Below are 72,089 nucleotides of genomic sequence, written 5' to 3'. Positions count from 1 at the left end.
TCTTTCTTGGGGCAAATGACTTAATTGAAATTAATGTTATATGATCTATACAAATATTTTTTCAGGTCTCTTGGCTTTCCTAAATGAAAATTGAACTTTCTAAGGCCTTTCTCCACAACATAAGTTTATTTTTAGTATCATGAATGCCTAATAAAGAATATTTTATCCACCTGTAGGAAAGTTATTCAAACCTTGAAGAAAACACTGCAAAATATTGTATATGGAACCATTATGTCCCTGCTACAATATAAACATTGCTAGGAGCTATTCAGTGATTTTGAAGACATGAAAGCTAGAACAGCAAAGAGTAGAAAACACCTGAAAAAAATATCTGCTCTAAATACAAATAAAATATACTTGTATAAATAATTAAAATTAAGTTTAATTGTGATATCCTAGTTACTACTTTCATTTTTGTATGACATAATAATGAGAAAAAGAAACTAAGTATCTTTAAAGAACAGCACCTGTAGCTGTTTCTTTTGAAAATGTTGTGAAGATTTTTGAAGGACAGAAGTGGTTTCATAAATGGTGTTATAAGTTATTCTATGTATTATTATTTTTAAAAGTCTTATTTGTGGCTCCAGTCTATGCTAAAAACCAACTTTACAGTAGTAAGTGAAGAGTGATTCACATATGTTGGGTGTTTTTATTAAGGAATCGTTTTGATTATGGCTGAAACTGACTCCTCAAGCCAACCGTCTGTACAAAGAAAAAGCATTAACTGTAGGGATAGAATTGATTACTGAACATTCCTGTCTGGTAGCATAAGTAAAGACATCAAGGGAGGTAGAAAAGAAAGACATGAATCAGCAATCAGAGAAGACAGGGCAAAAGAGACCTGAGAGGTCATCTAATGCATCCCTGCCTCAAGGTAAGATCAACAATACCTATGTCAGTCTTGACAGATGTTTGTTTAATTCTTTTTAAATGCCTGCAGTAATAGAGATTTCCTAACTTCCTTGGCATATTATTTCAGTTGGTAACTATCCTCACAATTCAGAAGTTTTCCCCAACTCCTAACCTAAATTTTCTTTCCTACAGCTTAGTTTTCTCTTATTCTCCTAGTGAGTATCAAGAAGAACACACTCCACTAACATCACAGAAACCTTTCACCTTTTTTGAAAATTGCTACCATATTTTTCTTGGTGAAACAGCTCCATTCCTTGTCAGCCTCTCTCATTTCTTGAACATTTGGAGTGCAAATGGAGACTCTAAAAAGGAAGATTTTTTCCTCCTTGTGGAGATGCAGAAAGTTCAGTTTTCTCCTTTGTCTTACTCAAATCAAATTCAAGCCCCAAGAGAGCTTGTGAAAGCATATTCTCACCTTTACCTCAAAAGATTATCTGTGAATGAGTACTGGTTACAGTAAAACATGGATTACGCATTGGTGGTAACCCATCTAACCAGTGCATTCTTGTTGGGCTGCATCCTTTAAGTGCTGGCTGTAACTCAAGTGGGTTTTACACCTGTGTTGGCAACAACTGAGTTACTGAACTTGATCTCATTGAAGCTCTTTGTTTTATCTTCTGAAGTATTTTGTCTTTGCAGTGTGTATGTGTGTTTTCTACAGAAACTCAGCACATCTGAGAAGGCTGCATCTGGTGTATGGAGGCAGAAGGGGAGGCAAGTGCTAGTCAAGTGTCAGAATCTGCTGCTCAACAACAGATGCATTTGGGGCAAATAATCAACCAAGGTACTGCTGCTTCTCTCCATGCCTTAGGGAGTATTTGCAGTTCAAAAGTATAATAACAGCAAATAAACATTTGGGTTAGGAAAAAAAAAAAACAACAACAAAGTATTTCTGAGCGTGTGCATATTCATAAGAAATTGTCACTACCTTAGCATTGCTGTCATTTTAACAGCTGCAAGTATGTGCTGCATATGATTGGGCTTCACTTGTTGTAAACTCGTTGGCCAACAAGATAGCTAGTATCAATGAAAGCCAGGAACTGGTTTACAGCTCATTTTTTAATTACCTATGAGGTTTAGCTAAGGATACTTATCAGTGATTTTTTTTTTTTAAATAATAATATTTTTTTATATTCAACTACAGAATACTGCAGCCAAAAATGACAGAGTAGAACATTATACTTGACTTAACTAACTCAGCTGCAAGAAACTTGGGTTCAGCTTCAGCAAGCAGCAGACTGCAAGTTACAGTGATATTGGTCTGTGTTCATCAGTCTAAGCTGAAAGCCAGCGTTTATTGGCACACGTATTTTTCTAGCAACTAAACAAATAACTGAGTATATTTAGGCATTTCACTGAGGCACAGCAGATCACTACAGAAATGGATTACCTAGGTAATGTTGGAAAGATGCTTTTCTGTTTAATATATGTGAAATTCTAGGCAAGAAATCCATGGTAAATAATTTACAGTAATGGCAGGGAAAAATGTTATTTTCCCATTGCTATCTTTCTCTCTGAAATATGTTCACCTGTCACAGCCTGACTTTTATGAAAACACCTGGAACTTCTGAAACCTTGAATTAAGTTGCCACTGAGGAAGCAAACGTACATGTGTAATGTAACTTGGCATCACCATGCAGAATGCCCAGCTGCCATATTTCCTATCATTCTGATTATATTTCATGAGTTATTTCATAAACTGACCTTTTTTTGTGTGCATTTTAGAACTGGTTAATTAGCACCATGTTATTAATAACAAGCTTGAGATTTAAAGAAACAAGGTTCTTCTTGGAAAAGATGCCATGGATAGTTATTATCTGCATTTCCTAAAAGAAATGACTTCAGTGTCTAGGTTTTCCATTTAAAACCTTGAGAAGCTTCTGCTAACGTCTAGGGTGGTATGTGTAAAAAAAGAGGCCTCTGGCCAGGACGCATACCAGTTGGTCAAAATTAGCAGTTTTTGAGATGCAGTAGGTTGGACAATGATAAATACCCAGTCCAGCTCTCCCAGTCTGCATTCCCTTTGTGGCAATTATATCCTAAAATGACTCAAAGTTGAACTTTGTCATCATAGTGGAGGGGATTCATGACTAAGATAATGCATCTTGAAAATGTCTCAAAAACATCAAAAAGCTGATGAAGAAAATCCTGTCATCTTGGTCTATATTTTTCACCTGCTCTTAATTTGAGCCTATTCCAATTTATTATACTTCATATACTTGAATGGAGCATGGGGGTAGTTGCTTTTCCTGAAGTGAACAGGATATTCAAAGTAGTAGGAAAAGGTCTTTTCAGGTCAACATAGCCCCAAATTCCTAATTCCTTAGACTTCAAAAGGGCTCTGCTAATTTAGGGTACCAGGAGCCTGAACAAGTGTCCTTTTTCCAGTTGAGATTTTTGCAGGACAGATTTTCATCATCTTCTTAGTAAATGTTGTTCTCCCCATGCCTGCAAGCTTCTTAACTCTCCTTCTTAAATATATATATAGAGTGCTCTGTCCCCTATGTGTTAATGATGATCTAGCAACAGCAGGCAAGTTCCAAATGGAAGTAACAGTGTGTGAAAAAAGCCTGGAAGAGAGACATAGAAAGTTCTGCTTATTGGTGAATATTCTGCTTATTGGTGAATATTCTTAAATGTAGTCAAAAATGGGATAATGAGCCCCCTTTTCTCTCTGTCCATGTATATATCTGTTTATTTATTTATCTTTACCTTATGTTACCAGGTAACATAGCAGACAGAATAGAAATATGTAAAGGAAAAGTTTGGAAACTTTGGAAAAGTATCTATTTTATTTGCTTTTCTCTCCTCCCATAAAAAGATCAAAGAGCTTTTATTTAAAACAATGGCATTCTTATGAAAGTGCTATAAGGTTTAAAATATGCATTTTGTTTCCCACAATCGCTATGTCCTGCAATTTTTACTGAAAGAAGTTTGTGTAGGTTAATATATTGACATGTGGAATCAAACCATGCTCCTTTCCAGGCCTCACTATATCTCCCCCTCAGTCTTACTTTAAAAGTTTAAATATTCAGTTGTACATATTATCATGTAAAAAAAAAAAATATTAACCTTTAAAAATGACTGTGGAACTACACGTTGCCAAAGGTGGAATAATGCTGCTTATGTGGCATGGAGCTGACAATGTACAAATAATAAAAGTAAGAAATTTAACTTAAAAAAAAAAAAAATGTTCCGTAAGGTGAATCATTTCTGCAAACACTGTAAATGAACTATAGTGAGCTGCACAGAAAAAGGAAAGTACTTTAAAATAATTTCACCAAAATTGCTACAATAAATTTCCAATTATCTTTAGATTATGAGGCTACTTTCTGCAGGAGAAAGTCCTGTCTAATCATGTGAAAGTCCCAGATATTGTGCAGTCCACTTTGACATATTTAGTACCAAGAGATGGCAAACATTTCCAGAACACAAATCTTGTACTTGCAGGATACCAGCCCCCCTAATACTTCCTAAACAATCTATAAATAATTCTCATGTGAAAAGTTATGGACAAAACTGAGTCCAATGGAAATTTCAGCTGCAGAAAGTCCACTGTAAGAAATCTGGTGGCATTTGAATGATAATATTTCTGAAGGCTCATTTGGCACGAAAGAGCAAAAGCCATGCTCAGGGTGAGGACTGTGCAGGACAACCAGGAAGAGGTCATCTAGCAGTGATTCTCACCATTTCAGCTCCTAAGGAATTCACTAACCGCTAGATGACCCCTGCATGCACTGGGATACACAAGAGTGGGAGAGAGACAGAAATCTCAGCTGCCCCATCCTCAGACTTTCTCATGGGACACAATAGATCTACTACATGGAGACAGGAGCAATTTTCAGGTCAATGTGCTGAATCCAGATTTTTTTGCTGTAGTATCAGATTTTAATTATGGCCTAAATAAAGGTCTTCTAGCCTCCTTTCTGAAAGGATTATTTTTATTGTGCATTTAAAATTTTATTTAAAAGACTATATTGCTGACCTATAACTTAGCCCTATTCCTAGAGGACAATGGACTTTCTTTTCAGCTAATTGCTTCGATTTCATCTGCAGTGCTTATGTTTTCTTTAAAATAAATACTTTGTCATTCTTCTTAACTTTTCTATTAATCTATTTATTAGGCAGTGAGTTTATTTAAAAACAATCAATCCTTAATGTTTACTTTTAAATATTTTTATTTTTTTTTAAGTCTATCTTCATGATCAGTAGGCTACAGATTTTTTTTTTGTCAGTTTCTTTGGAATTAACATCTTCGTATTACCAACGGAAACATTGATACTTTGATAATTTTTCCCCTAGAAAATTAGAAACCGGACAAATAGTCTATGTAACTCACCCATATTTCTTTTTCAAATGTCATCTTATTTTGGGACATATATTTTCTTGGATTGTAGTATTTACTACTATACGACATAGTCTTTTTCAGAGAAAATTTAGAGACAATTTAGAGAAATTTTCTTAGAAGGGTGTTAGTATTTTTATTTAAAATATAAATATATATTAATTTTTACTTATTTATGAAGGGTAAGTGTCCAAAATATCTAGGGACATATATTGCATATACCGCAGGCTCAATACACAGCTTTATTAAGCCATTATTGGTGAATGGATGTATCATGAGCTACATTAATTCATTTGAACTTGGAAAGCTTTCATGTAACGTATGATTCCCATTTTTCCATTTCTTGTGGCTTTTTCCATATTTTCACAGAAATTATCAGTTTATAAACAACTTTTTATGTTTGTTTGTGTGCTGTTTTGTTTTTAGATGTTAAATATCCTTTTATTAGTAGAGCCCACATTTCTAATTTTTACATTTTCAGGATTTTTTCAACAAATCTATATTTTATATATTCATTTGATTTTTTAAAAAGTAAATCAAAATTGTATTGTTTGGTGATATGGATATGCCTGTTTCTGTTTTTATTTTCCCACTCCTATCCTTCTTATTTCCACTTAACTTTAAGCAAGCGCATAACATAAAACAGAGGGGAGAAGAAATATTTTTGGCTGAAGACATTGGAGTAAATCACAGCTCTTGTGAGAAAATGTCATGAATATCTATGTAGAACAGACAAGACTTAGATTTTACGAGAAAGAGATAGAGAGAAATGTGCAAGGACTCAATTTATCTACATCTGAATGATAAAGGACTGACTGAATCCTTCTGGTATTGAAATCTATGCTTTTAGAGAGAGTATTTTTAATTTTTTAAGATAGTATTTTGGTCACTAAATCATTTATAATTCATAAGGTCAGAAGGGACCATTGCAATGATATAGCTTGACCTGTACGGTACAGATGATAGTGCTCCCTAAATTAATTCCCACTCAAAAAAGGATATATCTTTTAGAAACGTAGCTTACTTTAATTTGAAAAATCTGTTGATGAAGAACTCTGACATGTTGTTGTCAGCTTTTGCTTTACCAAGTAAACTGTCTTTTATCTCAACCTACAAGTTCTCACACTTACCTTTCTGTCTCCTCCATCCCACCTGGGGAGAGTGAGCGAGTGGATATGTGGTACTTAGCTGCCTGCCAGGGTTAAACAACAGCAAACTCACAACTCTGGTAAACTTTTAAGAGATTTTGTTACTTCAGCTCTTAGAAAACATATGTTTTGATCTAATCCACACAAAGTTCTCTTGAAATTCTGTGTCTCTTGCCTCTCGTTCCTAGGCTACCTAAGCATTTGTTATGAATATCTATTACTCATGTAAATACTTGTTTTGTTTTGTTTTGTTTTTGTAAAGACATAGGAAGGCTGGTTGAGTCAAGCCTTCAATTTCTTTGTTAAACTTGCAGATTGTCTGCAGAAGGCATTTCCCATTCCTTCATTTCTCCTTTTTTCTGACCATCTCTTCAGCCTGTTGAGATCCTCCTGAATGGCAGCACAGCTCTCTGAGAGAGCAGTCACTTCTCCCAGTTTTGTATCATCAGCAAACTTGCTGAGGAGGCACTCCATCCATCACCCAAATCATTGATGAATAAGTTTAACAATACTGGACCCAGTACTGACCCCTGGGGGACAACACTAGATACAGGCCTCCAACTAGACTGTTCCACTGGATTGCTTTTGTCCCTGTCTTCAGCAAGGTGCCTGAAAGGCTCCGCTCTCTCATTAGGCAGGTTCATCTCAGAGTTTGCTGATGGGTGTGCCACACCAGATCCTACAGCAACTGGATTCATCTTAGAAAACACATGCACACAAGCAAATGACACCCCTTCCAACTGTTTTCACTTTTCAGTGAAAGAAAACAGTGCAAATAATAATGACTACTGCAGTGATTTCATACCTATTTCTTTAATGACTTCCTTGTGAAAGGAGATTTATTTCACTGTAACATAATACCTGAAAGATGTTTGGCTACTCATTTCACCCATGGAGCCCACACATGGGTTGATGCTACAGATGGGAAGCTGTCTATGTTTCTCAATGTTCAAGAAGGAGTTCTATGCTTTATTTATATATATATATATATATATTTTTTTTATTATTATTTTTATTTTTATTGGCTTGTTATACACAGGATACCTCTGGCACATTGTTCTCTTTAGTTGGTTTCCAGCAATATGTCCATCATTGCAGTAGCTCGACAGCTCTTATTCCACTGCATTGGGAAGAAAACTTGTAGATGTAAGAAAGTAGATGTATATGTCTGTGTGTATGCTGTTGATGTTCATCATTTGTGCTTTCCAAAAACACCTTGAGTTAATAGCATGCTATACATAACTGCTCATTCTTATTCTGTATGAGTGAGTCTTTGTTCCCTGAATTTGCCATGGGCATTCTGGTGTTTCAACTTTATCTCTGACATACCACTAAGATCAAGTTCTTTCGCTGGCAGATTTAAAACAAAACAAAAATAACAACAACAAAACCAACCAACAAAACAAAACAAAAAAATAATCCACAAACCAAAAGCAGAAAACCCTCTAACAAACGTATGTAATTCCCTTATCCATTTTAAAATAAGCATCTGAATTACTTTTTTAATGTGCATCATGCAGTTCTGGATCTATAATATTTTAGTAGGTTAAATATTGTTTGTTCATTTAACTATGCTATGTGAACTACTGGATAGTCTTAGCTTTTAATTAAAAAAAATAGCAAATATATTGGTCTTACACTGTTTGCTGGATGCTGTCTAGTGTTCATACGTTTCTCCTTAGATTTCCTTTGCATTCTTTTGGATCTCTTTGAAGTGAGTGGCATGGTTTTAATGTTGACCCAAACTGAATTGGTTACAGTAAATAAGAAAAACATTTTAATATAAAGACTGCATAGACAAAGATGATAAAGATGATTTCAGGCATATAGAAAAAGCAGACAAGGAAACTGAAATCAAGCAATTTCTACTCGGGTCTGGTAGATGACTGATTTCACACGCTTTTCAGCATAGGAATGTGGATGTTCATGAAAACTTGATCAAGAGCCATATCCCCAAAGCATTTGCATATCTGAAATAGAGTTTACAAAGATTTTAAAGGCCTTCATCCAAGACTGTCATCCAAAACTTCATTTGTTCAGACAGACTTAAGCCTGAAAACATCACTGAACTTCAGCAGTCATTTGTGGAAAAAAAAAAAAAAAAAAAAAAAAAAAGTTAACTGTGAGAAGCTGACCTAGTCACAGTCAGCTATAGGGAATGGCATAATTCACCTCCTTCTGCTGCCAACAAGGCTGAAGTCACAACAGTCCCTCGAGTACATCCATGCCTGCCACTCATAACACAGCATGGCTCATAATTACCTGCATGGTAGAAAAATATTACATAGTGTATTACTTATTGTCATGAAGAACTGCAGAAAATGATAAGGAAGCCTGAAAATATATTGTTGTGTTATCAGGAGAAAAATAGGGTCCTGATAGTTACATTAAAAATTTGAAGGTGATTATTGGTGATGTTGAGTAAGCAGAACAGACTCCAGAAGCTAAGGGGTTTGAATAAAATTGTTCAAAGTAAGTCCGTGCTCTGTTGTCTAAGGAGACAGTGGAGTGGAAAAGATATATTCAATAAAACATTTAGTAATAGAATGTACTAATGTAGAGTACTAGTGGATTCAGATTAGATTTGAACAAGCTGCTGCTATGAAACAAGTGTTTAAAGTAACACATAAACTATCCGGTGTCTGCTTTGTAGTCTAAAAGTTAGTTTTTAAGCTGACCCCGTTTAATTGTTTCATTAGTAGTTTGGACAAGGACAGGGTTAGATAGCGTAGCCCACATACAGGGAACTGTGAAGAGAGAATTTAACTGAAGAATCCACAGCGATCTTACCAATTTGTTTCACATGGATTTAAAGCTCTTCTTCTTGCCATAGAGTGAGCACAAAAGAGATTCTGACCAGGGATGGTCATTTATTCTTGGAAGCAGCAAATCTCCAACAATTGCTTTGGTTTTGCTCTGTCCTGGTATAATTAATAGAGAAAGTCACTTATGCAATTAAAAAAGAGGGTTCACTTGTTTCCCTTTTCCTTTTGAATAATTTATTTCTCATCTGTCAGAGAAGGTATGGTTTGTCTTTTTAGAAGAATATTTAGTATGTAGGCAAGGCTGCCACTGATTTTAGCATTCTTGTTTCTCAAAATGGGGAACTAAAATTAGGAAAAAGCATATATGACAACATTAAATTTCTATCAGAGCTGTGTATATTCACTGCAGCAATATACACCCAAGATAGATGAGGCCTTGTCTGCCAGCTTTCCACTCCTGACATCATCACATACTTGTTTTTTAGGGTAAATTCTGAAAACTTGTGAAATGTTGTATTTGTGCATTTTTGCCTCTGCTGCTAAGTCATTATTGTCTCATCTCTCAGAAAAAGTATCATCCAATTTTAGAAGCAGACTTCACATCCATTGTTTGGAAGAGAGATAGACAGTTTTGATTGTGTTTTGTGTTATAAACAGCAAACACACTACAGAAATAGCTGGACTTACTGCAGTAAAAAAACCCTCTATGCTGAGGGCACTGTTTGCATGAAAAGCTTTCTGTACATAATGTGAAAGTTTCTACGACTGAGAACTGCACAGTAGTAGTAGTTAGGGCTTTATTACTTAGTTCTAATTTGTATTGATGGCCTAAAAAAAGTAGCATGCTTTGCAGTTCTATGAAAGAAAAGATTATAAATGGAGATTAATTATAATTTTGCTAGCTCAGTACTTGTAAAACTAAAGCAATTTATATTCTTTCTCTTAATGATCTCCATTCCTGATTGCAGTAATGTAATCTAATTGTGATTATGATAGTATCTGAATCATGTGGGCCTCTATGTGATTGGAACTACTCTTTGCATTAAAAAGTAATTTTGGAGTAATGATGAAAAGTTACTGTGGAAAATTGGCAAGTAATATATTTTACTCTGTATCTTAAGTTTCTGCTTTCATTTTTGATTATATCTTATAGCAAGGATAAGTATGATACTATATCAAGGATTTATTACATCAAAGACTTATCAATGATAACTGTGAGTATCAAGGATAAGCATGATATTATTGGAATAACACAGATAGGGTTGAGGCAAGAAATTGAGGTTTTGAGATACTAGTCTGGGGTTTGTGGAGAGAATGGGGAGACAGAGGAGGAGTTGTATCAGTATTCCTGGGAGATGAATGTCTTCAGAGAGAAATGCTGCAAGTATTTTGGCTGACATAGCAATGTCAATTTTGATAAAAGTTAAGCACAGTAAAGGTAGTCAGGTGGTTTTCTGAATGATTCTTTGAACTTTTAGTTCTTTGCTTGCAGATGAGAGAGGCCTTCAACAGAGACAGAACTTTGATAATGATGGCTTTTAATTACTCCATTATTGACTACAATAAGTATGGTAAAACTAAGGAAGGAATACTCATGTCTCTAAAGGCAATGTAAGATTGCCTCCAGTTTCTTGTGCACTTTATTGAATTGTCTTTCAGAAACTATTTGAATTAATTCAAGGATTTGAGCCAAGGGTAATAAAGGGTGTTGAACTTGAGAGGTATGAAAGATCCAGCAATCTCAACATCATTTGATTTAAAATATTTGTTGAGGAGTAAGAAGCAATGCAAGTCTTATGGCAGGCTCACTTTGAGGGAATGCAAAGTGTGCTAAGGAATTTTTATCAGGATTTTATTATAATGTATGGTAAATCTACTGAAGAAAATTGGAATATATTTCAGAAACAGTTGGAGGACATTTGAAATTCATCCTGGTTTAAGTCTAAAGGAGGATAAAGGTAACAATGCCCAATGTGGCTAAGTAGGGTTGTATAGTAAAGAGTAAGATAAGCAATAAGCACAAGGTGTTGAAAAAAATGTACAAAATCTGGTAAGGTAGAACAGCTGAAAGGCTATATAAGATAGTCAGAAGCAAACCGAAAGTCTAATTAGAAAAGCAAAAAGGGAATGCTGAATGCTAACTGCAGAAAAAATATTTGAGATAATAATATCCTGTGAATGTATTCCAGAAAATTGAAAAGAAGAATAGATCCACAAATCATGATAGTGTGGACAAAGAGATAATGGATTTGTTTAGCAGGTTTTATTTTTGTGTGTGAATACACAGAGGCAGATGGGTGGATGGATGGGCAGATGGAGAGCTGTTGAACAAAGGAGGAATATTTTGATTTAAGTTGCAACATGTGTATCCTCACCTGAAGAATTGACAAACATAAGACATCACAAAATTCATTTCATAAGCAGTTAATGTGACCTGATTGGCAGTACTAGATGCAAAAAATCAATCCAGTTTCAGAGTTTAAATCAAACTTTAAAGAAAACCAGAGCTACTGATACCATTCATTTTGGGCAGCACCCAAAAACACGACGCTGTAACCTGTTACTATGTAGGGAAAACATGAGCAGAAGGAGGTGTGCAGCAGGTAAGGGATATATCTCAGGTACCTGAGATAACATAGTTATGAGCCTAGTGTGTTGGCCCCTGGGTCTGGTAAGACTCTGTTTTGGCCAGGGTCTTGCCACCAGATGGTCCCCTGATAACGAGCTGGGCACAAAGCCAAGACATCTGGCTCCAACTTGCACTTTGCTTTGACCCTGCACCATACTTCAGACTTCAGTCACCCAACCACAACCAACATGCACTGTCAGGTGGGTCTGGTAGGGCTCTGCCATGTCTGTGCATAGTGTGCCACTCTGCATGTAGAAACAGGCACTGTTAAAAAAAAAAAAAAAAAAAAAAAAAGAGATTACTTACGAAACACTGCAAAGATCTTTTAGCTTCAAGAGCGGGGTTCCAGCATTCCTGTAATGAGTTTACAAAGACCTTGACTCACTCATTACTTTTGTTGCATACTTATAATTTCTTCTAGCCGTTGTTTGTCTCTGCTAATGGTTTTCATAGAAAAGTTTGGGCTAACCTATAGCTTTAGCCTGGCTGGCAATAATAAATGCATATAAGAATTGTTTTCTTCAGAATATCTATTTCTTTTTTTTTTTTTTTTTTTTCATAGCCAGTATTATTGTGAATTCCCCCACGATGCAGTGATGTTTGCTCCCCCTGCTGTCTCTACAACAGCAAATTAACCAATCCTTTTGCCCACTGAGAATTTATATTGGTAATGTTGACACATAGGACAATTTTGTTAAAAACAAAGACTTCTAGCAAAGGAAGGAGGGAGCCATACTGTACTTAAATAAGCCAACCAAGGGAATATTCTATATTTTAGTCCCCAACAGCAGTAAGTGCTGAGCAAAAAAAAGTCAACAAAAATTGATCAAGTGGAAAGATTACTCTCTTTTCTAAAAGACTACTCCAAACAAGAGAGATTTACAAAAAAAAAAAAAAAAAAAAAAGGGGAGGGGGGGAGAATTTATATTACTAAACATCTTTGTGTCTCAGAATACTTAAATACATAAATTGGAATAGATCAGTTTTACCGAAAAAAAAAAAATACTGCTTTAGACTAAGCCCCAGATAGATGTATTTCTGCAACAAGCTCTGCTTTTCATTCCAGTGATCTAATCTGCTGAAACTTTCCTTCAAAACTCATCTTGTTTTACCTGGCCAGCTTCTGAAATGCCCACAGACACCTGTAAGGCTGTGTGAAGGTACTGTAGTACTGCATTTTGGCAGTTCCAAGCTGCTCTCTGGGGACCGAAATTTCCAGAGGTGAAGCCTTGGTCTGCACAGGGTTGCAGAAATCTGCTAAAACGATCAGTCCTGCTTTTGGATGCCTTTTGCTGCAATTGTGTATGTCAGTGGCTGTTTAAAGAGCTATATATTTAAAATATGCTTCCCCCTCTTTTAGCAGTAGCTGAAAATTTTCCTCTTTGCATTGTAGCTGTCGCTGCCTATGAGTATGAGCCCACTGATATATGAGGGCATTAGGGGCATTGCAATTAATAATTTGGAGTGCAGCCGTGTAGGGAAACGCTACCTGGGTGTGGGGCATCCCCCCAGATCAAACAGGGACAGCAGAGGTGGCAGCACCACCCTGTTGGGGCAACCCAGCTAGGCTGGCTATCACTATTTCATTTAACATCTCTGCTTCGGAAAAAAAAAAAAAAGAAAAAAGAAAAAGCCAGGCTAAAAGGCTTCCGAAAGGAGCAGGCTGGCAGGAAAATATCTCTTGCGGAGGGCCAGTCTCTCAGCAACGCTGCCCTCCCGAGGTGTCAGGAGTTGGGGGCCCCTTGCCCCCGCCAAGGAAGTTCCTCGGGTGTCTGTTAGACATTGAGCGCTTTGTGATAGGCTGCGGGGCCTGCCGGCTGTCAGCCCACTCCCTTAAGGGAACTTGACAGATCTTAAAAAAAAATCAATTTTAAGCTCACATGCCCCAGTGGGTGCCAAAGCCACTTCAGAGAGGCTGAAAGATGGCTGAGTCGACAGGATTTGACTTCCAGAGGTAGAAAGGTGACAAACTCCATCATGAGAAAGGGGCAGCTCAGGGCCTCCGAGGCCGAACCTGCTCCCAGGATCCGGGGCCTGGTGTTGTATTGAACCTATTTATCTCTTTCATGGGCCCAAGGTACCACGGGGAAAGAAAAGTTGTTCAAAAAACGCTGGCAGAATTCAAGGGTGTAAATGATGAATTACTTTTCATCAGCTGAAAGGAAACATACTCCGGAACAATACTGAAAGGGAGCAGGAGCATCTGACCTCCTGCTTCAGAGCAGCCAATATCTTCATTCAAGAAGACAACCATGAAATTACACAGAAAATGGGATTGTCATGAACAGCCCCTTGAAATCTCAGTATACAGTCATTACTGCATGGGAAAAAGCCTTCATCCACACATCATAACTTGTAACAGACAACAGGGTGTGTGTGTGGGGGGGGAGGCTGGAAAACCCTGAAAACGGGCCTTGGAGTTACCAGTAGGAATGTAGAAAATATTTGTTGATTCAAACTTTTCCCCTCTAGTCTCCCAAATCATTGTAAACAGACATAACAATGTTCTAACTTGATAGTAATACTGGCTTTTTGGCCACAGACAGCTCATTGGAGCTGTTTTGTAAATCAAAAGAAAGGAAGAGCAGGGGAAAGCCAATCTTTCGCTTTATTTATATTATCAGTCTTTGGTGAATGATTTATCATTTAAGTGCTTTGAAAAGAGAGTCCAGAAACCATTGTCCAATTAGTGCTGCCCTCTTAAACCACATACTATAAATATTCGTAATTATCAGAATCAAAAAACAATGTTCATCAGGGCTTCATATTCAGGGTAACAACTTATTTTCTGGATTTGCCCAGCAAAATTTATATTTATCCAAATTAGGCAGAGAATAGAAAACAAATGAGGCTGTTGGTTTATTTGAGAGTGAAACCAATCACAGACAATGAGAAGACAGGAATACAGGGATAAAAATATAAAAATAACACGTTTAACTGTTTATTTCTTTATTCTTGTAGATTTCTACATTGACTTTAATTAAGCTAGCCCTGGGCTAGTGGGCATGGGTAGATTTTTTTTTTCCTTTTATAGTTTTTAATTCCTCATTAGGCTGTTTTTTCCTTAGCTCTCGTGGCTCTAATGACTAGTCCCATTAAATAGGTCAATGGGCTTCTTTTATTTCAAGTTTTATATAGACTCATATTCCACTGAATCTTAAACACTGGACACCCAAAGACTTTCTAGGCATATTTCTTCGTTCCTGTTGATACATATGTATTTATTTCCCTTTTCCCTTCTCCCCACAGCAGCTGAGCTTTAATTTCAGCATACCTGCAGAAAGCTCTGGAAAGTCTGGTCCAGCCATGTGCAAAACTATGTCCCAGGTAAGTGCTTGGCTGAGCTTTGCTACATACTGGCAGCAGCAAAGAGGAAGAAGAGGAAGGAAGGTGCTCTGTATGCCTGTGCACCACCTTCCATGCCCTTCCCCTTTCCAGCTAGAAATGCTGTTAGCAGGACTGGGGGTAATGTAAATGTGTGCATGGACACACCATATAGTTGACTATGGGGACAGCTGACCCACAGAGCAAAGGAGTCTGACATGAGCACAAGCAGTGTATAGAAGGGCTGTTGTCTCAGGGAAGGCTTCTGTGGGCGGGCTGCTGCACAGAGTCCTGCCCAGTGGGGCTGGACTCACCATTTGCAGGACTCAGACTGATGTGAAGAGAAATGTGACAGAGAAGCTGCCTTACGAGGGAAAAAAATATTTACCTAGAAAAAAATATAATATGCATATATATTTAATTTTTTTTTTCCTAGTTTAAAAAAAAAAAAAAAGTGAATTAATTAGATTTATTTAATCAATGTCGGGAGTGAGAATGTGTTGCATATGGTTTTCCTTGATGGTCAGCCTAGAAGATAATGTTCTATGTTCTTATGTTCTAGCATTGTACATGAGATGTTCCTGCCTCCATTTCCACTTTTCAAGCAGGAAACAACAAAAGAACAGTGTTTCCTAAATTTTTCTGTAACCCACAATACAAATAACTACGCATGTGATTTAGAAGCAGTTGTGGATGTTTTAAATACTGTGGTACCCTGTTGTTCTGGGCAGCAGTCTATAGGGAGTAACCCTGGAGACATCGGGTTGGTGCCTTAGTTTTCTCTGTGGCAGAGCAGTGGCTCTTTGGTTGTGAATGATTCACACCCAGAAGAGAGAAGCAACACTAAGGACTTATCTGAATGCTTTCCAGCCTACTTGATTTGCTGCATCAGGACTATAAGCTGAGAGTGAATTCTCTACGTCTGCTCCCATTTGCTTACCAGGTCCTTGAAATATATATATATATATATATATTAAATATATATATATATATATATATTTATTTTTTTTTCCCATGCAATCTTTTAGTATAGGAGACTTTAGCATCAAAACATTCTGCTCAAAATATTCAATATCATTAATGTGTCAGGTAAAAATATGGAAAACAGATGTGAGCAAACTGGGAAAAGTTGTGGTCTGTCTTTGCCACAGGTAGAAACTCAGCCACTGTTGTGCAATGTACACGAAACTAGGTAATTGTGAACTAGTTCAAGATTCAAATTCAAACTCTGACCCCTTCAGATCATTTGAACTGTGTTATTTCAAGTACCACTTGGGCTAAAAATATATATCTGAGTCTCAGCTCATACCTCCTAAGTCTGTACTCAAACCATTTCAAAAGTGTATGAATCAGCCCATCTGAGCTGTCTGTGTCTCTCTACTGGCCTTGAAAGGAGTCCATGTAGGCCTTCCTCCCCAGCCCTTTGCCTTAAGCACAAGTAGATGAATCTTACAATCGAGCCTCAATTTGTAGAGTAATTAGGACCTTGACTGTGACAACCTTTATCCTGTCAGCAGTCATGGTTTAGCTCATAGTTAAAATGCCAGTGGCAACTATATTGCAGCTATTCTAAATATATCCATATTTTAACTAGATGAGGTGATATGTGGTTTTGATTGCCCTTTCATCCTTTAGAGTTGAGCAGTGATGAAACCAGCCTTTCTGCGATGGGAAAGGAGGGAAAGCTCAAAGTATAACCAAAGAGCAGCAGCAGGGTATGGTGAGTATGAACCTGTCACATGCTCTATTCCACAGCAAAAGACATTTTTTATTCTGATCTAACAGATTAGGTGGGTACAGCTAATCAAGCAACTTAACCACTGAGCAATCTTTATGCTTCAACAAACTGACCTCAAACTATTCAAACACTGTGCAGCTGAAACTTAGTCTTATTATATATCTAGAATCTTAATTTTTTTTATTTTTTTTTTTGTAACCTGCATGTGTTTCAGCACACTTCTAAGGAGCTGTTGTTATTCTAATTATAATTAAGTCACTTGAAATAAATCTGGAGATAGTAAACTGTAAAAAATATCTAAATAGGGAGCTGGTCCATTGATTTTATGGATAAATCATCACCTCATGTATAAATGATTCTCACATGCCACAATTGATAAACAATACTTTTAGTTTAGCAGTAAAAATGCTGCCATTAAAGTGGAAAAATATTTGAAAACAAAAATAAATACCTCTGTTTTTAAGCAGAATACCCTGTACTATTGCACCATTTGGGCCAGTCTGAAGACAGACTGAACTTTTGGCATGAGGATCAGTGCTATAGATGAGGGATCTTCATCTCATTGGGAAACATTCAGTTGTTGCTTCTAGGGAAGGGCGTTTTCTACTCAGATCAGAATTTCTAAAGTATTAGGCACCAGAGAGGCGATTAGTGGGATGTTTGAAAGTGTGTGGGCACTGGATGCCAATTGAGTTTCTAGGTGATTTTTGAAATTGATGCCTAGACCCCATCTGCATCCCTTGGCATCCAGATACCTTCAAAATGTCAGGTTTAGATGTCTGCTTCCATTTGTGATGGATACAGTCTGTAGCACAACTAATTGTGACTGACAGCACAAAAGGACAGGTGCAAAATTAAAGCACAGGTCTAAAGGTTTGGTCCCATGTAGTTGATGGACATTTAGTATATTTTTAATGTTTCACTTTCACTGGCTCCTTAATTAAATAAAAATATTTTAGATAGAGCAGCATAAATCAGCTTCTTTGACTGATATGAATCCTGTTTACTCTCCAACTCTGAACTCAGCAGGTTAAGTAATTGGGAGACAGAAAAGTTCCTATATTTCTATTTCCAGCTGGTGGTACACAAAAGGCAGGAAGTTATCTCATTAATGGGGCACCAGCTTTATGCAAATTATAGTAACAAAAAGGCTTCCCTTCATACTTTTCATAAATTACCTAATAAAGTAGGAATAAATGGCCATATTCAAGAGCCTTTGTTGTATTTTTAGCACAAGACTCTTTCTGTTACTGCAAATATGACTAAATGCGCCTTGTTCAAAAGGGGTGTTTATGAAATAAGGCCACTCAAAAGCTTTTATTCCTTAACAGCCTTCAGTTACTTTTATGGCACAAAATTAACATAATTAGTCACAGAGAATAGATGACATAAGCAGCGTGCCATGCACAAAAGGGGAAACCAGTATCTAAGGAAGGTATTTTGAGAGATCAAAAATTTTCAAAGTGCTCAATACTAGAAGGTCCTTTTTATTTGTGCACAGCCTTAAGATACTTTCTTACTCCGTGAAATTCACATAATGAGATGCAGCAGACAGATGACATTAGCGATGAGCCATTAGAAAGAGGTCAGTTTCCTCTGAAAGATAGTCACTGTTCCTGCTCGTCATTAATTTGCAGCTTCAAAGCAGTGAGCATATGATAGTCTGGCATGTTAAGCAAGTTGCAGTTATCTTTAAATAACCATTTTTTCCAGTTATTAGAAGCTAAAGTTTTTAAACTTCTGACTGAAAGCAAAATTAAAGCACGCAGCAGTGTAAAAAGGCTATGAAGAGATTAGAAAAAGGAAATCAAATATGTTTTATAAATGAAGTTAGCTTTTCCCTGGGGAAAGGCTGTCTTAACTTTTAGTTTAAGAATTTGGGGTTGTATATAGACCTCATAGACCTGATTGCTGGATGAGAAAAAATAACTGTTTAGCTGCTATCTTCTTGTTGATTAACATGCACTGATCTAAAGTGCAGAAATGTTCAACTATTTAGACGACACTGAAGATGAGAAACAAAGATATCTGAGAAACTTCAAAGAGGTGAGAGAAGGCAAAATGATCTACTTATTACTTGGTATGAAGTTTGGTTACATCTCTGGTTTGGCAGTGAAATATATTTGGATATTAAAAAAGGGTTGGGAGACTCGAATCAGGTCTTTTCTATAAATGCTTAGGAAATACGCAGAAGTGTAGTGCAGTAGGCAACAGTCAACTCCAATGCACAGCACTAAAATCTTCTTATAAAAAGACTTGTCACATCTCCAAATAATGTCACATGTCCAGGCTGGTTCTAAAAAACTCTCTTGTTTTATAATAAATATCCTTTCATTTCTACTCTTTCCTTCATACTTAATGCTGAAGCTATGTCATGGGTGAAGCCTCAGAAGGACTCCAGTTTAAGCATCCCAGTCTTGTTTAAGTGCAGACTTAGTCATGGTGCCTGAGCGACGCAGAACAGAAGACAGAATTGCTAATGGATTTAAACTGTTCCAGGGTTACTGGAGTTAATACAAGTATGAGGAAATAATAAAGTAATAATCTGCCCTATACACATTATCATTAATGAGAGCATTTTTTTCTTAATTTTGTGGTCTGTTAGATCATGCATCAATATACCCCTAGATAAAGACACATGAACCACCAAAATTAAAATTAGTTTCTCTGGTCTCTTTCTGTTGCCCTTCTGCAGAGAGGGGCCCCAGCTCATGTTTATGTGACTCACCCCAATTCCCCAGGTGCACACTTGGTACAACTCGCCCATCCCCTACAGTGTTAGCACAGTCCCTGGCACAGCTTTGGCCAGGGCCAAGGTGTTTTCCTCAGCATAGACACCTCACTCTGTGCTTAGGGAGGTCAGGCAGTCATGATTGTGCTATCCATATTATGTTCCTTGTCCTCGGAGCCAGGTACCACGCCCTACCTTGCTTAATTATAAACTAATTGATATACAACCCCAGAGATCCACCTGTGGCCAGCTGCCCATTAGAAGTACCTGCCTATTTCAGTCCATGGCAGGGTAAGCTTAAGTGTAGTAGACTTCTAGTGTAGGCAGCACTAAATGTCTGAGGTAAAATGGGATGAAGCTGGGCTAGTTTCTATGGAAAAACAGATAACTGCACAAGCCTGGGGGCTATCATTCATCTGTAGTGTTTTAATTTAGACTGGACTTTCATTCTGCACTGTGATTTACTTGGGATGAAGCAGGGTTCACTGAGTGAGGAGAAGTGCAGGATGTTTTACAGCCTGGCTGTGGGCTAGGTTGCTTTGAGACTTACTTAGAACTACCACTAATACTATATATATATATTTATTTTTTTCAGTTAGTTGGGTCTGGTTATGGACATATCATAACTGTTTGCACAGCATACACATGCAAATTTTTGATTCAGAATTGGCTCCATGTGTAAATTATCCTGAAGACCTGAAATACCCTAATTTGATGTCCTGCCCTGGTTTTCTAAAAGCACTTTTGGTGCTCTCTGCAAAATTCACAGAGCTCTAGCTGATTTCAACTGTGCTTCCAGTTGTGCATGTGCCAATACGTCTTCAAGTGACTTCTTTTCTAATTGAGTTTTCATTTACATACAATTACCAATATTTTTAAGATGAGAGTGTTTTACATATCAAGCCCGTGGAGTCCCAACTCTGAAAGCTCTGGTTTCTAAGCAGTCTTAAAACACAGACTGTCTCTGGTCAGCACTGGGGGCCTCGTTCCCCAAGGTGGAGGATTTCTGTAGTTGCAAACCTTACCATTGCAAGGGGAGATTGGACCAGCTGAAAAATTAGGAAACAGCTTGTAAAACAGACACACATAGTTAAGATCAAGACTATTAAATAAATAGAAAGCTAAAAACAAACGATCCTTCCCCCCCACTTTCTTCTGCAAACATTAAGGCATTAAAGACCTACATTTAGGACACTGCTCTTCCTCATTTTGTAAGAGCTATTCTTTAGTTTGTTATGCTGTGCTTTTTTAATAGTTATAGAGGTATGTGACAATATTTGTGGACCATTCTTTTATGACATGTTAAAGAATATGTTTATAAAGAGCAAGGGGAAAGACTGGACAGATGATGTTACATTAATCCTAACCCCTGGCCCTGACTTGCCTGGTTAACAGACACATTGCCATTAGTATTAAAGTGCAGGAAATCTTCTTTCTTTTCTTAAGACAATAAACAGAACATTATTCAAACCTAAATAAGTGGTGTTGAGTTTCAATATTTTGGCCAAAAATTTATCTGATTCTTGTATTTTTTCTGCTGCACAAAATGTTATGTTTTAAGGCCAAACATGATTGTTTTTTTTTTTTTTTTGGAGGGGTTGTTTTTCCTAATGGAGGCTTTAGTCCTGCTCCTATTTTGCATTTTGGGTCATGTCCTGCAGCCATACTGTGGCTCTTGCATCCTCCTATTCAAGCAGACCAAAGCACACTGAGCTGCTCGAATCACCTTGGGCAGAGGCAATATAAAAAATACTATGTGTTACTTCTTGTGGGTGCTTAGTGCTTTATACATTTAGTACTAATAGGTCATAATCACTGCCAAAACCAGAATCTTCCTTGGGCTCTTCTTGGAGAGCCCAAGAGAGACCTGTATCAGCTTGTCAGTAAGTTGGAATCGGATCTGAAATAAGATTCATGCCCTGAATTGGTGTGTTGGTCTGTGTGCCTTCTGTGGTGCAATGCCACACGAGTTTCTGTAGAAAAGAGAAAGCTGGAAGTGCTAAAGCTAATGTAATGAAATGCAGTTTATTGAAAAAAAAAGAAAAGAAAAAAAAAAAAAACAAACCTTGCTAAAGCTTGCACATGCATCACGCTTTCACCACACATCTTTGAGAAATTACTGAAACTCATGCACTGTCTTTATGTCCAAAAAGTGAAGCAGTTACTATCAGAAAATGTTGTTCTCAACTCGTCTGTGCCAAAATTGGTGAAACTGATTCCAGCTAGTTTTTAATCTATTTCCACATACATTGCATGCAAACTATCAAGCGGTAATGTGGAGATGGTCTCCTGAAGATGAGCTTATTATGCCAAGTCCAAAAAATATGGTTGGATGACTTAGGAGAAGGAAAATATGAACATTCAATAGATGATGAAATAAGCAGCCCTGAAAGCTGAAGAAATGCCACTATTATTCTGCCAAATCACTGAACAGGTATACATGGGCGAAAAATATCTGTGCAGAGATGTGTAAGCAGCAAACCTGTTCCAGCAAATGATATACAGTGAAAAGAAAGATAAGCTGCAAGATCAGTTTGGTGAGAATGTGGAGGAGGAGGAGCAGGATTTTTCTGCTACTTGAAATGAAAACTTAATAACTTTTAAGAGCATTTTATTATATTTAGCCTGCTTCTTCAGGGGAAGATATGTTTTGTTTGTGATATGTTCATACAGATATTTCTGTTCTTTGTTTCTACTAACTTCTACTTGTTCCATTTTATATTTTTACATGAAGTTCATGTAAAGTAATGTATTATTACACATCTATCCCCAAATGAAATTTTAAATCAAGAAGAACTTACTATTATTAATCTTCCATTTGGTTAATGTTATTCTAACTAGACATAGTATAGCTGCACAGGTATCTTCCAAAAATATCAAGAGAATTTTTCCTTGTTGATTGGTTCCAGTATCCGAAGTGTTTGAGAACATCTAGTCACCCGGGAAGCCTTTCAGAGTAGTGCATCTTGGTTTTCTTTCCAGTAAGATGGGTGATGGAGGGGGAGCCCTTTTTTTTCAGAAAAAAAAAAAATATATTTTTTTATTTTCAGTGGAAAATATCCACAGATATTTTTTGCTTTCTTTGAGGGAAGAAAAAAATAAAAATTAAGAATTTGTATACACCAAACACAGCATGCTACTGATAAAGAGTTCAGGTTAGTACTTGACATTAGACAGTAGGAAAGACTTTGTAAAAATGCTCTGTTGACCTAATAATACTCCTATTTACATCTGCAGGAGAAAATTTAATCAATGCTGAGTGTATTTCAAAGTCTCATGCCTAAAATGTCAGAAGATACTACTTCAGAACCTTATATGAGTGTCTGATTATAGAATTATTATTTTTTTATATATATATTTTGTTTATTTTCTTATAGTTTAGGTGCTGTATTTGAGAGTTATAACCAAAAAGACACACTAAAGTGGAGATGTTAGTAGGACTGGATTGATGCAGTGATACTGGATATTGTCAAGTGCTCAAATTAAAAGTTTTTAATTTTTGTAATTTTCAAGTCCTGTGTCTGTCATTATCGACAATTTTCTCTTATAAATACTGTGTCAGCAAAAGCAATTTTGGAAGATGGATACAACGGGGAAGTAATGCAGAGAAAAATGGAAGGCGTCAGGACTTTTCCTGAGATTACTTTAGTAAAAGGAAACCAATGATAAGGAAAGAAATACAGTGAAAGAAGATACTAGCAATTTCTATGTGTCACATTTCAGAATGGATTATTTCTGCTTTAACTAATAAGAATCTATAGAACGGAATGAGCGAATTATGAATTGGATGTTCTTGTTAAGGTCTAGTTCAGTTTAATTAAAACACGAACTCTAAAGCAATATATATGTGCATGTGTCTGTAGACACACAGTCTGGTTTCTATATCAACACACATACAAACTAATATATACAATACAGACACCCTTGTTCATTATACCTAAACTTTCTCTTTAAACACAAAGCTTTATACATTATTTTAAACACATTTTTAACACATGTTAATAATATTCATGCCGCTGCTTTGAAAAATCTGTGAGATGTGGTTAATGAAGAGAAACTGCAGCATAAATTGCATGTAAAATATGCAATCCACAACAACATATTTTTTCTCAAGCTACAGTTTTTTACATTAAACATCTTTTAGCTTGTTTAAATTTATTCGCTATTGTTTATAAAGAGCATCATCAGCCTCCACTGCTTGAAACAACTACAAGTAGTAAACCAGGCAATCTTCTTATTTTAATAAGATTCTTTGGTTAAAAATAGATTTTAAGTATATCTCACATTAAAGGATGTAAATCCTAATGAAATTGCTGAAAATGTTTCTCATTTTCAAGTTTTTATTTCCATTCAGCCAAATACTGTTCTTTTTTTTTTTTTTTTTTTTTTTTTTTTTTTTTCTGAAGTTAATCAAAACAGTCATAGATTTTTCTTTTTCTTTTTTTTTTTTTCTTTTTTTTTCTTCTGACACTAGACAGTCCATTGTTTATTTTCTGACCTGTAGTTTTCTAAATAAGTGTCATCTGAAGGTCCATTTCAGACATCTGCAGTAGTACTGAGTAGCATGTTATTTTATTAAATATGAGATTTTTTTTCAGAATCTCACCAAAATGTCCTTGGCTGCAACCTCAATATACTGATGGTTTTGCCTGTCTGTAATTGTCGTATATATTTACGTCCTTCCTCTTTGCATCATATTGCACATATTTTATGTGCATTTTTCCCTCAGTCCCTTCTGTTACAGAAGTAACAATACTAATTTCTTATTTATTTTATTTTTTTTTTCAAATCCATTTTTCTGTTTTATCATTTTTGCTCTTTTCTTCTAGACTTTCACTCCAGTTGTACCACATCTTTTCTTTACCTGGATACTTCATGACAGTATATAGTACTACAGTTGAGCCAAGTATCCAGACCAAGGAGTATAATGGGTTATTTCACATTTCTTACAGTTGTACACATATATATGTATACAATTTATGATGTGGAGCGCTTGCTCCATTATATGACCTGATCATTTTATGCAGAACATGATGTTCCCTATTCTGATTTTATTTCTGATACATCCTGGTTATTCCTAACTGATCATAAAGATTGTATTTATCCTTCTTTAATTAATGTTATTTTTTAGGTCATTTCTGCAATTTGACAAGGACTTTTGAATTACAGTCCTATTCCTTAATGTACTGGAAGTGCATCTCTGCTTGCTGTCAGATTAACATGTGAAGTTTTCAATTTCAGTTTTTTACATTTGGTGTCCAGAAAACTATTCTCTCCTTCTCGTATACAATAAATATTTGTATGAGGTAGTACTCAGTAATCAATCCAACTTTTTACAGTTTAGGAGATTAGCCCACCTGTACCAATTGCTCTGCTTTATTATTATTAGGGTAACAACTGATGAACCCAAGACTATAAAACACCTGTTAAAATCTGTTTGTTTTTTATTTGTTTATTTATTTATTTTTCTTTCAGGTGTGTGCTTCTTTGCACTAACACTACTTAGAAGAGCAACAAACTTCGGTGATACATGGTTGTGGATTTTTTGCTTCTGCAATTTAAACCAGGGCTGTTTTGTCCCTTTCTCTTGCTGTATGTGGTATTCAACTATCTGGTTTATTTGTCTTTAATGTTTTGGAACATACCTGAAGCCTGGTGTTGCAGGGATAGTTAGAAAAGGTAGACAGAATTTACCTACAGTATCATAAGCTTTTGCTAAAGGTCTTTAGAAGAGACACAAGGCATATTTGAATTTGAAGCATGGTCTGCATTAAACAGTAGAAAACAAGTTTGACTTTGGGCTAGGAAGAATATTAAGGTTATTTGAGCAGATTTGGCCGCTATTAGTTTAAAGAAAATTAATGGAGCCTTCATAAGTTTGGGAGAGTTGCTGATCAGCTTCCTGTCCAGCAAAGCAATTTGCTTTCTCCAGAGATGCAGCTCATTTTAAGATTTACAGTCAGACCCTAGGCCCTACACCTCACTCAGCAAGATCAAATTCGAGCTGTTTTGGCTGTTTGTATAATTTTTGTGCTATAGTATAACACGCTCAGCTTCCAAATGATCACTGTGTGAAGGAAAGAAAGTATTTTTTTTTCTTAAAGATTAAAGAAGGGAGTGAGTGCTGAGAGCCACAGCTAGAGGTCACATATAAATGGAAGAAAACTGTATGAACTCTTACACCTGTAGGCTACAGCTCAGCAGTCTCTGCCCAGTTGTGAGCACATATATGTTTCATGGACTTCTGACCGCATATCTTCTGAAGTCAAATGATTAAAATAGATATAAAGAGAGGAGGACCTCCCTGAATCAGGCCAAGGAGACCTGCTTGGTGTCTCATGTTTCCTTTCCTTGTAGCCTTTGATTTGTGCTACTTTCCAGCCTGGAGCTCCCATGCAGTGGCATCAGCTGCAGCCTGAGCAGGTCAGGGCTGTGTTTTCCCCACTCCTGGAGACTTGTTCAAGCTGGGTAAGGGGTGTGCCACTGCAGCAGCAAACAACAGGAGCGAAGGAAGAATCCTATTAATGCTGACTGCTCTAATGCAAAACCAGATTTCATTTTTAGACTTCTATTTTCTACTTTAATTATATAAATCTGAACATACTTTCAAGATTATGAAATAAGAGCTGAGAAGCCAGTTATTTTTCATCATTTATTTTTAAAGCAAATTTATCTTTGAATTGTCATCTGTTAAAATTCCTGAGAAGCAGACCACAAATGAGTACAATATGAACATGATTTTCCATGCCAGCCCAATTCAAATAAGTGACGTAAAGGTTTTTTTCAGGCTTCCTTTGAGCACTTCAATTGAATACAAAATATGACCACTTCCACCTGAGTAAGACACAGGTCATCTTCCATGTTTACGGAGTATGTGCACACACATATACATAGGTACACACAAAACTAATGCTAAGATTAGCTGTGCATTGGCAACATATACTCATTAAATCTTCAGTTTAACAGATTCTGAAACCTTGAAAGGAACAGCTATGGGAACAGAGGAAAGAATTAAAAAATGCTTCTTTAGAAAGGGCAGGGAGAAGGCTCCTAAATGATCCCTTTCCTGTATGATAATGACCTACCATTTAATGTCCTAAACTTGAAATTCTGTTTCATATTTGGATTTTTAAGAAGAATTACCATTGTATTTTATTAATACAGGAGAGGGATGAGAGATGCACTCTGTGTGAAATTTTAGAACTATGTTTTATGTTGCTTTCTTGCTATTTTGGGTAAGCAAACTGTTGCCCTTCATTATAAATTTTGAGAAGTTTATATAGCACTTACCCCTTTTTAATATAAAAGTTGCATTTTTCTTCCTGATAATCATTAGAGATGATTGGTATGCTTTCTAAACTCAGGCTTATTGGCAATATAACTACCATCTGTTTTATGCTTGCTGGTAGCTTCTGTATAATTTCCTCTATAGTTACAGGATGTTCTTCTCTGTTAAATTCCTCCAATCTCTTTTTTTCTTTGCTGTCTTACAAGGAGAGAAATTTGTCACAGCCCTTAAGTCCTGGTCATCGTATATCACAACATATCAAGTCCTGATTGCAGTATGTAGGTGAGCCCTGTCTTCTGAAGGTGCTCCCTTATACTGAAAATTGTAGAAACTCCATCCTTACAACTGGTTACTTAACTACAAATTTAACAGATAATTTAAAGGATTTGTCTCCACATGCTCTTTACTTTCTTCTGCTGATGTGCTTTGGAGCAGCGGTCAGGGACATCAGTTTAAGCCAACACTTATAATGATCACCCTTTGACTATTAATACAGGCCACATCACTCTTGCTATACAAATCTTAGATAATATCTATATCAAATATCTATCTTCATTTCATTTTTTTGAATTATACTTTTTGTATTAAAAAGCCAAAACTAGCTGTATCCCACCTGGCCAAGGGTATTCAAATGCAGGTTTAGTATCCTGGAGTTTGCTAGCCCCAGCCAAGCTATTTTCCCCTGGTGAATTTTCTTTAACTGAAGTCTGTGCCATAACACGATCTTTTGAATCAAATATATCTGCACAAAGGACACTGTGCATCTTTTCAGGCAGCTCTGCATGGACTGAGTGATTACAACTTTAAATTAAAACCTAGTTCTTCCTTTATAGCTTACATATTTGGTGTCTAAAATATGCCAAAAATGATTACTTTTTGGGGGTCTGGTGAAGGAATCCAACTGTGATACAAAGAGAAAGGAATATGAGAAAAACAAACATCTATAACTTTGTGATTTACATACCAAGTTTAGCCCAGCTATGATTTAAAACAGCACATCAAGTCCCTAAATTGATCTTTAAACAGCAAAGTTGCAGCAATGGTATAAGCATTTTTGGGATATATTAGAACAAAAGAATTTAACATTCATTGTTGATACTTCTTGGAATTTATTAACTCCTTGGTTCCAAGAAACATAATTTGATGTCACTGACTGCTGAACATGAACTCTGATGGACTGAGTCATCCATATCTATCTCCAAAGGGTCACAGTGACAACTTAGCACTTTAATTAAAGTTTGCAGTGTTTATTTAGTTGCTTTTATTCTACTTGGAATCTCTCCTGCTTGATATACATGTATTTTCTTGAAGCCAGAACCTACACTTGCAAGTCTTTTCTGCTAACCAACCTTCTGGGACAAAAATGAGTTCCTGAAAGCCTAAACCCAATATACTGCAGTACAATTATGAATTGAATAGGGAAAGGAAATTGGAAGGAGGAACTAAAGATATTTTACTCTTATGAATCAGTACACAAATACAGATTTATAGTCTGCATATGTGTTTTGTTTTTACTGATGGTTGTAACTAAGGACACCTGTAAGTCAGGGGAAAAGGGAAAGAAAGAAAAATAATTGGAGGAAAAATGTAATAATATACAGCATTTCAGAGCTGATTTGGAATCTGTTATGTGAGACTTAAAAACTTGTTTTTCTTTTTCCTGGAAAACCTGTATCATTTAGCTGGTGTGCTTTAGTGCAAAGTATGAAATATAATGATTTTTTTTTTTTCTTAAAGATTCTTTCAGTGTTTCCAACGGAAATGTTGAGCTAAGTGTAGAATTTGTGGGATCAGTTAGCTTATAAATAATGATCCTTTATGCTGGCATTGGGAAATCCGTGTTCCCACAGCTAGTTCAATAAAGCAATTAATATCAATGAATGCTGAAGAAGGCAAATCTCCGTTCACTTTTCTTTGGATTAGTTAACATAAGAAGAATCCCATCCCTCTCCTGGAGTATTTAACCTTCTCCTAGGAAGACATGCTAATGAAAGGTAAATAAAGTGTGCTGCCTGACATGTGTTTGCCATTTCTTCCTGTTCCTCATGTCACACACTTTCCCTCTTACAAGATGATTAACATTTTTCTCTGGAAATCTTCACTGTAGTGATTTTGTTTCATGCATCCCCCTGTGCCAAACCTGTCTTGTCATTAGCCTTCAGCATTCCTGCTGGTGTTTCTAGGTTAGTTCCTGCTCAGCTGAATTTCATTATGGAGGGGCTTCACCTCCAAAACTCACAGATAATGTGTCTTAAGCACACACAGCAGTGAAGTCTGCTGCGTAGAAAGCTCCTGATTTACTTGGCATTGCCTTCAATCTGAGGGCACGTGTTTCTCGTCTGACAGGGCATATTTTTTGTAGCCCATGTGAAGTTGTCTACTAAAGGAAAAGGAAGGTCTGTCGAGGGAATGGGTGTGGTTTCACTGACCTCATCCAACAGCAAAGAATTTGTGCATTCAGACTTTGTAGATCAAACTTTTTGATAAAAAGGAGTCATAAAACAGCCCTGAACTTTTCCTGCATTTGGCTATATTTTCTGAGATTTCACACACAAGCAGTAAAAAGCTTAAAAGATTTTTATCTTGCAGCAGCCAAGAAGTGTGGTAATAAGGTAAAGGTTGAGAAGTATTGTTGGCATAAGAAATCCCCCGCTTACACTGGATTTATAACACACCCAGTTTAGTAAGAATTGGCGCTGCTGAGCATTTTCTGACAGTGTTGGGATAATATATTGCAAAAGGCAGAGCAGCCAAGTCTCACACCTGAGAAGTAAGACACACTTCATTCTGTTGATGGAGAAACCTAAATCAAACTTTAACGGTACTACAATGCAATTACTCCTCCCTTAGGAGACCCAATTGTACAGAGTTGTGGTATAAAACTTGTGATTTTGGTATATTGTAAGAGTTTATTAACCCCTTAAGTATTTGTATATACTCTGATTTTGGAGGCATAGCCTTTTAAAGTTTACTAGGCACGTTTCAAAGGAAAGTAATAGTTTCTGGTGGGTGATGTTATGGGTGTGAGGCCAAAGCAGGTTTTCAATGAAGCTTAATTTTTCAAAAAGTAAATAAAACAATATGTGGAGCTTTGGACTGCATTTCCTATCATTAGTGTGTGCTGTGAGACCTCCCTCAGGCTTCAGTGAGAAATGTTGGGTGAGAGAATAGACTTTCTGTGTTTGATAGATTCTGTGAAAGTCTGATATTGTTCTTTTACATTCCCTTAGCTTATCTGTGATCCTCCATACCTTACCACAATCACCTCTGTATTCTCCTTGCAGTAGGATTAATAAAAAAGACATACTGTTATAATGAATGTATGCTAAAGCTATACAAACAGAACAAAAGAAAAAAAAATAAAGTTTTGTGTGTGCAGATGTTATAAAGCTGCACTAAAAAGGGAGTGCGCAATATGAACTCATACATGTTTGTACTTTTGGGTGCTATTTCTGTACATCATATATGCTCTTTTTCTAAGAGATCAGATTTCACAGTCTTTAGTTCTCGTCATGATTGTACTTAGCTCATTTTCTTTCTATATTCCATATTGTGTTACGATTCTCATGTATGCTGTTTTGTACCTCCAGTGTCTTCTAACCAGAAGAGAAAAACCAGAGATGTTGAGTTCAAGCCTCATATTTGATTTATTATTATGATTGTGGGAAGTTTGACTTGAAAAAAGTTTGTAGATAGAGAAGAAATAGAAATATTATATAATAAGGCTGTAGCAAGAGTTACACTGAAAAACTGACTATTTTTCTTGTAAGCTTTTTGATATCATTGATATGAAGACTGCTGATATGGCTGCTCAGGAATTGTACATTTTTATTTCTTTGGTTTTTACAAAATTGATTTTTTTCTTGTTGTTTGTGTGTGTGTTACACCATCTTATTATTATTGCAGGATAGGGAGCACAAGATTTTAAAAAAAAAAAAAAAAAGAAAATCAACAATATTTAGTTTCCGGCTTGGTCAAACCTAATAAAAATTTCAGTCTGTCATCATGAAAAGAAATATTTCATTTCATATCAGCTTGACAGTCATATGTGCTGGCTTATGTTGATACTTTTACAGACTTGTAGCTGAAGTTCCTCAGACTTTCCTTTTCTGGTAAATGCTGAAGTATGATGTTGGGTTATAACTTTTTATGATGATCAGCCCAGCAGGTTGAGTTACTTTAATGTATAATGGAGATTCTGTTATTTTAGGGCAACTTAGCAGTTGCTGTCTGACATGTTGGTCTACAGGAAAAGGCTGGATCATGAAACTGCCATCAGATTTTCAGCTTTATGCTCCTGACGGCTCCAGGGAGAGCTAACATGTGGCCTCTTCTCCCCACGCTACACAAGATTAAATACATTGCTGTCTAATATGGGCAAGAAAGGTCTCATATAGCGTACTGCCTAGGCAGTTACAGTGGTTGCATGGCTCTTTAATCAGCCCTGTTTGTGAAGAATTGGAGCAGTTTGGACAGACACCACTCCTTCACCTCCACCCCCTGCCCCAAAAATGGGCATTTTCCAGCATTCAAAGAAGGGAAGTGTTGAACCCGTTAAATAAGGCAACAGAGCCTAGTAGCCTGTGTAATGCTTCATAGGACAGTGAATATTATGAAAAGAGTAAAAATTTTTCCAGTTCTATGCTTTGACCATATTTCTAATAATGGGTCTTTTTTGTAGTCATGAGGCACTGAATTTCCAATACTGCTGAAAATCAGGGAACAGTTTTAGCTTAAGTGCAGACAGAAACAATAAAATGTGTACCATTTCTCCTTGCCTTGCAAAAGCACTGTTGAAAACTGCTACTACTGGCTGATGTAATTATTTTGCTTTCAAACAGAAAATAAAAACATTTTAAAATTACCCAGTATCATAAGAAAGTATATGGCTGTGCTAGAATGATTTTTAAATGTTTACTGTCATTATTTTTCAGGTTAAAAAGTGCCATTAGGAGTAAACTAACCTCGTTTAGATAATACAGGTAGCCACAAACTTTAGCTGTCCTCTAATTCCCAAACACTTATCCCCACATACACTTCCTGTTCCCTGACTCTTGTCAGCTGGAAAAGTCATTATCTGAAAACGGAGAGCTTTGCATCTGTCAGCTGGGAAAGTGATTACTTAAATTGATAGCAATAGCAGTTGTCTTAGTTTAAAATGTCTAGCTAGTTTTTGTTGTTGTTGTGTTGTTTTGTTTTGTTGGTTTTGAAAGTTATTTAGTCAGTTTATGTTATTATTGTGAAAGTCAAACAGCTAAATATCAAGGGTACAGCTTCCTGCCGAGACTCGGATAGGCAAACATCAGAAATAAACTGACCCTGATAAAGGTTTCTACGAATGACTTTCGTAGAAAGTGTTTAATTTTTAACAATTATCTTAAAACTGAAAGTGTTTATTTACATCCCTTTCTTTTGTCCCTTCTCTTTAAGCTGTGTTAACTCCTTTTTTTTTTTTTTATTCTGAAGGACAGATGAGAGGCCATCACTGGTGGTGCAAAGACCATCCTGTGGACCTTCCGCTTGTCCTCTAGATACCAAAGGGTCAAAGATGACAAGAGGCCATCCTAAGTACCTTGAGTAGATTGCAAAATGATATTTTGTTACAGGAAAAAGAGAAGTGTAGCCAATAACCAACCCCTCCAAATCACCTTTTTTTTTTTTTTTTTTTTTTTTTTTTTTTTTTTTTTTTCCTGATTATGTGAATTGCCTTTAATTGATATGAAGAACATAATAAATATTTTGTTCTTCCAAGAAGTTGTTGTTCAACATCTCAAACTTTTCTTTAAAAAATTTAGGCCAGCTCCAAAATACTCAGAAGTGTGACTTCATTGAATGCTCTTAAAATCCATATTTAGTTCCCAAATAAGTAGCCTAATTTTCCGTAACACTGTGTAATCAGTAAGTTTCATTGACCTCCCTAAGAGTGTCTGCCTTCTCAGCATTTCCAAAAATGAAAGCAATGTGTGTTTTTTTCTGTAGTCAAATATACTCTGAGAGTTTTAACTTCTTAGTATTTTTGAAAGAAAGTACTTTATAAGAAGTATTGAACTTTCTCTGTTTATGTGTTGTTTGAGGGACATAGCCAGGATGAATAATTGCATGTGTTTGTCTTCAGATAATTATATATTATTTTATTCTAAGTTGATATTAATCTTTTATTAGATTTGAATAACATGAGAAGATTAAGCTGTCTTGGGCTGTGCAGGAAATAAAAGAACGGTTGTGGATTTTGCTGGGAAAATGTGTGGAAATTTCCATCTCCTTATTTTAGGTGGTTTGGGAATTTAAGTGATGCTCAGATTAGTGTAACCTCATTTGGGACTGTATGCACTAGAACCTCCAGTCCTTGGAGTTTTGTCATTTTGACTCCTATCTCACACATTTTTATCACCTGAAATAACTTCTTGTCATGCTGCTACTGAAAGAAACATTTATTATTCTTAGATCTGCTATACAAATAAGGCCATGAAGATTGTTAACAGTGTATTTATCCTGTGAAATATCACAAGCTGTTATGAGTATTTTATTAAACATGAAGCATCTCAATAAATCTTATATCTAATTTGTAACAAAAGTTTAACTCTGAAAAGTTCAGATTACTTTCCTGTAACACTCTTTTTCCAGACAGGAGACGTGAATTTTCTCTCTTCCTGGTAATCTTATGGGAACAAAATTGTTTGGGATTTAAACTTCTATGCTGCGGTCTTCTGTTTCACTAATAATGGTCAAACTTCACTACCCTGCCTCACCCTCCATATTTCTCATTATTAAGGGTCTGTTTAAGATATATCATTTCCATAAAAAACATAGCAATATTTCATTTAAATGGTACAGAAAAGCTTTGCAAAACCATACAGTTCCCTTGGCTTTGGTAATGTCTTTTACATTTGCCTTGAACCTTGAAGACAGGGTAGATGAACCTGCAAGACAGTTCTGTACAAAGGAAAAGAGGTAACATGCTAACAAGGAAAATCTTATTGTAATATGCAGCCCTGTGGCTGAAACATATTTTAAAATGCTAAAAAAAGTTCTCTTTCCACCTGTGTGGTGCTCTGTACCTTCCCAGAGTGTCTTTCTGGAGGCCTCAAGGTGTTCAGGGATGAAAAGCTGTGTAATGCCTGGAACATCACTTGCCGGTGTTTGCCTCAGAAAGAAATCCCTGTGCTTACACATCAAGAAGTGGCAGCATTCCCTTTATTGCAGTGGCTGAGCAGTTCCCACCTCCTTTCAGAGAGAAAGGGGGACCACAATGCCCCAAATCAGGCATGGCCGTGGGGGCTGGCAGCAGTGCAGGTGTAGACTGGTATGCATTACTGGAATGCATGGCTGTAAAACACGGTGATGCAGATTGGGAGGTCTGGCATTGTTTTGAAGTCTTCTGATGCTTACTTTATATTTCCAATATCTTCTTGAATCTCGTTTTCATGCCCCTCCAAGTGTTGAGGTTTCCACAGTTTCATTAGGGAAAACACTCAATGCTGTAATTGCTTCAACGTACATTAAAACAACTAGTAATTCCCTTTCATTTTAGCTGCTTTTTTATTTTATGGTCTAAAGAAAGTTGTATACAATTATCCATTAAAGGATAATACCCCTTTTTAATTTTCCTCTGATTTTTTTTTTTTTCCTCTTATTGCCAGTATCTTTATGGTAATAGAAATGGACAATTCTGATATGTTGCTATATACATTTTCCTAATGAGTCTACTTTTCTGCAGCCTTGCATCTTTCCCATGTTTTACACCCAGCCAATGCATTAAAGAGTGATGCCATGCCAGGATACTTCTGTTAGCATCCACTTTGCACAGAAGAAAATGCATTGAGCATGAGAGCTGAAAGATCTGACCAGAAGTTATGCTGTGGAAACTGAGAACTTACAGCAATTGCAATATAACAAAGTAGCCATTTATATGTAGAGTTTGTTGCAGAAACCAGTTAGACACTATCTGTGCATATAAAATAAGCTCCTTATGATTTATTTTTGTTTAAACTCATGGTGCAACATCATTCAGTAATACTATTTTGTATTTCTACAAAAGTCATACTTGCACTGAAATGCAAACATGTTCAGGTAAAAAGATGATGGATAATACAGGTGAAAAATAGCTTATTTATAGTGATTGAAATGGATTTTGGTTGGGCTTTGATTGCTATATTTTATGATACATAGAAAATCCTTCTTTTGCTAGACTTTTTACTCTTGAGAAACTCATGTAGAATTATTTATAAGCTACTTCTCATATATCATCAGGAAAATTCCTTAATTTTAATTCCTGTCTTCCAGAGTGACTGTGGGTCCCTTCTTTTTTGTTCTAAGATTTCATGTCACCACTGAACAGATGAAGTAATATACCTCTTTGCAAGCTCAAATGTGAAACAATGTTATGTTTTAGTAGTAAAAACAATTAAGTTGAGGAAGCATTTCACTTCACTAATTCCTGTGTTATTTTCATTACAAGCAATAGTTCTCAAAGCACCAGCAGTTGAACATGAAAAATAATACACTAATAACTTCAGTGAGTGGAATCTGTGTCCATATGATAATTGATTACAATTCTAGGATCTGATTTCATTTCAAACAATGCTTCTGATATCCAATAGGACTACAGAACACAGAAAATATTGAAAATTCATTTTAGAATGTAAATTCTAATAATTACCAAGGGGTGCATGTATGGACCTTAAATTTATAGTGTGGGATGAATAAGTAAGTGAGAGAGTTTTCAAATGAAAATATAAAATAAAATAAATAATTTACTTTTATTTACAAGCCAGTTGCTGACATTTAAATAAGAGAGTTTGGCATTTCATCAACAGGGACCCTCAGCTAAATACAAAAAGTGTGTCTGAAAATGTTTGTATTCACATGGCGCAAACAACCATGAAACGACTGTTTAATCAGGATATTTGGGATGCTTGTTCTTGTGTTGTGAATGAGGTATTGTTGATCAGAAGGCACTAGTAAGTGATTGGTGATTTGATACTTGTTTTGTGTTGTCTAATCCTGGTATGTTTAAAAAACGAAACAAACAAAAAACTCAAAACACTTATTTGCAAAACTACTGAGAAGTGCATGATGCCCTACAAAATCTGTATGGTCTTCTCCCAACCAGAGCAACAGGAGCTATGACACTGGGTATTCACAGAAGTAGGGAAGAATTTTATCTTAGAAAGAGAATGATAAGTTGAGTTTTCTCCATGTCATAAATAAAAACAGAACTGCAAACATAAAATGTAATGATATTTTGTACAAATTTACTTTTGTTACTGCTTTTCCAACATTTTAAACATCTAGTGCATCTGAAATCAACTGTCCTTTTAGGAAGATAATAAACCAAACAATAGTAGTCTGTATTGTGAATTAATTAAAAGGGCAGCAGTTTACTTTACAATGGACAGAAAGCATACAGGACTAACTAGATGGTTTTTAATAGTGATGAAGTACAAACTGGACAAGAAGAGTCTTTGTTCATATACATTTAGATTTCAAACTAAGAGAAAAAACGTATTTTATGATTTTTTACCACTACCTGGTGACCTTTATAGCATGGTATGAACTGAAAAACATGCGTTTCAGTGGGTGGATGGGATGGAAGGGATGTCAAATGCTATGTAGTGAAGATATCAGAGCATTTCAGACATATTATTAATAAGAACAGAATTCAGTTGCCTATATGAAAATAACTCCTGACCAGGCAAGAAAGACAAACAAGATTGCTCATTATATCAGTTAAAATACAAATTGTCCTGTGATTATTTAGAGTTTTTAGAAGATAACTTCTGTTTCATGTGGCATCAGTGTTCTTGGCATCTCTCACCATAGTATGCAGTTCTGGACTCAGGCCAGATTAAACAGCCAAGTAGCTCTGCCTTTTGATCCAAAGGCACAGGAGAGTAGCAAAAATAATTCTCCAATGTCAAAATCTATTTTCTTACTTTCTGCAGTAGTTAACATTTCGTGATGTATATGCACAAGCTCATAATCATATAATGAAACACAGTTTGTTTTATGAGGCTACAAGGACATATGTGGGAAAGAAATATGATGCGCTTTTTTTTTATTATTTATTTAGATTTGCAGCAATGAAAATTATTCATACTTTGCATGATGTTTGAAGTTACCATTTTGAAGTCTTGCTATGTCTGTGCTATGTAAAATGAGTATTGGTGTTACATCAGTAACACATCACAGTGTCTCATTAACACTAACTGACTCCCAGAAGTTCTGATTTTTGTCCTCTCTTGTTCTTCCATAGGAATGCTGTGAGTCTTGTGAGATTGTTCTCAGTTTTGGGAAAGTGTTTTGAAACAGTTCTTGTTTTGTTGCTCTGTGGTGTAATCAAGTGACAGCCACAGAGATTAAGGGAATTGACCAACCCACAAATACATATAATGTCTGCAATGGGATAATTAATTTGTTATTTTCTCATTAAGCTCAATATGTTATTCTTGTATATTTAAAGCATTTCAGTATTTTAGACTCTTTTCTTATTCTGGAATTCACAGACTATTTTGTTTGTCAGAAAATTTGTTTCTAAAAATCTATAATTAAATTTATGAAAGTTTAATTTCAGCAAAAGAAAAAGAAAAAAAAAACAACTTATGAAATGGAATTGTTCTCTGAACTTTTAACAGTAAAATTGGTTCTTTTTTCAATTTCATTTGACAGCCTGAAATCTGAATACTTTCTTATACTTCTTGTAGTCCTGTAAACCCATTGCTGATGGTCATTTCAGGGATGAGTAACAAGATAAAGCCTTCATTGTTTAGAAAAATGGTTGCTCTCAAATGAGTTTGTGTTTCATCTAGAGATTAAACCAAAAAAGCGGAAAGTCTAAAGCAACACTTTCTGAGGTTCAACTGGAAGTATTTGAGTGAGTATGATGATGTGTGAGTTGTATTTTCATACCAAAATATCTGTAGAAAGTTCATTAAAGCCCTGTGGTGAATGTTGTCATTTTGGTAGCTAAGGTAGAAGATGGTGGATATTACCTTCTGGCTTTGACATTGCTAGATTTGCACTAGTTTAAAATCGGTTGAATAATTACTGAAGTCTTTGTGATAGCTTCTAACTTTAAAGCAGTTTTCATTATTGTTATTATAAGGTTTAAAAATAATGTTATTATAATGTTTTAAAATAACTTTTGGCCTTTTTATTTTAACATATTCTTCTAAGGAAGTCCTGTTTATAAAGAAGAAAATGTCTCTCATTCCCATTTCATAGTTAAACAGAAACACAGAGGATTTAAGTGACTTTCCACAGGTAATGCAAAAACTTAATGTCAAAGTCTGGGCTGGATACATTTAGGAGTACTGTAAGATCTGTGCAGATGGGTGCAATCTTGCAGGGCTTGTGATCCAAAATCATGAAATCCATATCATCTCCTCACTGAAAGCTGTTCACAATTGCTTTGAAAGAGTAAAGCCTATTAAGTTGTTTCTCTTTTTAATAAATCAGACTTCCCCCTTCCAAAAAGTTTAAATAACAGTTGAATATGGTTTTTTTTATTAATAATAATTACTATAAACAAAATTTATTAATGATTATAATTAATATAATCATTATAATTAATAATAGTAATTTTGGAACAACTTTCAGGTCTTCAAGAGATTATGGGAGATACAGTTGTTAAGCACATATCTAAGATGCAATGACATGGTAGAACAGTTGCTTCTAATTTTGTTGACCATTCTTCAAACATCTATCCTTGAGGCACATCCCTGAAGGCAGTAAAATGGTCCTAGATACTCCCATATAAAATGTAATATTACATAATCACTGATAAAGTTTAGATGATCACCAAAGCTAAATGCTTTGTCAAAAGGCTTTTCAAACCTTCATTTTCATCTATTGTTACCAGAAAAAAAAAAATATTTTTTTGTTCAAAATAGCTGAGAAGAAATTTGAGGATTTTGTTGAGGTTAGACTTCAACTAGTGAACTTATTCATGTCTCTTAACTGTTGGTTTTCCTTTTTAGTATTAGATATTGTTCAGGTACAAGAAGGTTGCCATCTAAATGGACCACTGGTTTGCTATAAACTACCATATGCACTTGTATGAAGATTTTTCCTACCTCATTTCCCAAAGTAAACTGAACTTTTACCCATGATGTATACCTAAACCATCTGAAAGTATGAGTTTCCTGTAACTGGAAATACTGACTGCAAGATTAAAAGCAGCTAATTTCTCAATGACAAATAAAATGTAGAACAGCATAGTCTGTAACAATAAACTAATATAGTAATGCATAATGGGAGAGGTAAATAAATAAATATATTCAAGATGTAGAATAATTGGGAGCTTCTCTTTCTTCCTGTGAATATCATCAATATACAGTCAGTGTTTTAAAGACCAGTGTTTAAATTATTAAGAATGCCAGTTTAATGAAAATGTAACAGATCATTTTAATAATTCATGACAACAATTCAACATGAAGCACACAAAATATTTTTAGCATGGTCTCAATAATAGCTACACATAGATATCCACAATATCAAAATATGCAATGCTACACACAGTAGTTTCTTATCTGTTAGGTCTGGTAAAGGGAATAAACATTTTTTCCTGATGAGAAAATCAAAGTTGTATGCCATTTCAGTGAAGTCAAGTTGACACCTGCAGAGAAGCAAGTCATGACATTTTAGCTGACTGCTCCCCCCTCTCCCTACCCCAGTTGCAGTTTGTTTCTTCATTTTATTTACCCTGACAGACAAAAGAAGCCTAGATGAAAATGTTTAGATGAGGATTTGTCATCCTTTCTCATAATTCTTTTTTTTTTTTTTTTTCTTCCCCCACTGTTAAATGAGTAGTTCATACATACTGGGCTGTGACAGTTCTACAGAGGAGAAAAACACTTGAACATATTTGTATGAAAACACAGTGTCCTTTCTTTCTCTTCTCTTTACACCCCCTCCACCCTCTGATTTCTCAAGCATAGATACATTTATCAAAATAATTAGCTTCAGTTTTGGTAATAAGAGATCTATTTTAATGTCACCCTGACATAGTACTGACTGACTGAACTAGCAAGATCCTTTAAAAAAAATATGAATTTAGGATCAATAATATTTATAGCTCCATTTATAAAGCAGAAATCAAAGGCATGTATAATACCATACTTATTAAGGGAACTTACTCTAGGGATTTTGTTTACTTGCTTCTAATCCTACCTCTACTTTTTAATAACTCATTCTCTAACAAAAACAAAAATAAGTTGTGGTTGTTCAGAAATATAAAGTACATAAGAGAGCTCACAAATTATATCTATTATGACCTAATACTGTAGTATACAGGACCCGTCAGCTGTGCTTTTCCTGGCTGTATCTTATTTTTGTTAACTGTGGATACCATTAAAGAATATGATAAAGTTATTGTAATGGAATTGAAATACATTTTATTACATCAATATAAGTTCAATTTACTGTGCAATATGACAGTGCTTAATAATTTTATATTACAAGCATAATTATGATATCAAATTAGTAATTTTCACAAAGTACTTGCATTAGACGCTCATATGATATAATACAATATATTCCAGTCCTCTGTGGTGCCTCAAAATACACACTCCTTTTAACAGGGAAAAGGCTGAGGTGGTAAAAGGAAGCACCTCATAACTCCATTGAACAATTTCACAAGGATTCTTACCTTCCATTGGGGTACAGAAATTACCTAGATAGTTCTATAACTAGATTCCACTGTACTGTTGATAATGCTAGAAAATTACTGAACTCTAGAAATTATGATGTCTTCCTCTTGGTGGTAATATCAAAGGTCCCACAACTACTGCTCTGCTATTCTGAACAGTCTCTTAGTCTAATTCCAGTGGTATCAGTAAAGCTATTCACAACGGAATAGGTTGTGGGCAGGATTAAAAACTCCAGTTCAAAGTCTCTGAAAATGTGAACTAGTGGAGCTGCAGAACACCCTTGTGAGGTGGAAAAAGGAATCAATTTGTATCCTACCGAAGTGCAATTCCTTCCAAGGTAGAGCACAGCAGACTTGGCAGTGCTGAGCCACATCAGTTTTAAGGCAGGAGCTGGAGACTCGTGTATCCAGGTAATGGAGCATGTGGAATCTGTGCTTTTTTTTCTCCTCCTGAGCACTTTTGCATGCGATTTATTTTCAGTTCAGGTGCTGACAACTTTTAAAATGTAAATTTGTTCAAATGTTTAGCTTTTATCTTCTAAAATAAATGACAGAATGCTATGAAGATTCACTAGCAGTTTAATAAACCTTTAAGAGTCTGCCTTAAATACCAGTTTTCTATACTAGAAAGCTCATCAATATCTAGACAGCTATGCAAACAGCTAGGAGGCCAGTCCATTAATGAAATGTTAATGACTGAATTAGACCTGTAATAACAGAAGTAGAATGTACTGCTGTGAGTCCATTAACATCAGCAGACCCTGCTGGGAAACAAGTAAACACAACATACAAAGGGAAAACTTGTGCTAATAAACAGTTTTTGTGCTGTGAAGGTACTGGGAAGCATGAGTTGTAAATTCCATTCACTGCTATGCTATTGTCATTTTTTTGGTAAAGTTTATCCAAGCAACCTAGCTTGCCACACATTTCACAATATGAGGATAAAATATGCATAACAGCATTCATGCAAAGTCTGTGACCCGATGGTAAGCCAAAGTTTTCTGCCAAATATCCAGACAAACCAAAGAAACCTTTCTATTGTGTTAGGTTGTAAGAATAAACAGTACTCAGTGTTGACTGCAGCTTCACACTGCAGCAAGTCCAGGTGGGTAGCAGGGAACAGTAGTTATCACCTGATGGATGGTTGACCCAAGTGAAATGGAATTTATGGACCCTAACTAAACCCTTGTAGATATCAAAGAAACCACCACTGTTGGAACTAATTACCAGTGCTATTAAACTTTTATATTGTGCCTTAAAAGTAGATCATGCTTTGCAGAAGGTGTTAACCCTAACAAAGGAGACAAGAATAGCAACATTGCTAGCAGCTTCACTGGTGACCTTGTAACACATGGTGTGAGAGTTCTTGGCTACAAAAATGGGCTTGGGATATAGCTTGCGATATAATGACTTTAGTTCTTGGAATGAGTTTCCTCTTCCCAAAAATGAAACTCACCTTTTTCAATAAAATAGAAGTAAAAATAGTTGCTTTCTCTTCCGGTCCTGAAAAACTCAGTAATTTCCTGTAAGGCAAAAAACAAACCATTTGCCACATCTTCCCACTGTGCAAAAGCTGCATGTCAAACTGAATTGTGGCAGCTTTTATAATGCAGTTGTCAATAAAAATTGCATACAACTTCAGTACATTGGAAAGCAAAATATGTGTCCACAGTATGTCGTACAAAATACAAATGAATAACCCCCAAACTGCTGCTATTACAATGTTCAGTCTTTTATTGAACTCAGTTTGATTTCCTCCTTTTAACCTCCTCAGATATGCAGTGTCAGTTCCAGCTTGCCACATAACTCAGCAGAAAGCCAAAGTGGAGGGAAAAATATTAAGATTCTTTCCCCTGAACTTTGTGATGTTGCTGTTTGTTTCTTCTCCACTGATAGCATTCAGTATTTTTGGTCTCATTCATGTGACTGCTAGCAAGTATCTCCACTGCTCCTGTTCCCTTTGTGACACCTTATAGGCAGCAGAAAAGGACTTATGGCTATAGAGAGGGACCAGGATGATCTAGTGGGTGGGATAAAGCATTTTCTTCTTCATCCGTCTCTGATAATATAATCCAGTGTCACTGCCTTCATGTTAACCACACACCATTTAATTTTTTTTTTTTTTTTTTTTTTTGTCGTTTGTTTATTCTTTATTTCTCAATATTTTTATTACCTTTTTAGTTGAATTTATTGTTATACCACAATAAGACTCTTCTGTTGTTTATGGTCTTTGAGTTACTACCAAGATGCAACTGGTAATAAAGAAAGAGGGAAATCTGAGAAATAAAATATGCAGGAATTATGTGTGTTTTTCAGTGAGAGAGAGACATCAGAGAAGGGAAGGGGAGTGAAAAGTAAATTGCTAAACTGATTGCTGAAATAACATGCAAAATCTTGGTGAAGCAGGATATGCCTGGGAAGAGGATGTGCAGAGAGGGATCAGGCACTGGTACTCTTGAGTCAGCCAAATTTTGGCACAGAAAAAGGTACATGGTGTGGACTGAATCATGAACTTTCCTTCCAGAGTGCTTAATGCAGGCAGAAGTGATAAAAATCATAGAATCATAGAATAATTCAGGTTGGAAAAGACCTCTAAGATCATCTAGTCCAACCTTTACTGACAAGTCCACCACTAAACCATGCTACTGAGTTCTACATCTACATGTTTCTTAAAGACCTCCAGGGATGGTGCCTCAACTGCTTCCCTGGTCAGCCCATTCCAATGCCACACAACCCTTTAAGTAAAGAAAATGGTCCTTCTAACCTGACCTCTTGAGGAAACAAATAGAAAATGGAGATTGAAGGGCTTCCTTGGCTGGTGCTGTGGATGTCCTGCATAGATACTCATCTCAAGGCCATGGTACTTGTTACATAGACAAGGCTCCACATGTCACCTTGACACGTCACATCAACTACACTCTGTGCTTCAGGTCTTTATCCCTAAATTAGGGATAATCACATCTCCCTGCCTCATGGAGGTGCCCAGCAGGCAACAGCATTGAAGAAATCAAGAGTAGGGGATGCATAATTTCTAAAATTAGAAAATTTTACATTATTACTTCAAGTAACATTTGAATATTATCTTTCCTAATTTAAATTTTGGGCAACTGTCTCACTGTCTGAGTCCATAGTGGGTTTTTGCTTTTATGGCACCGTATTTGTTTCCTATAGTGCTGTAACACTGAAGGACTGTATAGTGGAAGCTAATGTAGTTAGAAAGAACACAGCGAGCTGATTATGTGTGTTGAAGAAATAAATAAAATATTTAAATACTGAAGGAAATAACACTATTCCTAATAACAGTAAATCATATGAACCACTTGCCCCTGTTCCCTATGCATAAAAATGTCATATTTTCTGAGCTGTCCTAGACGTTGGAACCACAACCATATATGACCCTCTAAAAATAAAATTAACTTTTTCTTTTTCTTTTTTTTTTTTTTTCCTTACAGAAAGAAGCAACTTTCTTGATATGATGAGTTGATTAAGTTTCACTGTATATGACTGTCTTGTCAGCACAACATGTTTTTTCTGTCTTTTGACATTTTAAGTTGTATCTTGAAGCCTTTGTCAGTTTCCTTACTGCATTTTCACTGGCTATCAGAATTTCAAGGAGTAAGTTTTGTACAGTATTCAGAATTGTGAACATGATAGCAGATCTAACATTCAGACCATGCAATGAAATGGTCCATGAAGAGGAGGTCAAAGACATATAGTAACATCTGACAAAAAAAAGAGCATGTGTTGGATCAGAGCTGATGGACTAATCCTCTCTCTCGAGTCCCTGAGCACATTTTCCATTCTATGTATCTTGAGAAGGAAAGAGAAGCACATGCCTGGATTTGGTATTTGATGACCATAGGGTGAAGAACAAAATAATAACTGTATATAGGCTTTTTAGTAGTAAAGTCACCATAAAGGATGCTGATGAAAGTTTTCAAAACATTGGTTTAATTGTAGGAAGGGACATGACACAAATAGAAGTTTTGAAAATAAGGAGAGGTGTTTGAGAAGCAAGATCTGGAACAGAATGAATGAGGAACTTGAATGTGGGAAAGATTTAGGAAACAAACAAACAAACAAACAAAACAGGAAGATGTGGTGAGCCTTCCTTGACTTTTCAAAGATGATAATTTCTATGACTGAAATTTTCCCCCATACAGAATAGCAGGGTGACAGGATGAGGCTCGCTACAGTGATCAGGACCAGAGGTGAAAACCTCTTGGATGAGAAGTATCAGCTTTGTGGACAGACAAAAATAATCTTACCAGGGAGGGTGATGATTCAGGCTGGACCTCAGTGCTGCAGGACTACCTGCCTCAGCTGCAGCATCTTGCTCCATTACTCACCTCTAATTCAGTGTTTTAATTTTCTAAACCCACCTGCAGCTGAGGGTGGACTGGTAATATTGAATGAACATAAATATGTGATGATGATCCATTTGTAATAAAATTGGGTAAAGACACCCTCTCCTGTGTGTAGGAGAGTACTTGTGCCCTAGTGCTGCAGAGAGCCCTGGGTGGCCTGGAGTCTGCCTAGTAAACCAGCCTGTGCAGCTAACATGCAAACGGACTGGGGAAAAAGACTTTTCACTGCCTACCTTGAAATCCCTGCAGCAGGACCCCAGGCATTGAGTGAGAATAGTTGTGTATAGTCCAATTTTAAAAAACTTCAGAGTCCAGAAAGATTTCAGCAGATGCATTTTTTTGTCTGATTTTTGCTGCCCAGTGCCATACAGAGAGGTTTGCTGAAGTATTAGCTATCGCTTTAAATTCTTCTTGCTTTGAGTCATTCCATCCTCTATATAATTTGAACAGGTTTTTGCATAATTATTTCTCCTAATAATTACCATTATACAATTGCTATAGCTGCCAGTTTTGTTTTTCTTTTCTGCCGGAGAATAGCAGAAATGTATTACGCATTTGTGTAACTTATGATCTTTGATTCATGTTTAAAATGCATGGAATATTTTTCATTTTCTGTTTGAGGCAATACCTCATCTGGGATCATATCTCACAGTGTAAGTTTACACTGTTTAAATGGATGCCTTGTACTGCAACTGGGTATAATCTACAATGAAAAAGCAAAAGAGGTCAACAGAATTGAATTTTTTAAGGCGTTAGAGGACTGGCAAATATTAATGGCAGCAGGTAGAGGCATACTGCAGCTGGACTGTAATGCAGAAAGCCTTTGTGTATTTTTTTTTCCTTTTAAATAAATTTGATTTGACCATCATTATTGCCCTTTGTTGTTGTCTTTTGATGAGTATTCTAGGAAATTGGCTTGCTGGCATGCGTGGCTTACCGGCAGGGAGAGCAAACTGGAATTTGCAAGCACAAGTGTTCCTACCAGATACCTAATTCAAGAAGTTATATTCTACAATTGAGAGGAAAAAATAAAAAGTTTTTTAGGGTTGAGTTTTCTGTCTGCACTTCCCCCTCCCTATTCCCTCATGGGGTAGGGGTTAGGTGGGAGTTGGTGTAGCAGGCTGGAGAAGGGCAATGTGTGTGCTCATCCCCTGCATGCCTGGCTCCCTGTTGACATCTGCCTCATGGCTGCCCCTAAAGAACATGGGAAATGAGGAAGATTGGTGTGGAGAGAAGAAAAATTTCCAGTATCAAACCCAACCTGTTTAGAAGGCAATGCCCAACTGGGTGGGAAGGGGACATGAGGGCAGCTCCTCCCTACCACAGAGAAATAAAGAACTAACGACTCACTGTTCAAAATGAATCAATGATGCTATTTGAAAATTGATTTATTTTTTTCTACTGACAAGTGTTATTATAGATATAATTATCTTTCAGACTAGGTTTGATACCTAAATTCCAGTGGTTTTAATTCTGTTTCTATGGTATGTAGACATTCTGTAATTATATGAAGGATTCTAAAGGAATATGTAGCTGTTAGCAAATGATGTGTTATGCTAACTTTGTTATGTGTTCTCATGAAGTACATCCACAAGAAAACAATGCCTACAGTTTGAAAGCTAATACAGCAGAATATTCTGAAATACTTAAGAAAGAAGAGGGATAAAAAAATATTTTAATTTCAAGAGTCATGCTGAATGCTCTTCTGAGGGACACCATAAATTAGAAAGGAAAGGAAAAAAAAAAAAGAGTGACAAAAAAAAAGACAATACTTAATGATGTACGTACGTAGAGTATGTAGGCATGAATATGAGTCTCCTTCCGAGAAAGAGTGGGATCAAAAGTTGCAGTATGGCAGAGACAATTTACAACTACAGCTACAATAAAGTGCTTAGAAGTGAGTGGACTGACCCTCTGTGTCCATAGTGCACATTTGGCACATGGGAGCTTGGACACTTCACTCTGCTCTGCCTCTTAATATTTTGACTTTAAGTGAGCAAACAGGCTGAGTATACAGATGCATTTGATTACTAATGATCATTATAATGTGAGCAGCACCATGATTTATTAGAATAGTTGTTGACTGCGATTCCAAGAAAAGGTAATTGTTTCAGAATTATCCCCACAATTAATTTCACATGTATGAAGTCCGTTAACTCCAGCTACAGGCCATGGGATACGTGTAAATGTTCACAAGCATGGCCTGAGTTTTGAGAGGGAAGAATGGGCCTCTGGTGATGATGGCTGATTTAGGGGGAATCTGAGTACATTTTTACATTTTTTTTTTTTCTGCTTTGTCTCTGACTTCTTCTACAAACTTAACCAATTATTCATTTCCACTGAAATGAGAAAGTTCCTCAGTGAAATTAAATGTTGCTAACACACAAATATCAGAGATTCTAAGGTGCTTAGACTATGGTAACCATAGCTTTTATAAGTATTAAGATGTACATTTTATCCCATTATTATCATTGATCCTTAGTTGTCCGTAGTTTTTTATACTGCCTACATTTGTCTTCTAACACTAGAGCAGTGACAGAATGTCAGACTGTTCTAAGAAATTTGTATGTATTAGCAGAACTACTGCTTATACTTTCTTGTACTATACCATGAAATGCTAACAAACATGATGTGCCAGAAAACCAGTAGTATGCATTCTCAGCAAGCACATCGATATATGTTATGACTGGTAATACGATGAATTTTGAATAGAATTAATCCTTACTCAATCATTAAACAATGAGAAATATTGAGTTGTTTTTCTTAAGGATTAGGAAAATTCTTTTGGAAAGAGACAAACATTTGTCCCTGCTGGAAGCTCCTTCAGCTGTAATGCATCATTGTGCCTGACCAGCCCTAGAAACCTTGGAAAGACAAAATATGTACAAGCTGGTTGTTAAGCATATGTGATATGTTTTGCCTTGTCACCTGGCAACGAAAAGGTTTTTCTAAACAAATTTCATAGATTGCCAAAATTCCAACTTTTTGAAACACGTAAGCTGTTTATTTATTTATTTATTTATTCCTTTGTCAAATGCAGCCCAAGGTACATCTTTCTCAGAAGAGCAAATGTTATCATTTATGCTGGTGGAAGAAATAACTTTTATAAATTTAATTTATTTCCTCTTGTGTACTGAGTGTAGCAGCACTGGGACTGTAAAAACATTGAAATAACGCTGCCTTCAGATCTAATTCATAATCTGTCCTACATATGCTTTAAAGTAAAGCAAATAAAAAAGCCCACCTTGACTGACCTAAATGCAAACAATGAAAACCTTCTAAAATTTCTGGGATTTATGTGTTGTTTAGGAGCAATATGTTTGTAAGATCTGGTGAAAGAGAAAAGAAAGTTGATTATTATTCTTTTTGGGACATTTAGCATGAAAGTGATCAAATAATTGGCTGCCACGTCCCTAAGTGTTCAAGGCAGGGGAAAAAAAGCCATGAGATGTTCTTCCTTAAACTTGAATTAATATTTTTAAACAGAATGCCTCTAACTGCAGTGGGAAAGCTGCCTTGCTACACTCTGGCAAACTTTAATAACCTAATACATTCGGTTACCTCCTTAATCTGCCACTTATGTTTTCTATACATCTGCTGCTATCTGATTACCGATATATTTATCTTTTACCGTCGGTACCTTCCTCCCCTGGGCGTGATGGTGTCAGTGATGATCCAAGCCAGTGCTGATGGGATCACAGCTCATTACCGCGCGGAAGGTGATTGGGATTTGGGCGCACAATGGGGTGTGACACCATCGAGCAGAGCGGGCTGGCGAAGGGAGGCAACTCGTTATAAATGGCAATGCTCCAGTAATGACATACTGAGTTTGGGAGTCAGCAATGATGAGTAGACCTCTTAGTCTTATCCTTGATAGGAGGAAACAAAAATGACATGAGACATAAAGACGGATAGTATAGGTGCGATTCACACACAACCGTACTGATGCCATGTTACTAGAATGGCCATCAGGGCAAACAGGAATGCTAAAAATGATGGGTTTTCACTGGATGTGCACAATACAACATGACCACGAGCACCTGAGTGCCAGGTATTGGCACTGTTCCTCATGGGAAATTATTTTTATTACCTTAATGATGAAATAAAAAGTGTGCTTGTTTCCTGTGCCATAAAAAGAGCGGAAAAAATAGGCTTTAAAATGATAAAACAATAGTAGCCTCCTTGCTGAATGATGCGGCACTTTGTAATAATGTGGTACGTTTTGAAAAGATCTGTATTTTTTCAAAGACAAACATCAAATAGAAGGAAAAAGGTTATGTCACCTTCACCCTCACAGTACTGTCATTTATATGCTATCAGCTCATTAAATTCACATTAAGATACTCCATGGGACTTTAGGAGCTATTAGTGCACCTAAAATGGCATAACAAAATCTCAGTTCACTTTAAGAGAGATGGCATTGCGACATTTTGTATTTCATCACTGAATTATTATAGTCTCAGATGCATTCTGCTGTGATGGTAATGGAAGGAGGAATACTAGAGAGGAAAGCTGTCCATTTGTTTATCCCCAGGGAAAGAATAAAGAAAGTTTGATAAAAAACTACAGTGAAAGTAAAGCATTAACAATTTAACCCCTGTAGCAATGCTGAATAACATACAGAATTTTTATATTCTGTTTTTCAGAATGTTTAAAACAAGAAAGAAGAAAATTTTGGGTATAGTCTACTGCTTTGGGTGATGGAAGGTGTAGCAAATTCACTGCATGAATGCAGACATCACAGTCTTTTATCGGTAAATTCTGTTAAGACAAACATAAAATTCTGTCATATGAATTATCATGAAAAAATAAGGCTATTGTAATCAAATTTGTTGTTATTATTAGGTTGATAAATTTTTATTATATATATATATTTTTTTTCCTGTCTCTCATCAACATCCACAGCTAAGTGTGCTGCTATACATAAATCTGTAATCTTGTATTTATGAATTCCACATGAGATGAATGCTAAGGCACTACATTCTGGAAAGGATAAAGAAAACTGAAGCTACTCTAAGTTACTTTCAAAGAAATTAAGTACATGAATACTAAGTAAAGGCTATAATGTTTAATAAATGGTACTTCTGAATTTACCATATTTATTTATTTATTTTGGCTCTAGAAAGAGAGCTTGGTTTAAGGATGCTTTTTCTACACAGTGCATCTATATAACTGCAACTGTGTATTACATATATATACAATATTAATTAGAGAATAGAGAATAAGTTAAATTCAGTTTTTAATTTGAGGTGAAGTTAAACTAATTTTATTTTAAATGTTTATGAATGAAGAAAGAAAGCAGAAGTGAATTGAAGTAGGTTCAGTAGGTTTATGTAATGTATTTTCATAATATCTATTCAGAATTATTTTGAAAACATTGTAATTCCTTAGAAGTGGTTCCTTCCCTCTCCAATCAGCAGCAAAATGCCATGACTCAAGAGCTTAGCCTCATACACAATAAAAAGCCATCAGAACAGAATGACAATTTGTGAGTCTAAAATATTTTAGAGCCTTCAAATGGGCACATACACAGGGAGTGAAATTCATTCCTGCATGGAGAGCCAGGACAAGTGCAACTTAAGACTTCAAAATAGCTCTTAACTCCAGTTATCTGATGTATGGTCTTTTTGTGGAGCAGCAGTGAATTTCTTCAATGGAGAGGGAGCTCAAAGATAGATGTAGAGTCAATGAAAAAAAAAAAAAAAAAAGCTCAGTTTTTGAAATAGGGAGGAGGGAAGTACCAGCCCAGGGAATAATCATTTAATAAATGCACGCCAAGCACCTGCTAAATTTAATGCAGCATTTTACTACGTTCAGTGCTTCAGAGTGTAATCTCTTTAGCACAGGGATTCTGCTGCTTATTAGATAGTTCACCTGTTGAAAAGCACCAGATAGATGCCAGTTTTATCATCAGTAAAACCATTCTTGAATGGCCAATCTGAAGGCTAAAACCTGATTGTATGGCATGTATAGTTTTCTAGCAGAAAAAGAGCTTTGTTGTACTTAAAACCTTATTCTTTGTGCAGCACTGGCTTGTCCTGACACTACAAGATGCTGACGTGAGTGCTGGGTAGCCTTAGAGGCAGCGTGGCTCATTCTCATTAATGACTGCCAGAAACCAGAGGGGATTTAATAGGGAATTTTGTCCAGTCTGGGGCAAGTATTTAAAAGGTCTAATGAAAGTTTACAGTACTAGTGGTATTGTTGAAGAACGCTAATTTTTAACCTACCTTCAGGCAATTGTACAGTGGAAGCCAAGAAGAGTGGTTGAACATAGGCAAGGGAACTTCACTTTTAGAATAGGATAAGACAGAAATCAGCAGAATTTGTGTGATTAATTTGGGGAAGATACAAGTGCAGGGGATGCCCTCTTTAAGGAAAGGAAAGACGCTAAAACCAGTGAAAGCAATATGTTCACCAATAGATTAATCTGGTGAGGGCGGCATGTCATTGTATGTTCATTAAGCATTCTGCTCAACCTTCATGATGGAAACTAGATAGAAACTGGATAGAGGTGAAAAAAAATACTTAGACTTGATTGTATATTTGTTTCTGAAGGAAACCAGCTACCATGTGAATAACCAAGTTTATACTTGTCTATTACCTATTGTATTACCAGCAATATGTAATTTGGAGATATAAGTAATTTAATATGTGTAAGAACTTAATTCATGCTTTTACCTGAGTGAATTCTCCATGTAAGAAACTGAGATTCAAGCCTTGAGGTTGTGGCTCATTTAATGCAAACACCGCAAGATCGCAGTGCAGTTACACCAGTGTTCACATAAGTTCATATAGTTCAAGCTACAAGTCATGCTTATGTTTTTTGTCATAGGTTTATGGACATTCACCAGGGGAATCCACAAAGATTTGATTACCTATTTAAAAATACAGTTTTGTAACCCATTATAACATTTACCTGCTTTATCTAAATGGTAGCTCACATTGCTCCTTCAATGGCAATATAGTTGAATAGGACCCAATCATGCTTTCAATGGATGAATCAAAGCTAGGTTAGATGGAAGATTGCTCCTGATCCACACAGCTTTAACTCCAGGCTAGATTTTCCTCCTAACAGTGTGTATCTTGGCAGGGTATATGCTACAGCCAAGGAGCTGCAGTACTGCAGATTCAGAGGAAAAAAGCTTCCTGTGCCATTGGGAAGACAGGCTGGGAGAAATCTTTGTTGTGTTCATTTCCTCATAGCAGTCAGGTTACTGAGAATCACATTTGGTTCAAATTGTATTGGAGTTGGCTAATACTGTCCCTTTCAAAGTAGATGTAATAGAAAAATAGACCCACTCCTACTCCAGGCTAAGAACGCATGGCTGGGTGCTGTGGATGAGGACCTGGGGGGCAGAACTTGCTTTCTGCTCTGTCATCTTTCAAAAAGTAAATATGTGAGCCAGTTTATCTGCTGTGTATTATAGTCTGCATCTGCAAAATGGAAATAAAATGAGTGTTGACATCATTACCATTCACCAGAGAGTCTGATTTTACATTGAAAACACTGTGCAACCTTTCAGTAAGTTTGCCAAAAGATCCAGTAACTGATATTTAATAGCATTCAGGGATATCTAATTTATAATCTTTTCATCAACTCCAAATAATTCATGTTATTTGTTTACTGTAAGTCTATTATAAAGTGACTTTCATTTCATATCTCAAATGGCCACCCAAGTCCTATAAGTGTCTTGCACCATGATTTGCTGATCCTTAATGTTTGTGGTGAAGCAGAGTCTATCATCTATCCTTGCATAGGCACCTAAACAAAAAATCTCCTTAAGCTAGTAAAGAGCTTAATTTTGCACTTTAGTTTTTCACTGCACCTCATGACATATAGTAGATAATCATTGTTGCCACTAATGGCTTGTCTACAGTGCTAATCCTTTCACAGGTATTAACTGAAATGGCTTGAAGTAAATATTGCTTGGTTATAGACCTAACTATGGTTCAGTATCTTGCTTTTATGCCATGTCTCAGGAAAAGAACTGTAGTTCTGTGTGTTGTTCTTCCAGCTGCACGAGACCTGCACACTTCCATGACATTTCCAGCAGGGCTTAGCAGTACCCACCACACAAAAGCTTTTTGGCCAAGAGTTAAATGAGAACTTGCCCAGGCTGCTTTGCAGAATTTGTCCCAGTATCCAACTCCCAGAAGCTTTTAATTTCCTCACTACCAGTTTGAGGGGGCTAGAAGCAGAATAAATTGAGAGCAGAATAAATTTGCGCTGTTTTAAAGAAACTGACAGGCTACAATATTAACGTACAATAATATTATTCTAAGTACCCACGATGATGTTTTTGGCACTGATACTCTACTCTAGTGTATAGAAGAGATCCTGACCTGCTTTCCTCTTGTGGCTGCACACAAGGTACTATATCAATAAGAAAATTATCTGCATTATCTCAGTCAATTAAGGAGTGTATTTTGAAATAATGAGGTGAAATCCAGAGCTACAAAGTGCGGCACATACTTCAGAAAAATATAGGGATGGAATACTTATTTTACTGTCCCAAACAATAAACATCAGTTCTAGTATGTCGTTTAATATGTAAATAGTAAAATACAATGAAATTTATAGTAGAATTAAAAAACAAACAAAACAAAACAAAACTTATAGTGAACATCAAGTAAGTTTGCTAAATCAGAGAGGAAAAACTAAAGGTCTGTTTTATTTATTTATTTATTTATTTATTTATTTATATATATATATATTTTTTTTTTTTTCTGTGAGAGAAATAAATATAAAGGGTCACACTGTGTTGTTAATTTATCTGGACATAGCTAGAGTGAACACCATGTAGAATATCTTTCCCACAGATTTCAGGCTTCAGTTCAAAGTGGTAATTGTGAGTGATCAGTAAGAGCTTCAGTCTTGTGCCCTTGTCTGAGCAAGAATATCCCAGATATTCTGCACCTGGAAAAATTACTGAGAGAAAAACCCACACAGTATTTCTTCCAACAGAGACAGGTCTTTGTTGCTGTCACCAAACCCTAAAAGCAGTAACCCTCCTGCTCCCTGAGTCTGCTCCCTGCTTTGGCAGAGAGGGATCATAGAATCACAGAATTTCTAGGTTGGAAGAGACCTCAAGATCATCGAGTCCAACCTCTGACCTAACGCTAACAGTCCCCACTAAACTATATCCCTAAGCTCTACATCTAAATGTCTTTTAAAGACTTCCAGGGATGGTGACTCCACCACTTCCCTGGGCAGCCTGTTCCAATGCCTCACAACCCTTTCGGTAAAGAAGTTCTTCCTAAGATCCAACCTAAAACTACACTGGCGCAACTTAAGCCCATTCCCCCTCGTCCTGTCACCAGGCACGTGGGAGAACAGGCCAACCCCCACCTCGCTACAGCCTCCTTTAAGGTATCTGTAAAGAGCAATAAGGTTGCCCCTGAGCCTCCTCTTCTCCAGGCTGAACAAGCCCAGCTCCCTCAGCCGCTCCTCGTAGGACTTGTTCTCCAGGCCCCTCACCAGCTTCGTTGCCCTTCTCTGGACCCATTCAAGCACCTCGATGTCCTTCTTGTAGCGAGGGGCCCAAAACTGAACACAGTACTCGAGGTGCGGCCTCACCAGAGCCAAGTACAGGGGGACGATCACCTCCCTAGCCCTGCTGGTCACACTGTTTCTTACGCAAGCCAGGATGCTATTGGCCTTCTTGGCCACCTGAGCACACTGCTGGCTCATATTCAGCCGACTATCAACCATCACTCCCAGGTCCTTCTCTGCCTGGCAGCTCTCCAACCACTCATCTCCCAGCCTGTAGCTCTGCTTGGGGTTATTGCGCCCCAGGTGCAGGACCTGGCACTTGGCCTTATTGAACTTCATACAGTTGACCTCAGCCCATTGGTGCAGCCTATCCAGATCCTCCTGCAGAGCCTTCCTACCCTCAAGCAGATCAACACACACACCTAACTTGGTGTCACCTGCAAACTTACTGAGGGTGCACTCGATCCCCTCATCCAGATCATCGATAAAGATATTAAAGAGGACCAGCCCCAGCACTGAGCCCTGGGGAACACCACTAGTAACCGGCTTCCAACTGATTTGACTCCATTTACCATGACTCTTTGGGCCCGGCTATCCAGCCAGTTTCTAACCCAACGAAGCGTGCGCCAGTCTAAGCCAAGAGCAGCCAGTTTCTTGAGGAGAATGCTGTGGGAAATGGTGTCAAAAGCCTTGCTGAAGTCAAGGTAGACCACATCCACAGCCTTTCCCTCATCCACCCAGCGTGTCACTTTGTCATAGAAGGAGATCAGGTTCGTCAAACAGGACCTGCCTTTCATAAACCCATGCTGACTGGGCCTGATCGCCTGCTTGCCCTGCAAGTGCCGCATGATGACTCTCAAGATAATCTGCTCCATGAGCTTCCCTGGCACTGAGGTCAAACTGACAGGCCTAGAGTTCCCTGGGTCTGCCCTCCAGCTCTTCTTGTAGATGGGCCTCATGTTTGCTAGCCGCCAGTCAACTGAGACCTCCCCTGATAGCCAGGACTGTTGATAAATGATGGTAAGTGGCTTGGCCAGCTCCTCTGCCAGTTCTCTCAGTACCCTCAGGTGGATCCCATCCAGCCCCATCCACTTGCGCACATCCAAGTGCCGTACCAGGTCACCAACCATTTCTTCGTGGATAGTGAGGGCCACATTTTGCTCCCCATCCCCTTCCACTAGCTCAGGGTACTGGGTATCCAGAGAACAACCGGTATTGCCGCTAAAGACTGAGGCGAAGAAGGCATTAAGCACCTCCACCTTTTCCTCATCTCTAGTAACTAAGTTTACCCCCGCATCCAGTAAAGGATCGCCACTGTCAGTGGTGAGATGTGATATGGTGACAGAGCCAAACCTCCACTGGATCCACTATCACCAAGGAACAGGGAAAGCAAAAGGTTCTCTGACACATTTTCCAGTGTTTCTGTATTAGCTGAACACAGCTTCTAAGATGGTACATTAATATCAATAACCGTATTCTGATTGCTAGCATAAGGCATTTAGCATAATGGCAGTGACTCTTGCTAGGGATTCGGGTATGTGATTGAGTTACTGTGGCTTGACAAATTAACAAACATCAGCTGAGCCCCAGAAACCAATTTGGTGCATCCTCATAGCCTCTGGCAATGGGAAGGTAAAATACATTATCTTCAACTTGAAAGAAAGAAGTCTAATTTAACTTGTTTTGTCCTCTTTTGAGATGGCCCAAGAATATACTAATTGTGCAAATCACTTCAGCAAATTCCTAGTAATTCCTCAAGCTGTGGTAACTTTTTTGTCTCAGCCCTTGGTCTCAGCTCTGTGTCTATAAATTTGTCAGCACCATGTCTAGGCTGCCGTAACATCCTAAATAGCTGATGTAAAACCAGCATGGTTATCTGCATGTTGACTTCTGCAGTCCTGACAATGTCAAGGAAAGGGCCATCAGAAGGGGTGCTGTAAGGAAATGAATGCAAATAAACTGAACAAAGTTAATGCTAACGAGGGTACCATAGCCTGTTAGTGCCAGCTCTGTGATGCAGTACCTCTGAATAGTTGGGACATCTGTCAGCTTTTAGGCAGGTTCCCATTAGATTCTCATTTCTTTTTTTATTTTATTTTATTTTATTTTATTTTATTTTATTTTATTTTATTTTATTTTATTTTATTTTATTTTATTTTATTTATTTTATTTTATTTTATTTTATTATTATTTTTTTAAATTTTATTTTATTTTCTAAAGCACGGAGTCTTATTTCAGAGGAAGTCTGCTACAGGCAGAAATAAGGAAAGATGTTTGTTAAGATCTGAGGTGACTGAATTTCTAAGTATGGTTTTCTACTACATTTGCTTGCTTTCAAAGAATGTGATGTGGCATGCATGTTGTGGTGCACTTGGGCACCCTGTTAACTTGTGTAGGATAGATAAAGTAGACTTTGGGGATGACCTAGCATTGTGAGTGTCTGTTTGATATTACTCATGGTGAACAGTACTTTGGGAAATGCTAACCGATCATTATGTACAAGAAACATTGTGGTGCTCATGTGCACATTTGGGGGAGAAAATGTTAATTTGGAGGGTGAAAATGTGTTTTTAAAAATTAAACTGGGAAAAATGTACTTTTATGTTCTTTGCCATGGAGCCATCTTTCATGCCTCCTCTTGAGAATGTGGAGTCTCAGCACCCAACAGTACAAATATGTCCTCTTGCAGGCCATTACATGGATTTTCTTTGTTATTACTGACAACTTTTTTTTTTTCTTTTTTTTTTTTTTTTTTGTCACATAATGGTTTAATTTTTGGAGGCTCAATTTCTAACCTAAGTTATTGGAAACCATACAGGGGCACCCAGGCAGTAATGTAACGTGGGGGTCTGCAGTCCTTAAGAAGTTAGAAATGATACTTCTGTCCTTAAACTCTGAAACTCTAAAGTACTGCAGGGGCATAAGTGGAAGATCGACCGCTTGGGCTAAGATCTTATGTAAAAACAAGTTACTATAGCAGAGAAATAATGTCCAAGTTCAGAAGAGGTTAAAGTACAGTCAGAACCAAGACTTTGATGAAATGCAACAGAATGCACACAAGGTAGAATAATGATCCACATGCTCAAGTAGAGAAAGAGAAATGGTTTGATAAGTAAAAAGTTGCTGCCTTACTGAACATAAGAGTGTCTTCAGAGTATGAAAAAGCTCTTAAATTTTCATCCAAATGCATAGTAGCAGTAAAAAAGAATTATGAGGATTACAAATCAAGAAAATAAAATAGACAAATTGGAACCAAAAAAAAAAGAAAATTTGGAGAAAACTATGCTATAAATTCATATAAATTAGGAGTTGACCAGAATAGCCACGAATCTAAGAGTGGTTTCAGGTCTTGGTGGTTGCACTCTTTGCTTGATCAGATTTCAAAGCAAAAATGTCTGTGAGTGACATAACCAGCCCTGGTTCATGCTTATTTATCTGAGTCTTTAGTAAGCCACAAAGAACCAAAACCTGCTGTTCTTAATCCAATTGCAAATAAGAAATTGCATGAAGTCACAGAGATGTGATATGGCGCTGAGCAACTCATGCTACGTTGAGATACACTTTTCTCAGAATGTTTGGAGTTGCAGTGAATGGGAAAGATGGCCTAGGAAGTATTTATCAAAATATGTATGTCTGTTCAATGGGCAGACACCATATTTCTGGGATTTTAACTGTACTTATATGATTATTTTTGGAAAAATAATTGATCACTTCAGCACCTGGCACAGATATCTATGATCTGTTATTAGCTCAGGTTTCATATAAGACTGAATATGAGTGGTGCAGCCAAGAAAAAGTGTAATTCAGAGCTTCTGGCCACAGGCCAGAGTCCTATCTATACTGTACCATCCACTCTTATAAGCATCTTTATGATATGATAATGCCCAAACCTGATACATTTTTAAATGAATGAGGTGGACAGCATAAATTGTTGGTTTGGTACTGAAGTGACAAGCTATAGCTTCACCTCTGCCAGGTAGAGTGATTTGGGTCAAGCCAGGCCACCCTGTCTGTGTCTCATTTTACCCATAAAGTAATGACAATTAGGTATGCTTTTCCTCACTGTAAATGCTTGAGGTTTGCTGCTGAGATTGCTATGCCTGTTCTTATAGGAAATCAGCTGGGTTTCTAGTGAAACCCAAGATCTAGTTTGTAGCAGGAAAACATGTAACAGAAAAAAAAATCCACCCTACATTACCATCTCTGATGTACACTCTGATGTAATAATTACTCTTACATTTACCCTTTGTGGGGAAGGAGAGGGCTGACTTCCCTATGAGAATATGCAGGAACACTTCATTGTTTTCTTAGAGCTTGCCTAGCATTTTTACATTAGTTATTTTGCAGTAGTAGTTAAATCAAATGTATATTATGCAAAGACTTCTGGTCTAACAATTCAACAATGTTTGCTTGATGAGATCTTAGACTCTCACTAGTAGTGAGAGAGACTGTTCCTGAGCACATCCGTCAGTATAGGAACTGCCCCAGGAGTATCCAGCAACTCCTCGTCCAGACTGCAAGGTCTGGAGTGGATCTGCCAGGGCACTGACCTTGATTTTGCCCTTATTCCAAGTGTATGTATTGCTAGATATCAACAATCTAAACAGAACTAAAACCCTAAGCAACCGAAATATAAACAATCAAAACAACAAATGCATTTGTTGTATTAGCTGACAGCACCCATAATGTCACTGGACAAATATGTAAATACTGACCTAAATCTCTTTGCTAGACTTTTGTATTCACTTTAAATGTTGGAATAGACAGCAACAAGACTAGCCTGCAGCCTGACCAGAAACCTCAGTGCCCACACAGCCCCGGGTGCAGAGCTGTGCCTCCTGAGAACTCAGGCCTATGGGGATGCTATGGCATTCAGCAATCTGTGATAGAAGGAGGATTTAATTCATGTGAATTTGGCACTATTCATTAGCAGTCAATTAATTAAAAACAAACCTTTAACAATTTTGGCCAAGTAAAAAAAAGTAGACAACTGAATTTGCAGAAAATTCAAGTACTGACCCCAATCCATCAATTACTTGGACATTAATTGCATTTTTTCCCACTGACTTAAGGAGCTGTGGATCAAACCAAATGTAGTATACTGGATGGAGTCAGATTTCTATTGCTAAAGCTGAGGGCTTTCAGAGGTGTTTCCTGAAGCAGGTAATTATTAACATTAACCTTCCTTTCCATTTCAACGGCTAAGGGTAGGAAACAAGACAGTGATGCTTGGGTGGTCACGTTGGCCAAAATGGGGCAATCCAGCTTCACCAATCTCAAGGGGAAGAACTCAGACTTGGTAGCTCCATGCAAATTGATATAAATTGGTTCTCAGTCTTAATCTTGGCTAAGTAAGAGGTGTTCAGTTTTCACAACATTGCCTCTTCCTAAAAGATCAAGAAAGGCCACTGGACTGGGTCAGAATGAAACCAGAAGGCTGGACAGATATTCAAATGTGCATATTTAGACATTTACACAACTTTTTATTATTTTTTTTTCCCAGCATTTATGAAAATAACTACAACATATATTCAGTTGAAACACGTACTTGCACACAAATCCACCAGTGTCAATAAGTGGCTAAGTTAACCTACAAAGACCAATGTTAAATAATTTTGCATGTTTACGTAAATCAACTATGTACAGCCAAAATAAAAAAGTAGTCAGGTCTTAACAAATATTAAGTATTGAAGAAAACTTATCTTAACATTGCTATAACATTTATAAAACAGACTTAAAATACTTTAAAAAGTTTATCTAAAAGATATATCATATATAAATATATATATATATATGTTACAGACTAGACAATTCATATTATTAAGTTTCTGAGTTAATAATTCTAATAACTTTAACTCTGGAGCACCACTTTCTTGCTAAGGTGTTTTTTTTTTTACCTTGAGAAAGGCAAGGTTTCCCTAGTGCTGGAGTGCTGTGATCTGGTTTATACACAGTATTAAGTGTTTGTAGTGTTTCCAGATGCTTAATTCAGACTTACTCCAGCAGGAGTTAGGCAGCTCACTGCCTTGTGGGACCCGTGATGTAATTTGCTATGTATAAAAAGGCAATAATGCCATTTACCTGTTTCAGTGAAATTTTATGAGCATGAAACTAAAGCTTGAATTAACTTTACAAATATTTCTGTTTTTCAACAGCTTTTTGGGAAAACATTTTCTGTTGCTGCACCTTCTGTTGAGAGATGTGTTGAGAGACACATTTTTAAGGAGACCGAAAGTCAGAATTTATTACTTTTGTTGTCTCGTTGATTTTTATTTGCTCTAATACCAGCAGTGCTTTGCAGGGTCGTAGAACAGCTACCTCAAGTGCCCTGCCTGTCATACAAAAAACACACAACTCTAATGTCTTGGGAATGAGCTGGAATGAGAAGGCACCTGAAGTGCAAGGTGTTTCAAACTGAGTTACTTCTATTACAGGAACATCAGGCAGAGCAGGCCTGTGTATTTTGCTATGATAATTTCTGTTTAAAATATTTTTAATGATAATCTGTGCAATTCTAAACATGATTAAAAATGATGAAATGTGTTACAGTTTGCCCTAATACAAAAATTCTCATTTTGATCAGCAATAGTATTAATGTGATAAAATCCTATTTACTCTGATATAGGGAGACCCTAAATGCAAGGCAACCTCTGCCTGTTTTACACAAGGGAAAAGCATTTTCCTATGGTAGATCCCATTGCACCAGAGCTATAGAAATAGGAAAAGCAAATTATCCAGGAACAGGATATTACGCATATTCAAGTTAGGAACTTTACTGCCAGTTACGTGAAATTGCTTTAGTTCTCCTTTTTTTTTTCTTTTTTTTTTTTTTTTTCTTTTTTTTTTCTATCAGCACATTAAGCAAAACTAGCATCACTTAAACACACATTCTCATTCAGTGAAATGACATGTTACTACAAACAATTTACCACACAATACAAAAATGGAGAAAGCAAATAATATTAGAACACCTTCAATATTTGGCTTCTCATATAACAGTAGAAGTAAGTCAATGATACTCTATGATACTAAAAATGACATTTTAAATAGAAAAAATTGTTATCTGTTGTTGTATATTTTTTTCTAAAATAGTGAATAACAGGATTTTTTTTTTTTTTTTCATTTTGTAATGTAATATAATTCTGGAATTTATTTTTGATTATAGATTGGGTTAACTTTGATGTTTTCAAAATGATTTTCAAAGACAATTTATTTAACTAATTTTGAAGGCAAAATCACACTGAAACTTTTATCCCAGTTGGTAAGAAGCTATCCCTTAGTTTTATTCAAGTTTTCACATAAAAATGTCAGTCGGGAATAAAACTGACAAATATATTCAATCAAAGATGGAATATTTTTTCCTCTTAAGTTGCAAATGGCTTCATTAAAATAAAAGCACCACCTTAGGGATTGCATAAAGCAGAATATTGGTACCTAAATGGTATTTATGACTCGGCTAAATGTAAAGTGAATTAAAATTTAAAGGATTATAGTCAGGTAGGCCACAGACATTCATAGAGGAACGTCCATTAGGAAGACGAAAGAACCTGCTGTCCCCAGTGACGGGAGCACATTGGGTTCACGGGCAGGCATACCTACACACTCAGGGGCACCGTAAATTTAAAGCATCATGGCTGAGTCCTAAGGTACTTGTCTGATGCTTCCTTCAGGCAAAAGAGGCAAAATCCTCCTGTAAACATCTAGGGTTGTGTGTATGTCTGTACACATATGTATACTTGTGCATATAAATATGTGATGTTACAGCACAGTCAGGAAACTGTGGATGATGAAGAGCAACATAGTTAACGATATAAAATATAACTTGAGCATTGTATTCTTTACCAGAAACGTGCAGGATTTACCAGTAACTTTGCAGGAAATGCACAGACAGGAAGAGACAAGGAGCCTTCGAGGTACAAGTCTGCTGTGACACACATTGCATTGTCGACCAGAAGGAGAAGAAGTGCTTTTGGGTTGTGTAACTTATTTGCACACAGCTATGATACGGATAGTTGTCTTGCATTTCCTGACTTTTTGCCTTTAAGAAGAATGAAATAATTTGCTCAGTTCTTTTAATTTATTGAATTGAATTCTGGCCTCAGTGGTCGATGTTTTACACCACAGTCAGCAGATGATTGACAAGAGTTCTTGGAAGATTTGTTTTCTTCCCATCATCTTGGTTTCTTCATGGAATAGCCATTGTTCAACTTATTACGCAGAGGGGAGCTGGTCAGGAAATAGCTTCTCATTACTCACAGTGTTTGTGACCAAACAATAAAATATTCTTCAAGATGTGTGCTTCTAATTTACAAATGCATTTCAACGAAAACCAAGATTTCCAGTTACAATTTTAAAAAAGTAATTGAAAAAATGTATTCAACCATCTTTAATCGAATGTCATTGTATGACACCTATCTGTGCACCCTTCTGGTCATATTACTATGGTATTTTGCTCCAGGCACTGGTCTTGTTTACCTGAAAAACCACTTACATCCTAGAATCAGTCAAATAATCAGCCCCGATATTTATTCACCCACCACCAGCCCCTTGAATATAGTATACCCAGGATCCTGACAATTATTTGTGTTGAGAAATAGATATCGTGCAATTCACTGCCTTTTAAAAAGATGTGGCACATTTGCATAGCATTCATTTACATAATTTTATTTATTTTCTATTGCTCCTACCCAGCTACTCCCTATTGTAATGTGGCTCCTGGCCCTGTACTTTGCCTTCTCTGATACAAGTTACCAGAGCTTGCACACGTTCACCAATGTGTAATTTGCACAGCTATTTGTGTCACCTCTGACTGTGGCCCTGTATGTTTAACTTAGCATATTATAATACTGCAAAGCTTTAAATCCAAAGGAATGTGAGATGGGATATATCTATTTATTAGAATATTAGCATTTCTAACATGACATTTTATACAATGCTTTGAACCACATGGTGCATATTCCTTTATTTAAATAGTACCTCCGAGTCTGAATATCTTCTTTCCAATTTGGACAGATTAGCTAAGTGGTTAAGTGGTGTCCTTTTATTATCCGTCTGCTTTGTGCCTTACTAGTATATTTGATAAATAGGTGATTAATGGGACTTTTTTTCAAAATACATGTCCTTATAACTGTACATTGCTATTTATATTAGTATGTTTCATTTAATTTCCCACTTTACTTTTTAGAAAATTTCAGAAAATCTTTTAGGAAAAAAAAAAAAAAGATCAATAATAATAAAAAAGGAAGCATCTGTAGAGCAAACATTCTAGATTAATTTTAAGTTTGTTTGTTTGTTTGTTTGTTTCTCCTTTCTACCCTCCATTTAAATGTTCAAAACTAATGCTTGAATGAGAATTTGAAAAAATCTAACAAAAGGGCTTTGCAGCTTAAAAGCACATTTAGCAGCATGCACCTACCTGTTAGTGGTCATGCCCATGCACAGTCTGTATTTAAGAATGAAACACAATCTTTAAAGTAGCCCTGGGGATTTGCAAGTCTGGCTTATCAATAGTATTGCACTAAGCCTGAATAGAGACAAAGCAGGAACTGAGTGACCCCTGCTACAGTCTCAGTTCAGGAGGAAGGAGAAAATCCGGGCACTTGGAGATGCTGTGATCTATAAGGAGTGTAGGACCAGGAGAGATTTAGACCCATCATCAGGCTGATAGCTTTATACCTGGTTTGCTTCTGTCACTTTATTTATTTATTTATTTATATATATATATATATATATATATATTTTTTTTTTTTCTGTAGGACTCATCCAAGGAACATCAGTAAAGCTGGAGGTTAAAACTTGGCTTCTGGTTTCATGTATCAGTTTCATATGGTGTATATGAACAGACAGTAAAGTCCTATTCCCATGGAGAAAAGCCAATTCTTGTACGGTCTTAGTGATATTTCAAATTGTATTTTAAGTGGTTTTGCTTTACAGAGCAAGATGTTGTGGGAGGGATGAACAAAAAAAAAAAAAAAAAAAAAAAAAAAAAGAGGTTCTGGTGGGCATCTGCAGATGCAATCACCAAATAGCAAACCTTGGGAAGTTTCAGCATTACTGAACATTGTATGTTAGGAATAAATGAGTGTAATGGAAAAGAAAGGAATCAAAGCCACTTTATTTATGATAGTAAGTTCTGGAACATTGTATATTTTTGACAGTTTTCACTTGGTTTGAAGGAAGATAACCATAGAACTGTGTTACAAAGATTTCAGTATAACATGCCATGTAAAAGTAAAGCATATGAGAAATATGTCTTTAATGTGAGGCATAGAACTGTAATGAAACTGTGGTTGCTTTTAACTGTGTTAATTGCACTTTGCAGTTATGAAGATCTGACTCATAAAAGTACCAGACTGACACCACCCAAAAACACACAAGAAAGCAAACAGAACATTTGGAATTAGCTTTTGGAAAGGTTAACATTTCTTAAGCAAAGGAAATCATACTTTTCCTTGGGAGGGTATGCAGACTACTCTTGGACCAGCAGCTCTCAAAACTGCTCCAAGGTTGAATTGAGACAGACATAGACATGGGGAATATAATTACTACGACAGTGAATCAAATAGGGGTAATCTGTGCTGTATGAAAGCTATGCCAGAAATACAATGTATGATGTAGTGATTATCATATGAGTATTTGTTCAAAGGTGTTCACTATGGAAGCTTTGTTGTTAGAAAAACAAATCACTCACTGTTGACCTAAGAAAAGGGTTTGCTTATAGGGACATCAGGGATTTGGCAGGTGACTATGTACTTGTACATATTTAGCAGTACCTACAAGAACACATTTCCAGGAAGAAATAATTTGTGTTGTGAATCAGCACCAGGCTGAGGGTTGGTATGGGGTGGTGGTGGTGCTCACCTGAGGGTGGTGATGGTGGAGGTAATGAGTCTGCCTTGGGTGGGCAGGTCGACATCACCTCCCACATTTCCTTCTGCCTGGGCCTGAATGTGGTCCTTTGGGATGGCTCAAAAGCTCTACTATGTGTTAATGCAAGCTCCTCCTAATGCTTCAGTGAGGGCATTCTTTCACCAGTTCCTGCTTCTGAGTGTCACTTGCAGCTTCATGGCCCATCAAGGTAAGTGCAGTGTGATTTTTGGTTCTTTGATGACTTTGGTGTGTGATGCAGAGTTTAGCCTGTTTTTTTACTATGACCTTGCAGATTTATATTCAATCTTCATAATGTTAATAATACAAATAAAGACTTTGTGAAGATGTGTTATGGCCTTGAGTCAGTTAGAGCTGTGTGGTGAATTTGTCCAGGTAACATTTTTTGTGGTCCATGGGCTTTAAATTCAGCAAATCCAGGTTTTATTAAAATAAAAGTGAAGATAATCATAGGTGGGAGCAAAACTGTAGTAGTCATGGAAGGCAAAAGTGATTACTTGGTGCCAGCTTGAGGGCTGTTCCTGGCTTCTAGGCTTGGTTTTGGCCAAGTAAGTGGTCTTTTGAATCGTAACAAGTTTTGTGCGGAGCTTTATGATGCTTTTAGGAAGTTTCCTTTCCATCGTTGAGTCTAGTCTCCATCTCCTCCTGTGTCAGCACTCTATCCTTCTGTGTGTTCCTGGGACCTCCCTGCCCTGGCGCAATTGCCTGGTTGCTCCTAAATGTTTTCTAGGGGCTTCTATGTAGTGTGTTCCTTTAGAGGATCGTACATTGATTGTGAGCTGAAGTTTGCTAAATGAGAAACTATAGTGTTAAATACATTTTAAATGAATCTATTGAAAATGGTGATATTGCAGCTCTTTATGTGGGTATAAATGTACCACCAAAGGTACAAATGGAATCAAGAGAGCTGTGCGTATAGAGATGAAGATTGAGGAAAACTGATCTTTGTAGCAAGATTATTGTTATTATTTGCCCTGCCAAAAATAAGAGATAACTCTGGAAAATAAATACTTTTATTCTCACTTTCCTATGGTAAACTGCTTCAACATGGATGAGTATAATAATGTACACCTAATCTGGTTTTACTAGATATGGCACAAGTGATTATGCAGTCATGGATCAAATATAGGCATGAATTTGCACATTTTCTGATGGCTGTGAGTTTAAATGTATTAGTATTAGTTACTGCTAATTATTTAAAGGAAAAAAAGATATTAAATTGTTACTGAAAACAATTGCAAAATTTGAATTTCTCAGTTACTTTTAAATAATAGTTTAACAATTAAATATGTTTACTTTTCATGTTACTAACTACAAACAGAACAAGAGCTGTGTAGTGACAGAGGCAGGGAAGCTGCCATGATATAGGAAGATGTAAAGCTTGACAACAGGAGGGATGACTTCTGGGTCACATTTTCTTGAACGTGATGCACTGTCTGCTTGTGGTGGTAGCTAACAGTCACAGAAAGCATAGAGAGGCTACTGGAGCTCTGAACCACTGGTTTGGTTTTCAGTGTAGACTGCTTTTGTACCACTGCCAGCATAAATGGACTTTTTCAGTAGAGATCAACTACTCCAAGTGCTGGTTGAAGCCAAGGAAGTGAATTTGAGTGGTTGCAACCATGAGCGCATGATAGGGATTTCTGTTGCTGAGTTTTGGATGGGGAAGGAGGCATGTGGTAGTAGGAATTGCAAAGGTTTTGGCAACATAAACTTCTTGCTAGGTGGCCTAGCATGTGAACCTGAAAAAGTTTAGCCTTTCTGTGGTAGGTCACTGAAAGGCGAAGCAGCTGTTGCGGACCATGGTGAGAGGTGCACCCAGGCTGCTACTTCATGTTAGAGAGCTAACCTGTAGTGAACTTAAATGTAGTTGGTGAAGTAACCTGCTGGGGTGGCTGAACCGTAGGTCTTTTGCTCTTGACACGTTGAAGGCCTGTGGTAGATCTGCTGTGCTGCACAGAGACATGTGCCTGGGGAGCTAAGAGTTGATATTCCCAGCTTGGGAGTTGCTACAGTATACTGTATTCAAAGGAAGGCGTTTGATTTGTAGCAGCTGTGGATGTGGAAATAATTAAGAGATTCTCTATACCTGCCCAAGTTCTTTCCTAAATATGGGACAGTCAGTGGAGTTCACTGAGACTCTTGCTGCTGTTTGTCCATGCTGTAGCCTGAGTTACCTAACCTATTTACCATAGCAGAAATTTTCTGGTCCTTCTCCTAAGTATCCTGAACAAAATGTGCCAGCTAAACTGTACCCAGCAAGAGTGGGGGAAGGAGTGGGGGGGCTTGGGGGGAGGGCTCGAAACCTGACCTGACTGTTATGGGAGACGATTATTATAGTTCTTCACTTGCAAATTTTCCATTTGTGTTAGGCTGCTTCCCACAGTCTCTCACTGTCACATTCTGGCTTTTGAATGAATGGCATTGATCGAGTTGAGCGTTTTGGCTCGTTCGCCTCAGTTGTGCCTGGAGACTGGATGTACAGTATGTAACGGAAACCTTCAACCAAAACTCTGCCCTCCCAGTCATCCCTTTTTGTTTGGAAACTCTACTTAGACTTTCCTCATCCTTCTTTTGTCCTCAATCAAATATGTTTTGAAAAACAAAAGACTTGAAATGGCAGTTCTGGAGCTTCCCCTGTGCTAAGCTCTTCCTTCTTCAAATGCTTAAAAAAAAAAAAGCTCAAAAATCCTGTTTTGAAGCTTCCTTCACCTATTTATCTTTAAAGCAATGCAAAGTGTGTTTATATATATATATTTTATGAATTAATTTGTTTTGTTTGCATCTGGTTATCATCCAGCTCTGGAATATTCATGATACTTCTCAGGGAGCACTGTGCCATTTCCTAGATGTTATCGTTATGGCCTTTTAGTGTAAAAAAAATAAATATGTATATATATTATATATATATATATAAAAATTGCCACTACTATTACAGTAACTACAAGGAAATGCACTCCCACTCATTGCTGTGATAAGATGCCTCACATCCTCCTCCTTGTGATGGCTTCCTTAGTATTCCACTTCTCCAATGGAGACATATTTGCAGCAATGATAACAATTTTCAAAAAGAAACTAATAAAATGTGCACTCTTTTTTGGTAAGGATTGTGATTTTCTCCCAACAAAACTGTCACTGAAGCTAGTAACCACATTTAGTGGAAATGATTAGAGATGTGTGACAAATTTACAGCAAAATGCACAGCAAAACTGGAAACATTTTTCTTTTCATCAGCTATATGAAAAGCAAAGGGGGGAGGGGACATGTTTTTCTCTCCTTTTCAGCCTGACAGAATACTTCGAATTTTAAGATATGGGATAACTTCTGAATAATGTTTCTATTAAAGTATTAGCCAATTTTATAATAGAGAAAACACATTCTTGATGGTAATCAGTTGTCAGTGGCCATTGGTTAGCGTCATTAATCAACGGGAATGAGATCTTGGCATATAATAACAGAGAGGTGGAAACAAATACTGTTGTTTTTACAGCAATTTGTAAGTCAGAATTTTTGAATATATGGGAATGTTTGCCCCCACAAGGACAGGGTGGATTAAAAAATACATAAATTCTAGGTAAATCTAGAGGTCTATAAAGGTTTAGATTTGGAAAGTAGTAAATAATTCAGTGATTTATTTAGGTCAATTTGAAATGCGTTAAAGAAAAAGCATATATACTTATAGCTCTTTCATATATTAGATTTGGTCAGCTTTAGGCACATTGAAAGAATGGTCTTTTGTCTCCTTGTTTCTGGTCTTTCCTCAAAAAAAAAAAAAAAAAAAAAAAAAAAATACTGCATTTGCCCTAGCTGGATAACTTTTACTAGGATAATCAAAGGGATTGATATTCTGGCCTTAGTACCATCCTCTGATCTTCAGATTTCACACTTTTTTCTTTTTTTTTTTCTCCATTCTATGCAGTACTGTTCACTTGCTGTTTATTTCCAAAAGCAAATCATTTTTTTTGTGAGATGCAGTGTCCTTGTTCAGAAATGTAGATCTCTAGTTTCAGCAGATGACCTGGCCAAATACATTGTGCACCTTGAGCAAAATAAGATAGTGTGATGCATAATATAAGATGCTTCTGGAACCTCTTAAAAGTATATCCCTTCCTCTACAGAAAGGCATGATGCTTGGTTGGTACAGGTCTTATTCTTCAGTGATAATAGATAAAAAAAATATCTATTATCGACTCTTACTTCCATTTGCCACTACTGGCCTTTTAAATATAGCGTGGGAAACTAGACTAAACCTTTTGTAATCTTCGGAGCATCATTCACTTACAACAGTGGATTTGAATTCTTTTCACTTTCTAGTGTTACATGTTAGTGTTCATGATGCTCTCTTCTCCGTTAGTCAAACTGCATGGAGAATGAATAGCTAGCTGAAATATCAATGGGATACAGAACTACATATTTTGTGCACACAAAAATCTCAGTGGTACATGAGAGGGAAGGAAAAAAATGTAAGATGCACATAGAAGAAAAAAATGCTTGTATTAAAGTACCTCAAGAAATAGAGCTCTGTGCTTTTTTATTTATTTATTTATTTATTTTATTTTATTTTCCTTTTTAATAATTCCTATCTAACTGTGGTGGTTGTTCTCTAATTTATCATGAAGTACAAAATTTCACTCTAGATCAAAGAAAAAAACCAGCAATAAATAAAATTAATAAACAGCAATTAAAAAAAATTAATAGTATTTTTAAGGGCAACCAATCTATGGAATAATTATTTGGGTATCACAAATTACAAGTTCTAGGTGAATAGTATTTGAATACAGATATAATGTTAAAAATGAGTAGGCTCATCTCATGTATTCAATACAAAAGCCTGAGCAGAGTTAATAAAACACTGACTTTCACAAGCAAAGGTACATCTCATATTTGGGTGAGGTTATCAGCAACAGAGTGGAAAAAGGACTAGGGGCAATATATGTAGAGGCCTCCTATCATGTTATGACATATAACTCCTATCGTGTTATGATAGTGTTTGGAAATAATTTACATTCCACAGTCGTGGTGAAATAGGGGGAAGGATACAGTATTTAAGTTTTAAGGAGGATATTGACACATTGGCTATTGGGTGGAAAGAAAGTAAAGGTGTTGAATGGCTTTGGGAACATGTAACATGTAAACAGGAAATGAGTTTCCTGTTAAATACCAGGCCTTACTTAGAGTTGCAGTATTCTCTCTTTTCCAGGGCATACGTATCAAGACAGAATATTTTTTTGATTTATCATTTTTATACTTTGATATTTATTGCAAAATAGCTGAAGTAATTCACTGGTGCAATAAATTAAAAATCAGTTATTAGGAAAACATTCTTCAGTGGTTGGGCACTGGAACAGGCTTCCCAGGGCAGTGGTCACAGCACCAAACCTGATGAGTTTCAAGAAGTGTTTGGACAAAGTTCTTGGACATACAGTTTAACTTTTACGTAGCTTGTGTAGACCTAGGAGTTGGACTCAACAATAATTGTGGGTGCCTTTCAACATGGGATATTGCATGCCACACCATAATGATTTATGTCGTTTGTAAAGGTTATAACATGTAAGCCTTATTTTATACTATGCTGTCGTAACTTAAAAATTTGGGGTAAACCATGACTTTTTTTTTTTTTTTTTTTTTTTTGACTAAATTTTCAGGGATTTTATCTGCCGTAAGGAAAGCTGTGTGCTTTTCTGTGAATTTAGGTGTCTATCATACTGTGTCATCGCGGTCTATGATGATAATTTAAGCTTTGATTTGAACTAGCTGAGATGTGTCTAATCACAGACTCTACTGTGTTAGTTTTGTAGGACAGAAGTGGTGATGACGAAATCAAAGTTAAATAATGTAAGAGTGTATATGATACCTCAACATCTACCACTTTGGATTAGGGGGAGGAAAGGGACTTCAGTATTCCTCTGCAGGAGGACAGGAACCAAAGAGATACACAGCTTTTACAAAGGGTGCACTTATCTTGGCATACTAGCCTGACACAACATTTTATAATGTGCTCTGATCAATCAATACAATTTCACTGGTGTTCAGATGCTGGATTATTTTTGACTTGGTTTCCCATCCTGAAAACCAAGATACTGTTCCTCATCTGTCTTGCTAAAATGTTGTATTTACCAGGGAATGTGTGCAGACTGATTTTTGAACCATGGATGAAAGATGCTCTAGAGTGCAAAAAATTATTGCATTGTTTTTATTCATGACTTGAGATGGGTTTTAGTTAGTTGCATGCCTTTGTATGCTGTGTATTGGGTTTTTATAGCAATGTCTGTGTTCTCTGGGTACCTAAGCAGAGATTTTCATTTTAATAGTACATAATTCAGATGCTGGATTCATACCAAATTCACCTCCTCCACACATTTTAACTGCATTATTAATAATAATATGGTTGATTGCTGATGCTATATATTTGTTTTCTAAAGAGCTCGTTGAGAAGCTGGGCGTGTTAATAAGGTATGGTGTGTTTCTCCTGTGTTCTCAGCAAGACTCCTGCCTGCAGCACGCAACTGGCACTGCCCATATTCTCTTTTCACTGCTACTAGGCAGAGCACGCAGGCATTTTCAATTCACTAGATCATTCACAAGTTACCTCCAACCCAACCTTGTCATTGCAATTTGTCACACTTGCAGTGTATGCTTTTATGTACGTATCTTGCTGAAGTCTCATCACACCAGGCCAGTGCCACAGGGTACTAGACAACAACAACAAAGATCTCAAGCATAGTTTAAAAGGTATCAGTATAAAAGAGAAAAATAATGGCCGCAATCACTGCTAGATACCCTGTTCCCACAGATCCTGAAGCCTTTTTTT

The 72,089-nt window shown here is 36.7% G+C and overlaps 1 long non-coding RNA gene across 1 annotated transcript; it reads left to right on the top strand.

Annotated features, from left to right (window-relative positions):
* The first annotated feature begins 15,068 nt into the window (after window positions 1-15,068).
* Window positions 15,069-25,410, top strand: LOC309879370. Its single transcript, XR_014317729.1, has 3 exons — window positions 15,069-15,126; window positions 16,759-16,843; window positions 25,068-25,410. It is a non-coding gene; the product is annotated as an uncharacterized lncRNA (long non-coding RNA).
* Window positions 25,411-72,089: the final 46,679 nt, after the last annotated feature.

Source organism: Aythya marila, assembly GCF_965140915.1.
Source record: "Aythya marila genome assembly, chromosome: 6".
NCBI lineage: Eukaryota > Metazoa > Chordata > Aves > Anseriformes > Anatidae > Aythya > Aythya marila.
Note: the sequence above shows the minus strand (reverse complement) of the source record. Positions and strands in the feature narration are given on the sequence as shown.